General features: G+C 32.0%; 4 protein-coding genes across 7 annotated transcripts; 3 read left to right on the top strand and 1 right to left on the bottom strand.

Annotated features, from left to right (window-relative positions):
• Positions 13,416-15,994, top strand: LOC18595426 (CBL-interacting serine/threonine-protein kinase 25). The gene has a single exon (XM_018122490.1). It carries the CDS (start codon positions 14,420-14,422, stop codon positions 15,767-15,769), a length of 1,350 nt encoding a protein of 449 aa, XP_017977979.1. The 5' UTR covers positions 13,416-14,419; the 3' UTR covers positions 15,770-15,994.
• On the top strand, positions 20,308-27,288 carry LOC18595425 (pre-mRNA-splicing factor 38). Of its 3 annotated transcripts, none has more exons than XM_007023361.2 (7): positions 20,308-20,597; positions 21,055-21,372; positions 21,485-21,606; positions 21,715-21,805; positions 22,227-22,353; positions 22,448-22,518; positions 26,528-27,288. In XM_007023361.2, exons 2-7 carry the CDS (start codon positions 21,083-21,085, stop codon positions 26,967-26,969), a joined length of 1,143 nt encoding a protein of 380 aa, XP_007023423.1. In that variant the 5' UTR covers positions 20,308-20,597; positions 21,055-21,082; the 3' UTR covers positions 26,970-27,288. The 3 variants fall into 3 exon arrangements, with proteins under 3 accessions (XP_007023423.1, XP_007023422.1, XP_007023424.1); XM_007023360.2 differs by having other exon boundaries at positions 20,309-20,597; positions 21,060-21,372; XM_007023362.2 differs by lacking the exon at positions 20,308-20,597 and having other exon boundaries at positions 20,716-21,372.
• On the top strand, positions 39,980-48,276 carry LOC18595423 (metal transporter Nramp6). Of its 2 annotated transcripts, none has more exons than XM_018122486.1 (14): positions 39,980-40,162; positions 40,673-40,812; positions 42,870-42,948; positions 43,041-43,081; positions 43,504-43,582; positions 43,665-43,769; positions 44,216-44,325; positions 44,496-44,677; positions 44,764-44,833; positions 45,537-45,710; positions 45,874-45,978; positions 46,506-46,637; positions 47,422-47,517; positions 47,759-48,276. In XM_018122486.1, the coding sequence occupies exons 2-14, from the start codon at positions 40,699-40,701 to the stop codon at positions 48,101-48,103; spliced, it is 1,632 nt and encodes a 543-aa protein (XP_017977975.1). In that variant the 5' UTR covers positions 39,980-40,162; positions 40,673-40,698; the 3' UTR covers positions 48,104-48,276. The 2 variants fall into 2 exon arrangements, with proteins under 2 accessions (XP_017977975.1, XP_017977974.1); XM_018122485.1 differs by having other exon boundaries at positions 39,981-40,162; positions 40,678-40,812.
• Positions 52,464-57,187, bottom strand: LOC18595421 (cinnamoyl-CoA reductase 1). Its single transcript, XM_007023354.2, has 5 exons — positions 56,886-57,187; positions 56,628-56,782; positions 55,743-55,928; positions 54,759-55,111; positions 52,464-52,913 (listed from the first exon to the last, which is right to left on the bottom strand). The coding sequence occupies exons 1-5, from the start codon at positions 57,016-57,018 to the stop codon at positions 52,730-52,732; spliced, it is 1,011 nt and encodes a 336-aa protein (XP_007023416.2). The 5' UTR covers positions 57,019-57,187; the 3' UTR covers positions 52,464-52,729.

Genomic DNA, 68,135 nt, shown 5'->3' with positions numbered 1-68,135 from the left:
AGAGAGGTGCTTGGCAGGGTGCGTCCGCACCCTGCCAGTCGTACCTCTCTCCCTTTTTTTTCATCATTTTTTGTTCATTATATTTTTAATTTAGTGTCTACAATTAAGTTTATAGAAGTTAATTACCTAGCATGTGATTTAAGTCTAACTTAAATCATCACTTTCCCAATTTAATTCAAATGCAATCATTGTGTGTGACCCATTAGGTTCCCAACATGTTGGCAATGGAATTGATTAATGACTTAATTGATTAATAGAAATTTCAATCAATTAATTTATAATCAATTCCATAGACCAAGATTGGTATCTAGCAATGCATCATGGCCACTGAATTGTTGGGATAGTCAAAGGGTTCTTTGACAACCTTTCAGTGTACAGTCTATCAGTGTAATTCATTCTCTTATCATATCTCCCAGAGATGATAAGAGCTTGGTACAGTGTATACTCTTATTGACCTCCATATTTGTTCCTGCAATTATAGCATTAGCTTTATAAAGAGTTATGAAACCTTTTTCATAATTTCCATGTCGCCTTGGCCAAGGACTTCAATAAGCTAATGTTAACCAAGAACTTATAGGATATGTCCTCTTTCCTGAGGTGATGATTCCTATCTTGACCACTCATTTGCCTTCACATGCTTCATACTATACCCAAAAACATCCTGTTTTGGCATCCTTGGTTAACACTCCACATATAAGACAACATGGTGTCTTAAGTTTAGGGAGTATTTACACAACTAACACATGAAAAGTGTTGCATAGACACTAGAGTGTATTACCAAATGCACTTCTCATGGCGGGTCATGTTCAGTGAACTTGCTCTCCTAGGCAAGCACCTATATTTTAGTTTCAAGTATCTCTATACTTTAATCTATGAGATCGATTGCTTACTTCCAAAGTAAGGAACATAAAATATACAGTCTCTAAGCATCATTGATGTCTAGTCTCAATGATACATTGACCAGGAACATTTTGAGATTATACTTTGATGCATAACAATCTCATAACTGCAACCCATTACAGTTTCCTTGCAAGGCATATTAATCTCATGGACTACATCCAATTAGACTTATAACTCATTATAATTGATGTCTTATTGATGAAGGAAAACCTCTAATCATTCAACATGAATGATACTGTCGCATGATTGGAATCAAGCCTTAACTAATCCCAATTGGCTACAGGGTTCATCCCAACAATCTCTATAATCAAGTGCACAAATAAAAGAATGCATAGCCTTAGAGTTGATTTGAACTTTCCTTATTTTAGCTTCTATCCACCTACTTCTATGTTTGGGAGTTTTCTCACTATTTACCAAATTTCTAATCATTAGAATGAAAGGACCATTGGTAATGACATCCCATATCTCATAATCAATTGTCCTAATATATATTGACATCCTAGTACTTCAATATGAGTAATTTGAGCCATCAAACAAAGGTGGTTTGTTTATTGATTATCCCTTAGCAACTATGGATTTTTGGAGAGCCATTTGGATCATACCAAAGGGTGTTAGACTTTAAAAACAGGGAACTAGCTCTGATACTAATTGTTGGTCCCGATAATGTGTGCTAGAGGGGGGTGAATAGTACAATTCGACTCTTGACAATGTGTGTAACTAATTTTCAGAACTTAAGAAATTAAAAGCAGAGTATAAGATGCACAACAATTTAGAGTGGTTCGGTCCAAGACTTACATCTACTACCTTGATTATCCAACCAAGGATTTTTCCAATGATTCATTAAGAATCCGGTGAAATTCATAAGCTTTCACCAAGCTTTTACAATGGCTTTTCGCAGGCTCAGCCAAAACCTTTACACTAGTTTTTCATGGGCTCAACTAAAACCCAAAGTGGTTTTCCAAGGCTCAACTACAACTTTTCACACTAGTTTTTCACGGGCTAAACTAAAACCCAAGGTGGTTTTTCAAGGCTCAACCACAACCTACAACAATGGTTTTTACCGGAATCAACCAAAACCCAACAACCAACTTTTCTAGGCTAAGTTGAAACTTTTACACTCAATCAAGCAATCCAAGCTTGAATAAATCCCTTAGACTGACTCGCTCACTCTAAGTGTACAAAAAGAGAAGAAATAAAGTACCTATGATCACTTACTTGATCTAGATGGTACAAGATGAAGTGTTGAACTCTATTACAAAGATTGGTGTTTAAGTGCAATAAGGTGCAGAGAGGATTTTCTGGTTTTGAACTTTATATCACTTGGAAGCTTTCAATTCTCTCAAAAACTTATTTCTAACCATTGGAAGACCCTTTTATACTTGAAGAAACAACTTTGATGGCAATTTGACAGTTTATAGCCATTGGAAACAGTTGAGAATGAGTTCTAGCTGTTAATCTGTCTTGTAGTGCTCTAGTTCAAATTGCAGACAGAGAGCTCTTAGTCGACTAACTTGGTTGACTAAGTTGGTTCTGTTTCTGGTTTGCAGATTCTGGCAGAGAACACTTAGTCGACTGACTTGGTTGACTAAATTGATTCTGTTTCTCAAACTCTTCAGCCCACCATTTCTCTAATTTGAAACTTGGTCAACCAATATTCTTCCTTGTTTCACCAACAGGCTTCCTCCTTGTTAGACAGTTTCATCTTGTTATTTTTGTCCCTCTTTTTCTTTTGATATACTTTTTTAAAGATTGATTTATTAATTTCATACATTAATTTTCCTGCACACTCAAGTAAAGGCATTAGACACAAATGAATGGAAATATTTTGTTATCATCAAAAACATATAGAGTCAACATTTTCTTTCTCTTATTTTTGATGATGACAAAACACTCCTAGATTGAAAGTGCAATGTCTATGTTCAATATGAATGCTTTAAATCTTTATGCATAATGAGTTATTCCCCCTTAGTTAATGCATCTAGTTTTCTTTAAAGATTTGCAATAAACTATTTATCATATCCATAACTGCTAAATAAGATATACAATGCCCACAGTAGCTAAGCAAGATATATTGAATATCCATAATAACTAGCACATAATATTCAATAAAATCCTAACTAAACATCACACACATAAATTAAACATGAAAACCTATCACACTCAATTTAACTTACTTTTCCTTCTCTCTTTTTTTGCCATCATTAAAAAAGATATTCAAAACTCCCCCTTAATTAGTGCATCTAGATTTTCCTTTAATCTTTAAATCAAACTTTAATGAATAGGAATCATAAGCACTCATAAACTTAAGTCATACAAGCTTATAGATATAGTTCAATAACTTCAAAAGTCAAGCTTGTGTCTATATAAGAACAAATGTATGAGAGTTAAATCATTTCAAGAATTTGTCAAAGATTACTCAAATAATATTCAAGCAAATTTCATCATTTTGTCATAATCAAAACTATAATAATTTTAAAGGTAACAATATAGTCCTAATGTCAATATTCTCCACAAATGATGAAGGCAAATTATGCATCACAATTGTAGCTACCACTAATTCACGAAACTTTTCAAGATCAAACTTTGAATTCATCATTAACATTGAACCATGTTTTTCAGAAAAAATCATTTGACCTATCTCACATGTGTCTCTCCTAACACATTTTTCAGTATAATGTTTCATATTACTTGTCCCATACTTGCTTTCACAATTCAGAACATAGCTACAGAGCTTGCACTTTGCTTGTGGTTTTCCATCAATTGAGTCTTTTTTTGACAAACATTCAAAGAAGGCCCAAACTTTTAAAAATAACCTCTCTTTTTTTTTTTACATTTTCATGGCTTTTCTCCATCAATCTGTTCTACCTTAACCTCATTTTTCTCTACACAATCATCATTAGATTTCTTCACAAAACGAACATTTGATTCAAGAGAAATATCGATATTGCTCAATTCCATCTGTAAATGTCAGCAACATAAATAACATTCGTAAGCAAAAATATATGTAGCACGAAAAAAACATACATAAGCTAATAAGCAATCTGCTCATAGAAAAAAACAAAGCACACAGTACCAAGCCAAAAATAAATAAAAATTTTCACCTTTCATCTTTGCAAAACAATACAGTAGCGATTATGTTCTACATGTTTTTACATTAGTCTAAAATTGACTAGCAAATTAGAGTGCATTGTGCACCACTAACTTATCAAAACTAATATTTCCTCAAATCTCCCTTGATTCCAACACCAAGAAAATAAAAAACTTCTATTTTTTTTATAATTCCTCCTCGACTCTATTTACGTTCTTCTTTTGTTTCCAGTAAAATTTTTTCCATTTTTAATAGAGAATGAAATTAAAATTTGAATATAACTTTTTAAATAGTATATACATATAATTTTCATTAAGTTAAATATTCAAATAAAATCAACTAAAATAAAAAACCACAGCTGGTAGGAGATATTTAAAATTCAAATCATTAATATTTGATAAAATTTTGAGAAGAAAGCAAACTTGTCAAACACCACCACGGCACCACCAAATTGGAAGAGAAGGCTTTTAAGGTTAGGATTTTTGGGTTTTTATTGGGAAATAATCAGATAGAAAGAAGAAAAGAAGAAACAATGAACTAATCGGTGAAATTTGTTGAATTATCGGTGAAAGTATTGAGAAAATGGAATGGGGAGAGAACCAAAAGAGAAAGAAAGCTAAGTGTGCCTTATATTGTACTGTTTAGTGTGCTTGTGCGACTTATCCAAATGAAAAGAAAAATCAACACAACAATTAGGGTTTTGGATATTATTACTTTATTACCTTTATGAAATTCAGAAAAATTTTTAAAATATTTGTTTAAAATTATTTAAATAAGGGTAAAATAGTCTTGAAATATTAATTTTAACAGGTTATTAATAAACGTGTCACTAATATACATGTAAATACGAAAACACGCTTACCCGTTTAATTAATCGTGTTGAAACATGTTTTAAACATGTTAAGCGTGTTTGACACAATAAGACACGAAACACGTTAAAGCCAAACCCAAACTTGTTTAAACTTGTGTCTTCTCATGTCATGTTTAAAATTGTTATATCTAGTATTAAAGTAATCTTAATGTTACATATATACTAGATACTTGAAAGCAGAATGTACCTATTTTCATAAGTTGATAGACTGAATGCATTCTCTATTCTGATTTTGACAATATAATATCTTAGTTGTTGCAATGTGGTACTATGAAACAGAAGGTTTCAGCATATCCAAAGCACAACATATTAATTAAATAGCTAGAGAAAATTAGTTTAAATGCCAGTCCTAGATTTTTTTTTGCTCAGTCAAAAGAGAAATATATATTAATAATATAAGGAATGTAGAAGATGTACAATGGAACTGCACAAAGTAGTGTGCATAGAAGCCACTTAAAGCAGCAACACAGAAAAAACTGAAACAAAATGGAAGCCACTTAAAGCAGCAACACAGAAAAAACTGAAACAAAATGGCTGGAAGTCTAATAACAAACATGTAAAAACATAAGGAAACAAGGTAGAAGACATGAAATTCGAAATCAGGCCTAAACTCATGTAGCAATCCGTAGTCAAACAAAAAATGGAACTCAGTTCGAAAGAGCTGTGAGCAACGAAAAGAAGTAAGGCAACAACAACACAAAGTGAACAGGAAAAAGAAAGCCTTGGGATAGACAAACCAAGAAGAGAACGCAACAAAAACACAAACTCAATATGCACTAAACAACTCATAAATGGCGGAACATAGGAAAAATCCTCAAAAAACAAAATATCAAGAAAAAATGAGCAGTTCATCACATACAGGGTAAACCACACACTTCACAAGTGATGAACCTCAAGCTCAAAACAGAAATCAACGACGGGTTTTACGAAAGGGTAGTGAACATAGAACTTTAATTAACTCCAAATTTAGCTAAAGAATCAGCCAATGAATTACCTTCTCTTAGAATATGAGCAAAAGATAAACTGCTAATAACTTAAATGAGGGTGTCAATTTGGTTAAAAATCATCTAGCTTTCCCATGGTCTTTGAGAGTCATTAGTAACCCATGAAAGAGCAATTTTTAAGTCAGACTGAACAATAAGATGAGAACCAACAAGCTGTGAAGACAAGAAGAAATGAACGACTTGGAGAATTGCCATCAACTCAATAAAGTTTGAATCATGGCAGCTAAAGGGCCATAAAAGATGCCGAGAATAGAGCCCATCGAGTTTCTAAGAACTTCCCCACATCCAAACCGGCTTGATTTTCCTCTAGTCAAACCATCAACGTTGAATTTGATAGTGTCATCCAACGGCGGTTGCCAAAAGATATCAGAACATAATGAAGGGGGGGACATCATTAAGAAGAGAAACGTGATTTTGTCCACCATCCAATGTTATCAACAATGTTAGTACCACCACAAGCTTGAATTTCAAGTGAGGAACACATCTTGATGAGATAGAGAATCTCATGGTCATCCCAAAATTTATTAGAGAAAACTAACTCATTTCGTGTCAACCATAAGGACCAAAATAAATAGGCATAAACAATCATCCAATCTTATTATACGACACCCAAAAAAATAGAGTCCACCCAAGATTGGATAAAAGACAAAATTGTACAAGTGAACACCATGACAACCCCTACCACTAAAGAACGAGACTCCAAACTTTCCATGAGAAGTGACAAGCTAATAGAATGTAAGTACAAGATTCCTCAGAAAAACTACTCCAGGCACAAGACATTTGATCATCCAATAGCTGAACCCTTCCAGAGGCAAGGAAACATTTTAAAGGGATAGAATCCAAAATAGCTAATCATAAAAAACATTGGACTTTGGGCGGTATAGAGAGTTTCCATAAAGAGTGAAGCTATACCACATGATCATTTTGGTTAATATCTAAAATAAAGCAGAAGGTTTTGATCGAAGAGCTGCCTTTAGGATCATGCTTCCATATGAGTTTGTCTACCTTTCCCTTAAGTAGAACAATAGAAGATAATTTAGCAAGAATCTTGCTATAAGATTCCAATTCACAAGAGTAGAGGCAACGTCTTAAGGAAATGGACCAACAGCCATTGTTCGAAGCATCAAGAACTCGTGCCTCTTTATCCATTGCAATGGAGAAGAGGCGAGGATATTTGGAACAAAGAGTTTCACCATCCAAGATCCATCTATCCAACCAACATTAGATCGTAGCCCTATTTCCAATAATCCATTGACAAGTTGAAATTCCTACTAAGTCATCAATTCTATCATTAGAAGGAATTTGGATAATGCACCTCCATACAACGGAGATCCAATCTGAGCGTGCCGTATAGGGAATCCATTGAACATGACCATCCTCATATTTTTCCATAATCAAGCGCCGCCAAAGAGCATGTTCCTCAATACCATATCTTCACCACCACTTTCTGAGAATAGCCAGGTTTTTATGGGATAAATTAGAGATGTCGAGACCCCTATATTGTTTAGGCTTGCAAACGGTACTCCATTTAACTTTCAAAAGTTTATGACCTTTGGAACTACCACCCCTAAGAAAGGATCGCCTAAGTTGTTTTAATTTACCAATGATACCTTTAGGAGCTTGAAAGATGGAAAGATAATAAAGCGGAAGAGAATTGAGACTGAGTTTATAAAAGTTAACCGTCCACCAAATGATAGGTATTTACATTGCCAAAGAGCTAATCTTTACTTAATCTTATTGATCACAAAATCCTAAGTACAAGCTTTTTTGCGATTAGCACCCAATGGGATGCCCAAGTAAGTGAACGGGAGAAAGGCAACAACACATCGGAGAATAGAGGCAAAATCATTACAAATACAATCATAGATCTTAATTGGAAATAAACAAGACTTGTCGAAGTTAATGTGAAGTTCAGAAGTGAACTTAAAACAACATCGAAGGATCTTTTTAACAATAATAACATGGTGTGGATTCGATTCAAGAAAAAGGACAGTGTCATTTGCAAATTGAAGATAGGAAATCGAAAGTCCATAAGCTAAGAGAGTTTGAAATACCTCATGATCAACAGCTCTAGAGAGGAGAAAGTGGAGGACCTCAACAGCCATGATCAAGAAAAAAGGCGATAATGGGTCCCCTTATCGAAGACCTCACATCATGGGAAATTTTGAGATAGAGACTCTCGCCATAGAAATATATTCATAAATTCATTTCTTCCACATAAAACCAAAGCCCATTGCTTCCATAACTTGAATAAGAAAATTCCAATCAACACAATCGAATGCCTTCTCAAAGTCAATTTTAAAACAATACCACCATTATTGTGCAAACCTTTCTTCATACTATGAATTATTTCATTAGTCAACATAATACCATTCGTAATTTGTTGACCGCTAGTAAATGCGACTTGTTAGCTTTAAAATTATTATAGTTTTGATTATGACAAAATGATCAAATTTGCTTGAACATTATTTGAGTGATCCTTGACAAGTTCTTAAAATGATTTAACTCCCATACATTTGTTCTTACATAGTTACAAGCTTGACTCTTGAAGTTATTGAACTATATTTATAAGCTTGTATGACTTAAGTGTATGAGTGCTTATGATTCCCATTCATTTGAGTCTGATTTAAAGATTAAAGGAAAATATAGATGCACTCATTAAAGGGCAGTTTTAAATATCTTTTTTAATGATGACAAAAAAAAAAAAAGAGAGAATGAAGATTAAGTTAAATAGAGTTTGATAGATCTTCATGTTTAATTTATGTGTGTGATGCTTAGTGATGGTTTTGTTGAATATTATGTGCTAGTTATTATGGATGTTCAATATATCTTGCTTAGCTACTGTGGACATTGTATATTTATCTATTGTTGATGTTATAAATATTTTATTGCAAATCTTTAAAGAAAACTAGATGCATTAACTACAAGGGAGCGACTCATTATGCATAAAGATTAGAAGCATTCATATTAAACATAGACATTACACTCTTAATCTAGGAGTATTTTTTCATCATAAAAAATAAGAAAGAGAGAGAGAGAATATTAACTCCATGTGTTTTTTATGATAACAAAACATTCTCATTCATTGGTGTATAATTATATTATTTAAGTGTGCAGGAGAAAACTTAAATTCATTAATATATATACTTGAAAGCAAGTCAAGATGCTTGTTCAGTTGCAAGCTGGGTTAATTGGTTAAACAAGCAAAGAAGAAAGAGCTTTAATGAAGACAGATTAGTCTTAACTGATTAACACAAATCCTTAATCGATTAAAGCAATTATGGGCGCTACACTAAAGACAGTCAAAAATGTCTTAACTAGTTAACACAATGTTTAATCAGTTAAGCGAGTGCTAGATGCAAAACAGAAGCCTTTTAATCGATTAAAGGAAAGGAGTTAACTGATTAAAGGTCAAAGTTAAAGTGTCAAGAAGCTCCAAAATTCAAATTCAAATTATTGATGACCATCCAAGGCACCAAACCAAGAGATTTAAAGTTGAAGAATTCTTAATTGTTTAGAGCCCATTTTAATTAGTTAAGGATGAATGGAGAGAAGTTTCAATCAGCTAAAGAGAGTATTAATCTGTTGAAAGGAGGTTGGCCAAAAACAGTACTTGAAAGTGCTTGAAAACTAAAAGTTATTAATAAATTAAAGCTGTCGTTAATTGGTTAACACAGAAAAGTAGTGTGCAAGTCAGAAAAAACTTAATGGGTTAAAACTTGCCTTTAACTGGTTAATGAAGCGTTGTCTATACATTTGAATTTAAGCACAAAAGGATAAAATAATGGCCAAAAACGGCTAGTTTCTATCTCCAACGGTCAGAAGTGATTTTACAAGTATTTAAAGCCTTTTCAACAATCAAAAATCACATAGAGAAGTTATCCAAAGTGATTTTGAGCTTAGAAGATCATAAACCTTCTCTTTTCACTTATATTTCACTCTCATCCTTTGTAAAAGTATTGAGCTTAACTTTAAACATCTTAGATCAGCTAGGAGATCAATTATATTTCATCTTTTCTCTATTTCTTGTTTACTTAGAGTGTGAAAGACACTCTAAAGGGTAGATCAAGCTTGGGTCAACTTAGTTGTTATTGTAACTTCTAACTTAGCCTTAGAAAAGTTAGTTTTAAGTTTTGGTTGATCCTATGAAAAACCATTGTTAAAGGTTGTGGCTAAACTTGTGAAAAGTCATTATAAAAGCTTGGCGGAAGCTTGTAAATTTCACTAATTTTAGTGAATTGGTTTGAAAATCCTTGATTAGGAGATTAAGGTAGTGGATGTAGGTCAGGGGACTAAACCACTATAAATCATTGTGTTTTGTTCATTTTCTTTTATTTTCTTCTTACTCTTAACACTTAAATCATTCTTCCAACAAGTTTTGAACTTCCATTTTCAAATTCCCTTAATCAGCTCTATACTTGAAAAGAATTTTCATATCCTTCCAAAAGTGCTATTCATCTCTCTTTAGCACATTTTTTGAAACCAACAAACGACTAAGTATCACTAATTATGATATGAATAACTTTCATGAGCGATTGGCTAGGAGCTTGGCAAGAATCTTGTATAAAGAGTTGATGAGGCTAATTGACCGATATTCCTTTAAAGTTGTGAGGTTGCAAATTTTGGATATGAGTGCAATGAAAGAGAGTTGAGACTTTTTTTCAAGCTTATCGATCATCATAAATTCTAAAATAAAATAAAAAATATCCTTTCTCACCAAGTGGCATGAACGACTTGTGGAAATTTAGGGCAGGACAAACTTTATTCCTAAAAGATTATAACAAGCTTCTCAGCAGCCTGACGAGGAAAGCAACAGAGGAACAGAACCCCAAATACTTAAGCAGCCAAACGACCCAAACCTGTATAAGAGAAGGGTAAAATTGAAACCAACGACAGAATAACAAACAAGGCAAACAATACAACCTAGCAGCCCAACAAAAGAAATAGGATACAACTTCAAATGGTTCCCATTATTTAGTATAACAAGCTTATTGAGGGATACTAGCAAACAACCACTTCAGCGCAGATCCATTGAGGTAATAGCATACTACTACTACTACTACACACACATATATATATATAGAATCCTCTGTTAATACGGATTTGATATGGTGAGAGCAAATTCGCTCGCTCCCAACATATTTACAGGATTTTCTTCCGTCTACCCTCTAATATATATTTAAATATTTCCTTGTCATTTCCTGGATGACTGCTTCAGAATGCTGCCACCATCACTTCAAGCTTTGAACTCCTTTTTAACTGGTTTCCACGCCCTGAGAGAGATTAAGATTTGGATTTGGAGACAGGTACCAAACTTTCTAAGCATTGATGCCCGGCCTCCTTGGAATTTATTCGACCTTATCTCTAGTTTCTCAAAATCAATAATGATAATAATCATTAAAGTAGCCTTCAACTTTTCCTTAATCCATCTGCCTCATCTACAACGAAGTTGATCGTAGAAAGTTTAGCCTTAGGTTTGGATTTGGTCTAGGTCCCTGTCACGTCTTATTAGTTGTCTTCTTGATTTTTTCCCAATAAAAATTGAAGTTGGACCACATGAAGAGAAAGATTAAGCAAATAAAAGTAGGGCTGCGGATGTAGATTCCAATACAAGTCAAGATAAAATTGCTATATACGGTATTGAATACTTTAGTGCAAGTGAAGACAATCTGGTAAGGTGAAAACTCAAATATTTATTTCTCAAACTAATATCTAAACGTGAGCTAAGACCAATTTGTTCTTTTCTATTGAGGAAAAGTCGTTTGATCAGATTAGGGGCAACAATCTCAAGTGATAATTATCTCAAACTTTTTTTTTTATCTCAAGGAATATCTTTATGAAGACCACTAACTTATTGTATAATACCAAAAATGGAAAGTCAAATCAATTTTTAAATTTCATGTTTGTGGGGTGGTTATGAGAACTGAGTTTTTTGCCATTTTATAATACCAACAATATATAATTAAAAAAATTATCTATATATATATATATNAACAATATATAATTAAAAATTAAATCTATATATATATATATATATTTCAAATTTGTCCTCCTCAATGGGACCAAAAAAGAGAAGGCTGAAGTTTATCATGCATTCACCAAGTTGGCATTATAAGTGGATAGGACATATCGATCAACTTAATTTTATAAGTTTTTTAATCCAATGGTGGGTTAGTAGTCATCTTAGTTAACTTTGAGAGGTTGTTTTAATAAATTATTAACTATAGTTTAAGATTTTAGATCCGGCGAGATGTGATTTATAAAATAAAAGAAAATTATTTTTTCACGTAATTCAGTATCCATGTATAAAAAAATTAAATAATTCATTCAATTTTTACTAGTATATTAATTTAATTCCATGCATAAATTTAACAATCCACTGGTCCAATAGCTATAAAACATAAAATGATAATGTCTAATCTATTCACTTTAAAAGACATGAGAAGATGACCAAACCAAAAGACAACCTTATAGAGAAGTTGCTTATCATGTGGGGGAAAAATTTGATTTCTTTATCCATCTTTTTCTTATTTGGATATTCTAAAATTAAGTCTGTTCTAATACCTAATTCTCTCTCTTTATATATATATATATATATTATTTCAAAATTATTAGCTTTTCATGATGTTTTTAGCATTAAAAATCACGGTACATTAATTTCATAGGAAAATAAAATTTTAATATAAAACACACTAAAAATAATTTTTTTAATTTTCATAAAAATTAAATAAAGACAAATAATTCGGATCGATTGTCTATTACCATTTTTATTGCAACAAATTAAGTACATCTAGGTTATGATTTTCTGTTCACCTTCTCCTAAATAAAAATAATAAGTAACCTTCTGATATCAAATTTTAGTTACTCATCTCTCTCTTTTTTCTTTTAAAAGCTAAGAACCGAGAATCCTAATAGGTAAGTTGATAAGATTTGGGATTTGACACTTAACCCTGCAAAAATTGAGGTAAGCAGAGGGTGGGGATTGCTCTGGCTTCCAAACATTAATCATTTATTTCTTTTGTTGACTATGTGTTATTGCAAAAAAAAAAAAAATTGAATTAATAAAATTCATTGTTTAATATTAATATGAGAGATTAAATCATAATAAAATATACTTAATTTAGTCTAGATATAATTTAGGTTTGATAGATGGGATGCAAAATGTTTTTCACATAATTAATCATGTCACCACTAAAAGGAGGACATAATCAACGAAAAGGAAGATATAACATTATTACTTAATTAGATTACAGTATCCGGTTAGATTTAATACTATAATATTGTTAGTTGAAGCATTTGTATATGTAATTATACATAATTTAGATTTTTTTATAAATAGATACAATTTTATAATATAAAATTTCTTAGACTATAACATATTACGACATTAATGTAACATCCTTTTTAGCTGCGAAAAAATTGTCATCTTCAACTGTAACATGGAAAGCAAACCATGACTCTTGGGCCAATAAAATAGCATAGTTCCAATTATGTGCTGAAGAGTTTTTTTGTCCGTTTATTAAACAAGAATACAAAGCAATTGCTCATTAAGTTTACACCTATTGTCCATATTCTAATAATCTTAAGATATAGGAGAATGGTGTGGTGCATTAACTAATTACTATTAAAAGTTCTATCATTTTGGAATCCTAGGAGAAAAAAAAAAACACAGTCGTTTTCTTGTATTACATTTATTAGTCCTAAAAAGGAAAATGCACTCTTAGACTTATTATTAAATATGACATTATACAATATAACAGACTAGTTAACCTCTAGTGCGGTGGGGTAGCTACGGTTGCCTCGAAAAGCCATTGGACCCTTTGTAAGTTGCATCTCAGCTACCTCTTTCTCTCTTTGGGGCCTTGGAAACCATGGTGTGAGCTTTAATCAAGAAAAACAGGCACCACGTTGATAGCAAAAACTGTCACCAGATTGCTACCGACCCACCCAGATTCACAAGTTAATTGTGAGCCCAAGCTCACCCACTTCATCAACCACAGCCAGAATCACTGTGCCCTTTTTCCAGCTCTGATGCATCTAAGATTGTGCCAAAATCTTTGAGATTTGGGTACTGATTTGGCTAATACGGCTCTACACAGGAGGAAGCTTCACTGCTTGGAATGCCGACCAGAAAAGTCATAAATTACTTTACCCCACAAATATTTTACGTGTCCCTTCTCCTATTGGCAGGATTTTCCGATTATTAAATTCTCAGATATTTCCAGTCTGTGTGATTTGCCTTTTTTTCCAGAGTCCACTCTCCCCCAAAACAATACCATGTCCTCCAGCGGATACAGGACAATCAACTACCGCTCTCTTTCTCTCACTCTCTCCCCCGTTTTCTTCCCTTCCAAACATCATGCTTTTCCCCACCAATTTTCCTCTATTTCACCCTTACCGTCCTTGTGATTATGCACCACAAATCCCAAACTCTTTCTGGCCGTATCTCCTTTTACTTCCCTGGGAAATCCCACTTATTTTAGTGAACCAAATGACCTTTCTTTATGGTCAGAAAAATGTTTCCTTTGCCTGATTAGGAAGAAGCTTACTTGAGACATGGAAGTGCAAGCTGAGAACCAACGCATCAGCAAGAAGAATGGAACGAGGAATATCATCTTTAGAAAGTACGAGATGGGGAGGGTTTTAGGCCAAGGCACCTTTGCCAAGGTCTATTATGGGAAAAACATTTCAACTCAAGAAAGTGTAGCTATCAAAGTTATCAACAAAGACCAAGTCAAGAAAGAAGGTTTCATGGAGCAGATAAAGCGAGAAATTGCGATCATGAGGTTGGTGCGTCACCCAAATGTTGTTGAGCTAAAAGAAGTCATGGCAACCAAAGCAAGAATCTTTTTCGTAATGGAATATGTTAAAGGAGGTGAATTGTTTGCTAAGGTAGCTAAGGGAAAGTTAAAGGAGGATTCAGCAAGGAAATACTTTCAGCAATTGGTTAGTGCTGTAGACTTTTGTCACAGTCGTGGCGTGTTCCATCGTGATTTGAAGCCAGAGAATTTGCTATTGGACGAGAATGAGAACTTGAAAGTCACTGATTTTGGCCTCTCTGCTTTGCCAGAACAGCTCCGAAACGATGGTTTGCTGCACACGCAATGTGGCACTCCTGCTTACGTTGCGCCAGAGGTTTTGAGGAAGAAAGGTTATGATGGAGCCAAAGCTGACATTTGGTCTTGTGGGGTTATTCTGTTTGTTTTGCTGACAGGGTATTTGCCTTTCCAAGCTGAAAATGTTATGGAGATGTACAGGAAAGTTTTCAAGGCAGAATATGAGTTCCCACCCTGGATTTCAAACGATGCAAGGAGATTAATTTCGAAGCTACTTGTTGCTGACCCTGAAAAGAGGATTACAATTCCAGGAATAATGCGAAACCCCTGGTTCCGAAAGGGTTTTACAAAGCCTGTTGCAGTTTCAACTGAAGAGTCATCGGCAGAAATTGGCGACAAGCGTGACATTGAGAGCAGTGGAGAGCTGGAAATGGCAACGACGAAATCATCACCACCTTTCTACAACGCGTTTGAATTAATATCATCGATGTCATCAGGATTTGACTTGTCAAACTTGTTCGAGAGCAAAACGAAGCCAGCTTCTCTATTTACATCCAAATGTTCAGCTTCAGCGATCATGGCAAGGCTTGAATCCATGGCAAAGAAGTTGAATTTCAGGGTGTTGACTATGAAGGAATTCAAGGTTAAAATGCAAGGGAAAGCCGAGGGAAGGAAAGGAAAACTAGCCGTGACGGCGGAGGTTTTCGAGGTAGCGCCCGAGGTAGCGGTGGTGGAGTTCTCCAAGTCCGCCGGTGACACTCTCGAGTACAACAGGTTTTGTGAGGAAGACATGAGGCCAGCCCTTAGAGACATAGTGTGGAGTTGGCAAGGTGAAAATAACTGTCAGTAATGGCAAATACTTGTGCCTTGATAACCCATGCTTTTGTTTGTTATATATATATATATATATATAGACTTTATCCCTTAACCTGCTCTTCTTATCATATGTGGGATTCCATCTTAGATAAATATATACAAGTAAATGTTGCAATATTTTGAGGCATGATCAGATGAGATTTGTACATGAACTATTAGTCGGAGAAATAAGAAAATTTCCAATATGGTATTTTAATTCAAAAATTGAAGATAAATTCTATTAATTCTATTATAAGTGATATATGTTTAATAACGAATTCAAAATTTTACAAAAAATTGTGACTAAAAAGTAATTATCAGACCCGTTACCATCTCGGTTATGTCAATATATATATGGCTTTGATCATACATTTTATGTGATGATGGTTGGATTATGCGATGAGTGGTGGCTCCAAATGGGGCCTAAACTATGCCTACTTTACATTGTTCCATGTGCAGAGAGCATAGAAAAAAGTATCAACCTCCTCGGTTATACTCCGATTGTCATTTTACTAAAAGAAGATCATTAATTAGCTTTCTGCAAAAGGACAATAAAGGGTAATTTGCTTCTATCAGAAAACACTGTATCAACAGCTGATGGTGGATCACTTTCCATTCATGCTCCCTGCCATCACAAGTACCATCAGAGCCATCAACTACTTATGCAAACAAGATCCAAGTACATCTTCAAAATTTTCCTGTATAATTTTTAAAACTTTTAGATAATATTTTTAAAATTTTCAAATCTTTTTAGTATAATCATCAAAATCTTCTATTGCAATTTTTTAAACCTCCCAATAATCATTATAAATCTTTATATAACAATTTTCACAACTTCCTAATAACAATTTTTAAAACTTTTATAGCATATTTTGTTCACGGGAAAGATTAGAATAAGAGTAGAATAATCATTCCAAAGAAATAGAATAAAAGAAGAATAAATATTATGTAAATTGATTCATGAGAATGGAATAGGATAAAAATTGTTATTATTACTTATCTCATTGTTTGGTTGGTAGAAATAATTTTTAGAATAGTTAAAGAATAATGAGTAAATGATAAAAATATCCTTTATTAAAATTTAAAAAAAATTTAATTAAAAAACAAAAATATTATGATGAGAAAAAAAACTCTTTATTAAAATTAAAGAATTTATTTTGTTAAAAGATAAAATATTCTAAGTAATAAAATCAAAATAACTTTTACTATAATTAAATAATATTTTCACCAAAATACAAACATATTTTATTATAATTTAATAATATTTTTTATTAAAAGATAATTAAACCTTTCATTATAATTAAATAATATTTAATATTAAAAGATAAAATATGTTCTTCATTAAATTTAAATAATATTAAATAATATTCTTTATAACATTTATTCTAGTTAAATAANAATACTAAATAATATTCTTTATTACATTTATTATATTGAAATAATAATATGAAATAATATGCTTATAATATTTATTATAGTTAAATAATATTTAAATATTTTCATTTCTTTTTTTTCGAAAATGAAGTAAAAAATTTTGTGTCTTCTATGCTTTAGAGAGAGAAGGAGCGAGGAAGAGAGAAAAAAAATAAGTTTAGTATTTTTTTATAAAGTAATTTTTTAAATTGTAAAATGGCATATTTGTTTAACCTACTTCTTTTCCTATTCCCAATAATTTGGAATAACCATTTCAAGCTTCTCTTGGAATGGCTATTCCAAAGAATAATCATTTCATTGAACCAAATGCAACTTTATCCCATTTTATTAAACCAAATGCAACTTTATCTCAAGAATAAAATATATGGAAGGAATGGCTATTCCATTCTCCCCAACCAAGTATGTCCTTAGGTAATTATTTAAAATCTCCAAGTAACCCTTTCTAAAGCCTTTAGGTAAGTATTTTTAAACCTTTATGTAAAGATTTTCAAAATCAGGTAATCATTTCAAAACTTCTAAGCAATAATTTCGATTAACCAATTTTTAAAGGCATTTAGGTAACTATTTTCAAAACTTTTAAGCAACTATTTTTAAAAGGTTAGATGTTCGAATTGGAGCTAAACGTTTAGGTACTTTTTCAACTAAAGGCCAAACATTTCAATTGTAACAGTCAATGATCAAATGTTTTCGATTTTTTACAATTAAGGGTTAAGTTGACAAGTGGATAGAGCATGTATCATATGCGACAGAAAATCGCATGAGTTGATGACAGGGTAGTTGACTTGGCATGTTATACAAGCAGCGTCATTTTGATTTAAATCCTACACTTAATTTTCCCCTAATTTCACCCATTCTGCTTCATCTCCTCTCCAATCTAACTCTCATCTCCTCAAAGATGAACACGTGCATGATCATCGATAAGGCGAAACCAATACATGATATCAAACATTGTGGAATGTGTTAACTCGTGTCTGAAGCATGTAAGAATAATGTTAATCACCATTTTGATCGAATTCATTAAAGATATGTTCCAACGTTGTTTCTATGAGCAACACCAACAGGATGTCAAAGTTTCCATACCCCACAAGCCTTAGGCTACCTCTTGATTGAGCCAACAATTCAATGAAGCACATCACTTTACAGTTAAACCTATCAATTGAGTGGATGATTTGTATATGAAGTGTTAGCCATTTTCATTAGATAGTAACTTATTAGTGATTTGCATGAAATGTTGCTAAGGATTTGTTCGAAGTGTTGATATACTAGGATTTGTATGATTTTTGGGTGTTTGTGAACTTTTCCTTAAAATATGCAAATATGTGAGAGGCCAAACTTGTATAATGTGTTGTTAAATGCCATGGTCAAAAAAGTTATTCCACAGTATGTCAGAAAAATGATGTTATTACACACCATTTTCTAAATATTTATTACACGGCATATTAGGAAATGTTATTGTTACCTTTTGTGAAAAAATGTTGTTAACGCCATGTTAAAAATGTAGTGTTGCACGTCATATTTTAAAATTTGATGGTTACACGTCATATTGAAAATAATTGTTACACGTCATGTTGAAATGTAATTATTATACACCATGTTAAAAATTAAGTTATTATACACCATGTTGAAAATTTAGTTGTTACACGCTATATTGATGCACCATGTTAAAGATTTAATTGTTAAATGCTATGTTGAAAAATGTAATTGTTACACGTCATTTTAAAAATTTAGCTATTGCACGTCATGTTAAAAAATATAATTGTTATGATGAAAAAGTTGTTTAGCAAACGGCAATAAGAACCCACAAATAAGCGGCACTTGATAAGCTGATGACGACAAATACCTAGCCAAACGGTGAGATGATGAAGAAGGAAAACAACCAGGGAGAGGTAGATTGGAGAGGAAAGGAGGCAAAGTGTAGGTAATTTGGGTCGATGGTGGGAAAACTAAAATAGTGAGAAAATGAAATTGTAGAAAATTTTTATCGATGGGGGTAATCAAATAGGGAGAAACAAAGTTGTTTTTGCTTAGACAAAATGGCGTTGTTTGCCAAAAGTCCAATTCACTTGCCATGTCAAAGGCAAAAATCCAAGCCAGCATCCATGCTATGCATGTGTCCTACATGTGTTAAACACCTTTCATCTTAGCTCTTAACGGTAAGGAATTGAAAATGTTTGACCTTTGATTGTTACAATTGAAATATTTGGTTCTAAATTGATAAAAAAACTCAAAAGTTTTGACGTAAAATTGAGCATTAAGTCATTTTTAAAATTTTAATAGTATTTTTAAATTTTTTTTTTTTAAAGACATGAATTCTCATAAGGGAAAAATTTTAAAGAAAATTTTAACTTGTAAGCATCGTAGGATGAGTATTTTTTTAACATTTTTAAAATAATAAAACATAAAAATAAGTATTTGTTAACAATTTAAAAGTTGTGAAGGCTGGTAAATCTTAAAAGCATAATTGAAAAAATATATATAAGTTGGATGTTATGAAAATGGGCACATGACTGTCCGTCCCCATGCAAAGAGAACTGGAAAAAAAGTACAAGACACACCAAATCAGCTGAACACGTATCACTATAAAACCGTATTTAGAAATAATTTTCATTTATGCTATAGATAGATATTTTGTTTATATCTTTATATTTATACTAAAATTCTGTCGAGCGTTGGTCTGGGGCTGATGTTCATAATATATAACATACTTAAAAGGAAGCCCCAAAAGGGCTTCCTTCTGTAGCCACGTGGTGAGCATAAAAAAAAAGTAGAAAGAGAAAGAAAAAAACTGATAGGCACGTGGAGGGCATAGAAAAAAAGAGAAAAAGAAAAGAAAAAGAGAGGTAGAAAGATAGAAAAAAAAGTGGTAGACAGCAGCCCGTGCGCATGGTCTGGTAAAATAAATAATTACAAGGTAAAACAGTGGGCTATGAAATACCTCAATTGTTGTTGGGTTTGGCCCAAATCTGCTCAGCATAAAGCTGATCCCAGTTGGGCTTGGGTGGATTCGACCCACCTCTTCGTTTTTCTTGTCCAATAAAACGACGTAGTTTTGATATTCCGATAAAATCTTAACATAACCCTAAAAGCCAACCCGTTTCTCTCTTTCTTCATTTTTTGCGCTTTTTTTCTCCCACCGACCCTACCCTTTCTCCTATCTCCTGTCCGCCGGCTCCCTCTTTCCTTCCCCTTCCTCTTTTCTTCTGTTCTTCTCTTCTCCCTTCCTTCTGCCTCCAGTTTCCTCACTTTCTTCTTCTCGGGTGCAAGGTCTCCTTCACTCTTAAAACTGTATAAATACCTCGAAAACTATCCTGTCCGTATCACCCACCTCTCTCTCTCTCTCTCCAAAAAAAAAAATATTTTACTATCTCTCTATTAATCCATTAAATCAGGTAATTTTAATTCAGTAATTCTAATTTAATTTTAGTTTTGTTTGTATTCTTTAGCATTCATGTTTCTTTCTTCTGCAACAAGTGTTCTGAAAATAAATATTCTTTGCCGAATTGAATCTGGAATTGATTTATTTTGTATTTATGTGTTATTTTTTATCTGGGTGTTTTTAATCCTTCCAAAAGGTGTTAGATTTAGTTTTAATGGGTGGTAATCATTGGTGATTTTGAAGGGATTAGATAGATTCTAGCTTCACATTATTGGATTATGTGTTGTTGGGAGCCAAAGACTCTTTTTTTCTTGGAGTGGTTTTTAGCTTGCTTCCTTGCGAAGATTGTATGAAGGAGATTGCTGCATCTGCGAATGTTTGTCTTTCTTGTTTGAATAATTTGGAAGATCTAGGGTTTCTTACATTTTCCCTCTTCCTCTTCTCCTTTATCTTTAATCGATCAAATCAAGCAAAGGATCTGCTTAATCCGAAGCGGCAATGGCGAACCGTACAGACCCTGCTGCCAAGAGCATAAGGGGAACGAACCCACAGAACCTGGTGGAGAAGATAGTTCGCTCCAAGATATACCAGAACACCTACTGGAAGGAGCAGTGTTTCGGGTTGACGGCGGAGACGCTGGTTGACAAGGCCATGGAGCTCGACCATATCGGTGGCACTTACGGTGGCAATCGAAAACCCACTCCTTTCATGTGCCTCGTCATGAAAATGCTCCAAATTCAACCCGAGAAAGACATTGTCGTCGAATTCATTAAAAACGATGACTACAAGTAAGAAACTTGCCTTCTCGTTCTCTTTTTTCTTTTCTTTTTCTTTCATTTTCACCTGAAATAAACTAAAACAAAATAATTCGATTTAATTTTTTTGGTAAACGAATTACAGATATGTGAGGATTTTGGGAGCATTTTATCTGCGTCTTACAGGGACTGATATCGATGTTTATCGTTATTTAGAGCCATTATACAACGATTATCGAAAATTAAGGCAGAAATCGCCTGATGGAAGTAAAGTTTTTCTTTTTTCCTTTTTTTGTTTGTTTTCTTTTTGGGGGTTAATGTTTGGATAGATTTATTTTTATTGGTGCCATTAATTGTCTATCATGGATGAATCAGATTTTAGCTTGACACATGTGGATGAGGTTATTGATGAGCTTCTGACTAGAGATTATTCTTGTGATATTGCTCTGCCGCGTATTAAGAAAAGGTGAGGTTTTTTCTGGTAGTTATATATAAATTTTTTTGGTAATTTGCTTGATGTTATAAATTTGAATTAGCTAAATTTAATAGTATTTGTGGTATCGAATATGTAACTTTCTTTGAAGATGCATCCTTTAATTTTTGCTTTTGCTACTTGTTTTCTAATATTTGCTTTTGCTTCCTCAAAAGTTGCATAACCATTTTTGATTAAAATGAGCAAATACTTGAAATCTAACATACATTCAAACATAATTGTTCCACATAAACTGAATTCATGCATTTTGATTTTTAATTATTATTTATTCAAAAGTATTTTAGTTTTGTCTCCAAACTTGTTATTTCTTTTTTGCTTCTAGAAGTAAAAAGAGAGCGTCCACATCAACAACCAGATTAAGACTAAGTTATTGCACCTGCTTGTGATTTGACAGATGGACTCTTGAATCACTCGGTGCATTGGATCCAAGAAAAAGTGTGTTGGAAGATGATTTTGAGGAAGAGGAAGAGAAAGAGGAGAATGAGCAAGATGGTTTAGAAGATGAGCCCGCTCATGAAAGGGTTTGTAGTATTTTTTTCCTTGTAGATGGACTACTGTTTTATTTAATGTTGCTGTGATTTTTTGTTCATTGATAGAATTCTTATTTTTTGATAGGACTACCATCGAGCCCGAAGTCCTGCAAGGGAGAGAGAAAGAGATAGAAGACATGGCAGTCATAGATACAGGTATATTTCACCGATTTTTTTTTGTTTGTCCTCTATTTATCAACTTCTTGCACTATTCATTAGGATCCTACTAGGTTAGGGTATCAAAATGGAAGGGAGTGAAAACCTTTTTGGAGCCCTGTCATTTCTTTTATGATGAAGTACTTTTACTTTTGAAAAGAAAAATAAAATACATCCATGATCCTTAAAGTTTGGGTCACATAACATTTTGATCCCTATAGCTTAGAAAGTCACTTGTTGGTCCTTGCGTTTCTAATGTTATAGTGAAATAGTCCTTCTATTAGTTTCTCCATTAACTTTTTCATTTAATGCCAGTTGTCGACACGTATAAGCTGATGTGTCAATTGACATGTATGAAAAAGGCTTAATTGGAAAAATCCCTCATATTGTTTAGGACATGGAATGTATTTTCAAAGTTTGGACAATTTTGAGTTTGTGAGTTTATTTCAGGGGTACTTCTAGTATTTCAGATTGGTATAGGGAGTGTTTTTGACAACTAAGCTGTTTTGTTTTTGAAAATTTTCAAGGAGAGGAGGGATTTTTTAGAGAGAGAAAACGAGGAGAGAGTTAGGAGAGATGGGAGTTTGGATGTCAAACTAACCCTCAAGTCACTAGATTGGCGATGCAAGGTGCCAAAGTTGGCCCCCTAAGCTAGATTGGGTGGTGTAGTGTAGAAGTAGAAATAATAAAATGAAAATCAAAACATTGAAAGCAAACTAGTACAGTGGCTTAAATTGGTGTTAAATCAAAGTAGGAAAAAAATAACTAGGGTTTAAGGTTATAGAATCTTTAACAGAAAAACATTCCAATATTAAAGGTTCTACAACCTTTAATAGCAAAATATTCTAATATAAGGTTGTCTAATATGTCTAAAAGACTGTATATACTTACAACAGCTTTCAATCCCAGTGCTTGGATTCTTTGTGAGCTGTTAGACGAATATACTGTTTCACTTACACCCCTAAACTTTAAAGCCTTGAAGTTTTTCAATTTTGAGCTCAAACTTGAAAGGTTGTTTTTGATCTCTATATAAGCTTGTGCTCTGCTTGGCTCAGTTAACTTAGTTGATCCCTATGAAATAATTAATTAAAAATAATTAATGATGTTTTGTTTAGAAAAAGAATAATATAAAGAGATTAAAAAAAGGCAAAATAATGATGTTTTATTTTTTTCTGGGATCTATTCCACAAGAAGGGGAGGGCGATATTTCTAAGGTTTATGAGACAATCTCAAAAAGAGGGGAAGGCAAATGGAAAATTTTTTGCGCTTTTCTTGTGCATCAGACATTTTACGTTAGTCAACGTAATTTTTTCTGTTGACTCGTAAAATATTTTACATTTATAAAAAGTTTTTCCCTTCCAAACAAGAAAAAAGCTTGAAAAACTTTTTCAGAAAAACTTTTCAACCTTACCAAATGGAGCCTTAATGAAATTAGATTTTTATCTATACATCAAATAAGTTTTATTACTATTAGGTTCTATTTGGTATAGTTGGGTTTTTCAAAAAAAAAAAATTTTCATTTCCCTTGTTTGGAAGAGAGAATTTTTACTAATGTAAAATATTTTGTGAGTCAATAGAAATAATTGCGTTGATTCGCGTAAAATGTCTTATGCTCAAGAAGGACGTAAGACATTTTTCATTTACTTTTCCTTCTCTTGGATCGATCTCATAAATTTTGGAATTGATCCCACTTGAAAAATATTGCCCTTCCCTCCTTGTGGGATCAATCTCACAAAGCAACATCTTAAAGATTGTAGTACCTTATTAACACTTTTTATTTATTTATTTTTTATCATATTGCTATAATAGTTAGTTTGTTAAGTGAAAAAATTATAAATTGATAATTAAAAAAAAAAAGAGATTTTCATATGTGAAAACCTATTTATTATTTTATAGAAAACGTTTTTTTAATTGACTTCAATTATTTTGTATTATTTCAAAGATTGTAGTATCATAATAAAAAAAATTATAGTGATATCATCCCTATGAAATAATTGAATAAAAATAATTAATGATGCTTTGTTGAGAAAAAGAATAATAAATAAAAAGATGAAAAAGAAAGGAAAACAATTATGTTTTCTTGTTTTATTGTTTTGCGGGATGATTCCACAAGAAAGGAACGGTAATTTTTTTCAAGGCTTATGGGATTGATCTCAAAGAGAGGAGAAGGTAGATGGAAAATGTTTTATTCTCTTTTCGGGCATAAGATATTTTATGTTGGGTAACGTAATTTTTTCCACTAACTTATAAAATATTTTATATTCGTAAATTTTTTTCCTTTTTAAACAAGTAAAATGCTTGAAAAAAGTTTTTCAAAAGAATTTTTCAATTTTACCAAATGAAGCCTTAATGAAATTATTTTTCATCTGTATATCAAATAAATTTATTACTATTAGGCTCCATTCGGTAAGGTTGAAAAGTTTTTTTAAAAAAGTATTTTAATCATTTCCTTCATTTAGAAGAGAATTTTTGCGAAAACTATTTTACGGATCAGCGGAAATAATTGCCATGACCCATGTATAATGTCTTACATGCTCAAAAAGGGTGTAAGATATTTTTCATCTACCCTTTCTTCGCTCTGGGATCGATCTCATAAACTTTGGGATTGATCTCACTTGGAAATATTGCCCTCCCTTCCTTATGAGATCGATCTCAGAAATCAATAAAGCAATAAAAGCATTATTATTTTCTTTTCTTATCTCTTTATTTATTATTCGTTTTCCAACAATATTTTTATTCTATTATTTTATAGGAATCATATTACTATAAGATATTAAGATACCACAATTTTTAATATAATACAAAATAATTGAGATTAATTTAAGAAACAATCTTATGTAAAATAGAAAATAAACTTTGCACATGTGAAAATCTCTTCTTTCTTTTAATTTTCAATTTATGATTTATTCACTTAACAAACTAACTAATATAAAAATATGATGAGAAATAAATAAATAAAAAAGATTAAATATTACTCATATATAATATTTTTAATATTAAAAAAATATTTGGGTGTCTTGCATAATTGTGAATGTTAATATTTTTGTGGTGTTGTGATAGAAAATTATTGAAGATATAGAATTTTTTGGAGATGAGTTGTGATAGAAAATATCTTTTATAGAATTGTCCAAACAACAGAAAATATTTTTGAGAGTTTTTCCAAACAACAGAAAATAATAGATTTTCCAGGAAAATATTTTACACAGATAAGATTTTTCTTCAACAAGTTATTTGTTGATTACCAAACCGAACCTTAATTAATAGTGTTATTATTGTGAATTTAGTCAACAAGAATTAATGAAAATCGTAACTTAGAGAAATAATTAAAAGTGGTCCTTTTTCATCCGACAGGAGTTTTGCATCCGGTGGTATGTTTTTTATATATTATAGATATTATAGATCAGCGGAAGCTGTTGTTTGACATACTCCTATTTATGTAGGCAAAAGTGTTCCAATGTCATGTTTCCGTCATGGCATTGAAAGCCATGGATGGCCTAAAACAGCTTCCTATAGAAACGTCTTGTGATCCTGCCAGGTTTCTCTGCACTGACAGTGTGCAGCGAGAAGTATGATGGATCAGACAATTTAGCATTAGGTCCAGTTTCTACTCTGGTGATTAAATTTTCGTTGTGTCCTCTTATAGGTTTTGTTAAACTACTTTGAATATTGGTTGCTCGAAGGTGATGTTTTAGTTATTGCATGAAACGGGTCTTAAAATTAAGAAATTGTTCTCTTGCTTTCCAAAAGCTAGCATGAGAGATTGTAACTGAATGCAACAAACATGTGTTTTGAGGGTTATCGTGTAACTAATATTTCAAGTTTTACACCTCCAGGAAGTATCTTTGTGAAACTAACATGGCAAGGTTCAGCTCATTGTTTGCAGCAAATTCTGATTGGATCACATTTATTGGGATGTATTTATTTTTCTAAACTTTGATTATTCAATATGAAATTATAGACTAATTTTCAGGCTCAGGAGGTTCATCTTTGTTTCTTTTCCTTTTCGCAGGGATCGGGATTATGACAAAGATAGAGACTATGATCGAGATCGAGGACGTGGCCGAGATAGAGAGAGGGATAGGGAGAGGGACAGAGACAGGGATAGGGACCGTTATCGCCTGAGAGATGAGAAGGAATATGGTCGTGAGAGGGAGCGAGATAGAGAGAGGGAAGGTAGGGAGCGTGACAGGCGAGACAAGGATCGTAGCAGACGAAGGAGCCGTAGTAGGAGTAGGGACCGCAAGAGACATGCTCGTGGCAGCACTAGTCCTAGAAGGCATGAACCAGAGGATGGTAGTACTTGGGAAGAAACAAAGAAGGAAAAGAAGGAAAAGAAGGAAAAGAGGGAAAAGAAGGAAAAGAAGGATGATGGAACTGACCATCCAGATCCAGAGATTGCTGAGGCCAACAGGATCCGAGCGTCTCTTGGGTTGAAACCCTTGAAGTTATAAGCATGTGAGATTTTATGTGCTGTTAATATAGTATGAAGGCACAGTGGCATATTCGGCCAGATAGTAGCTGGTTATTGTTGTGTTTCTTTCGTTTTTCTGGTAGATATTGCATGTAGAAATTATGGAATGCAGTGAATGAAAATTTTAGCCATCTATTTTGTTGATACCTTAACCTTCTAAGGAAATGAGTAAGTGAGTGACAATCACAGATGTAGAAGCTTTTAATCGTAAACCTCTTTGCATGGTTTCTAATGTTTTAATGCCAACCTGTAAGCTCTTGTAACCTTTATGGGTGGAACAAAGGGTTCGTTTTGTATCATTCAACAGAATAATTGATGAATACAGGGACTTGGTCTGTGTATTGGAGTTGATTAAATGGCTGAGCTGCTGGTGGCTAAATTTGGAATGATGATGGTCAATGGTCGACTAGTTTTTTGATTAAGAAAGGACTCACCAGCAGTCTTCCGAGGCTGAGCTTTGGGGTGTTAGGGAGACTGCTTCTTGCACCCATCTGAAACACGATTCAAGAGAAAAATTGCATCGAGTGTGGATTTAAGTCAACGTGCATCAAGTCTTCTACAAGTTCAATTATTATACTCATTCAACTTCGCTTCATTGTTATTTTAACGTGACAAGAAACTGGTTACACAAGTCAATTGGAGACTTTTAACTCAAATTATGGTACGTTATCATAAAGTACAACACCACCAAGTCGAAGGGTTAATAACCCATTGTACTTAGCATTGACTTGCAAGGTTGTACAGCATAGTAATTATGCACATTGATCAACACTTGGTTTAGTCTTGACTTCTCTCTTTGTGGAGTTAGGGCTGCAGGGTTAGGGGGAGGAAGGGCTGCTGACCGTGGGGTTGGGGGGAGTGCAACATGACACTTACGTTATTAATAGAGGAGGAGGGGCAGAAAACCAAGGTATGCTGCGTAGGACTCCCATGAGGGTGGGTGGGTGACCTCCAGGCTAAGAAGCTAGAAAACCAAAGTACGATGGGTAGGACTCCCAATAGGTGGGTTACCTCCAGGCTTAGAACCCAACTATTTCTGTTTTCGCTTCAAATCTCGAAAATGTGAGATTTTGAATTTTTTTGTTGTTATAAATAACACATGTACTATGAAACTTTTCTTTAGGAAAATGTTAAATTTTTTACATAATATTTTTAAAAAATCTCTTAATTATTTAAATAAATTTTTATTTTTTTTATTTTTAATTAAATTTTTATATTTTTATTTTAAATCAAATAAATTTTTAAAATTAATATTTGATTAATTATTATTAATTAAAATATCATTTATTATTTTACACTCACATAATGCTGATATAACGTTGACATATCTTATTATCATAGCACATCAACATATCACATTATCATTTATTATGATATATTTACATTAAATGTTAGTACAATATAATATAGATATTATGTTTTTTTTATAAAAATAATAGAATTTTAATTTCGAATTTGACTATTTCCAATTATTCTTTATTACGTCTTTAAACATTACTTGAAAATATAAAATCCTTAGATCATGTATGGATCTTATACATGTTGATGAAGACGAGGATAGACGTATTCAAAAATTATAAGTGGATGGAGCTAGAGTTGGTTGGTTTTAAGGTATCAACAACTACAACCGTTAACGTTTGATTTCTTTCTTTAATTTATAATAATGTGTTTGCTTCACTTTTAATTTCATTGTTTTAGCTTCTTGGGCTAATTAAGAACATAAGACTATATGGAATAGGTATTCTCATTATTTATAATATTATACTATACAATACTTTATATTTATTCAAAAATAGGGATGGATCAACATAAAGTAAAATGGTGTCAGAAGACACCACTGGAGTATTAAACTCTTGTTAATTTTATCTTTTATGTTAAAGTTTTATGTAATTAATGATGTTAATAAATCTATTATTTTTATTTTTAATTTTGTAGAAAGTGGGATAAGAACCTCTTAGTATGTTTAGTTTGCATTGTTGAATAGAAGGGAAATAGAATAATTATTTCGTAAGAATAGAAAAAGAGAATAATAATTATTATATAATTTAGTTCATAAAAATAAAATAAAATAAAAATTATTATTATAATTTTTTACAATGATTGGTTGGCATGAATAGTTTTTGGAATAATTAAGTATTAAGTAATAAATGATAAAAATACTTTTTTATTAAAATTAAAGAGTTTATTTTATTAAAAGATAAAAACACTCTAATAATAGGTAATAAAATCAAAATACCTTTTACTATAATTAAATAATATTTTTACCGAGATATAAACATATTTTTATTATATTTTAATAATATTTTGTATTAAAAAATAATTAAACTTTTTGTTATAATAAAATAATATTTAATATTAAAAAATATATATATTCTTCACTAAATTTAAATAATACTAAATAATATTTTTTATTACATTTATTATATACAAATAATAATATTAAATAATATTTTTTATAATATTTATTATAATTAAATAATATTAATATATTAAGTAATATATAAATATTGCCGTTTCTTTTTGTCTTTTGAAGAAGAAGTAAAACATTCTTTGTCTTGTGTGCTTTCCACTACCACCATCCAATTTGGGGCCCTTCTGGAGCAGCACCTTTGGGAGCATTACCCTTGCCATGTGTCTTCTGTGTTTAAGCTATCAATTTTGCTTTCTTGGCCTTCTTCTCATCCCTAGTTTTCTTGATCTCCTCCTTGATTTCACCAAGTGCAACTTCTTAGGTAGCAACTCGCACTTGATTGGGAATGGATGGCGGAGCAACAAACAAGAGAGAGTAGATGGCGGTGGAGCCGAGCGGCAGTGATCGGCAGATCCAAAAATGGAGCTGCTTTCGAGAGACAAGGAGTGAGAAAGAGAGAAAACAAAATGGGTTTAGTATTATTTTATAAAGTAATTTTTAAAATTGTAAAAAGATATTTTTATTTATTTATTTTTTATTCTCAGCAGTTTGAAATAATCATTGTCAAGTCAAGTTTTTTTTTTAAATAGTCATTTCGAAAAATAATTATTTTATTAAATTAAATATAAATTTATTTCAAAAATAAGAATAAAAAAATAATTATTTTATTCCTCTTAATCAAACACGTCTTCCAAATCTAAGTAAATTTAGTTATGATATCATTCAAAAAATTCTTGAATTTGTCCCTATCCAAAATGTGAAGTACAAGGAAAAGAACCCTTCAATGTTGAATGCAACGTATGCTAATTGGCAAAAGCATATATCTGGTACAGAGAATAGCTAAGCATTCCCTTTTATTCCTTTTATTATTTTATTTCTTAGTTTGAATGGTTTTCGAAGTAGGGAATAGGCTATTCCCCGAAATCTTGGTTTAGCCATTTTTCACTTCCCATGGTATTGGTTATTACATGACTAATAGAGTCAAAAATTTATTAGATGAAAATGTCCCTATTTATTGAAAATAATTACACCCTTATAAATAGAAAAAAAATTATATTAATAATTTAACAATAAATTATTAATCTTTAAATTTTTAATGAAAATAGAAATTAAAGGATTTTAAAAATAAAATACATATAAAGAAAAATAAAAAATTGAAATAAAAAATTATATTAATAATATAATAATAAATTATTAATATTTTAAAATTTTAATAAACATAAAATTAAAAAAGAAAAAATATTATTAAATTATAATAATAAGTAATTTTATTTAGTTTATTAAATTATAATAAAGGGAAGTTTTATNTTTTTTGTTTCACTTTTAATTAAATAGAAATATATTAAATTATAATAAATAGTATTTTTACTAAATTATAATAAAATATATTTTTATTTTGATGAAAATATACTAAATTAAAAGAAATTATTATAATAAAAATACTTTATTTTTTTTATGAAAATATACTTTATTAAAAGAAAAATATTGTGTTTGCTTCACTTTTAATTTTTTTTTGTTTTAGCTTCTTGGGCTAATTAAAAACATAAAGACTATATAGAATAGATATTCTCATTATTTTATAATATTATATTATACAATACTTTATCATTGTTTAAAATCAGAAGCGGACCAATATAGAGTAGAGCGGTGTTAGATGACATCATTGAAGTATCAAAAATTTTTATTAATTATACTATTTATATTAGAGTTTTATGTAATTAATGATATTAATAAATTTATTAATTTTTTATAATTTTATAAAAAAATAGGGTCAAAGACTTCAAATCAAAATAAATTTAATTATAACATATGCAAAAAAAATTTTGAATGGTCCCTGTCAAAAAAAGTGAAACACAAGGAAAAGAACCCATGGATGTTGAATGCTGCATATGCTAATTGGCAAAGGCTCTCATATTGTCCTCCTAGATTGTCCCTAGAAAATGAGGGTGCTAAACTAGGGTGCGTAGGGTAGCCTTTAGGGAGAATCTTGAATAGAACAGACCACTTGGCTTATGAATAACCATCGATGAACAAAGTCTTACCCCAACCATAGAATGGTGCCTAGTGGGCATGCAGGCTACTCATCATTTTCTGATCTGAACGGTCCAAATTCATTGGCAAATCCAAGTTTGCCAAAGAAAAAGGGGGCATGATGCTGAAAGTGAGTTCCAATACAGATAAAATACACGAATGGATGGGAGCGCAAGCAACTGTGGAATATTCCAAATTCCAAATTACATATAAGAGATAGGGCATCAATTGATTGGTTATAATATAAACCAACTTGGTTAATCATTTATAAAAAATATGAATTTATTCTAGCCAAATGCTTTTGTTTCCTTTCTAGTGAAAGGATTTTTGGTCAATATATGCTTTGCTATTTTGATATATATTAATATAACTATCTTTCTTTTTCATGATATTATTCCCTCTTTTGACTATAATACTTACCTATTTTGCAATGGAACAAATTCTTTCCAACTTAATGTTAGTGACCCAAACCAAAGAGATTCTTCATTGTATTTTTAAATTATCATTTTAAACATATTTTATTATTAATATTAATAAGATTTATTTAAATTGTAAATATGTAAGAATTCTAATTTTATTGAATGATTTTCATTGAAAAATATTTTTTAAAAATTTTAATAATTCTTTTTATCTAAATGAGATTTATTATGGTTGTAAGATATTTGTAATTGGATTGTATGTCTTAGAACATGATAAAAATATGCTCAGTATTAATATCATATACTAATGGAAGATGAGTCACTGATGAACAAACACCAACTTCCTTTAAAAGCTATAATACTCCTAAGTGAGTTTCCAACGAAATCATTGAGAAGGAACCATATGAGATATGGCTAAAACCGAACTTGTCCCACCTCATAGAATGACTTTGATACCACCTTCTAAGCAAAAGTGTTTTGCCTCAAAAACAAGTTATTTTCTAGAAAAAATAATGGGAGTAATACAATGCTTGAATGGTTTAAGAGCCACAACCCTTTTGAACACAAAGCCTATGACTAGTGCATCAAATGTGTCGTCGAAAGCTTACAATACACCACAACTTAAAAAATCAAATAAAAAAATATCAAGATTCAAAAAAATGATTTCTCGTGAAGAAAGAATTATCAAGATTCAAAGAAATATAATTTTTCGTGAACATAGAATGTGTTGCTCGTAAAGATGAGCCTATCGAACATAAAGAACCAATGTTGGACATTGATTCATGGAAAGAAGTCGAGAACGACGAGAATGGATAACAATGTATTGATAAGCCAAGTTCGGCTAATGTCTAGTGATTATAAACAAAGCCAAGATATTGACTTTGATAAAAACGCTTTACCGTAATACTTCTCCAACAGGAGTTTGAAACTTATTATTACATTATATGATTGGAATAAGTTTTTCCAGAATGATTTCAACTTGATATTATAGCTTCTCCATTGAAAATAAAATAAAATGAAATGTTTTACTATAACCATCCATTCGGAAACTATTGTCCACTTTGTATATATATTCTGGTTTTTGAATATCTAATTTTTAAATATTTTTTATATCTAAATACTTAAGATATTCCAAATTTATTGGAAGTAGGATTGTTTCATCCTCACTTTAACCAAGCCTAACAATCAACCCTAATCACCTCTTGGGTAAATTATCCGTTGGCAACTAAAATTATTTTACTTTTCTATGTTAGCTGCCCATCTTTCAAAATTTACATTCTAATCATTAATGTTAAAAAACTATGCATTTCTTAATTATTTGTCATTATAACATGGTTTGACATATAACAAAAATAAAGCAAAATTCAACACAAAGTCTTTCTTCATTAGAGTTTTTCAATAATTCTATTTTGGTTACCTACCTTAAAAATAAAGTTTTATATTTAATATATTATTGGTGCATAAATTTTATATACTACTAGCGAATCAAACATTATCACTTTGTTAATAAATAAATTTAAAAGTAAAAAAACTTCAAAAATAAATATTTATGATTTTAAAAATGTTTATTTTGACAGACTCTTAAGCTTTTATCTTTACAGATTTATAAAATGATACTTTGTGATAAAGTGATAGTCCATAGATATTATATGTTGATAATATATTAAATATAAACTCTAAAATACAAAATATACCCTTTTCTCCTAATTTTTTTTTTCTAAAAGACAAGTAAAAGTATTTTTTTTCTTTTTAAATTTTCCTTTTATCCCTTTTATGAAACCCATTTTTAGATTGTTTGCTTTTGGCCTTTTGTTCTTTTCTATCTTTAGTTGTCCTTTCATGTTTTCCTTCTTTTCGTTTTTCCTCTCGAAGTGGCTTACGTGTCCACATCACATAATTTGATGAAACACCTTTTTGGTCTCACCAATCCCTAAACAGCGAAAAAAGGAAAATCAAAGTTGACTTCCCAAATCCCACTGAGAGAGAAATTTTACAAATGAAATTTGCTTATTTTATTATTTAACTCATGCGTTTCACTATTTAATTGATTTGATCATTTATTTTATTTTATTATATTTAATTTAATATATTTTTTAAAAAATTTAATATTTCTAATTGAATTTTAATTTTAAGTTTTTCAATCAAATGAATTTCTAACATGATAATGTATTTATCAAGATCTTACATTAGTGCGAATTGATATTTGTCTTAAATTTATAATTCATAACAAGTGATATTAAAGTCGAGTAGACCCGTATCAATGTGGGTTTTTTTCCTTTCATGATAAAAGAGTAAATTTGCATAATTAGATTGTAAAATGTCAAAGATTTCATATTAATAAAAAATTGAATAAATTTTAAATTTATAAATAAGAGTCTTTATTCACATGATAAATATAAATGTGAGTCCACGACATATCGATTCGACTCTACTTAATTATACTATCATGCATTCGGCTTAATAGAGTGACTAACTTGGGAGCCTCATTGCTAAAATTCTATTAGTACGTTTGGTTTACAGAATAGACAATAATAAAATAAAATAATTATTTTATAAAAATAGAATATAGTGAAAATATAATAAAATAGTTTTACATAATTTGATATAATAAATAAAAAAAGATATGAATAATTATTATAACTTACAATAGTATTTAATTAACAAAAAAATCTTAAAATAAAAAAAAATAAATGACCAAATAATAAAATATCTTTTATTATAATAATATTTATTTCATAAATAACAAAATTATCTTTGAATTAATCATTGTTGTCTTTCCTTTTCATCCAACGACTAAGATCTTTATGTTTATCACGCTTCCCTCCTTTTTTTTCACTTCACTAGGCTCTCTATTCTTTGTTTTCTTTCTATCTCAATGTGACAAATGCCTCCACCTTCAAACACCAACAACTCTCTTATTCACTTCCAATACATCTATAAATTTAGAAAAACTCAAATTTCAAAGCAAAAGAATAAAAGCTTTGATTATTTTCTTGTTTTGGCTTTGGTTTTTTTTTTAATAAAATTTGAGGAAATGGGTATTTAGTTTTGATCACAAAACTTAAACTTTGAGTCTTTTAAGCAAAACCCATTTTTTTCATCAACCTTAAGTTGATTCCCAACTTTAAGTTTTCATCTCTTTCTCTTTTTTATTTGTGGTTTTTTATCACAAAAAATTTAAAGGCTTTAAAGCAAAACTCATTTCATATTATATCAATCACAGATGACAGTAATGGGTTCTCAATTTTGATCATGGAAATCAAAGCTTTTGAGCCTTTGGAGCAAAACCCACTTTCAATTTATCAATTTTGAGTTGATTATTGTTGAGTTTTAGGTTGACTAGAATTCTAGATCTTATTTGATTAGGATTTTTGTTTGTATACAATATTAAGTAGTTGTATGGTTTTAAACTTCTTATTCCACATCGAATCCTAATCACATTCTACTTTGGACTTTTATACTATAAAAGTGGATTTCTAGGCTTTAGAATTGCAAGTAGTGCTTTGAGAGCTCTAGAGAGGGAACATCTTGTAACTCTATCTTTTGCTCTAGGTGGAGCGAGAGTGGTTTGAGTGAGTGTTCTTGGGAAATTATTGAGGAAGAGTGTGCAAGGGATCTTGGGTTGTTTTGGGAAACCATAAAAGTCAATTTATTTACTTTAAATTCTCAATAATAGAAGAACAGTTTCACTCCGTGGACGTAGGTAAGAGGCCGAACCACGTAAATTCTTGTGTTTTTCTATTTGCTTAATTTCTCTGGATTTTATTTTTGTTGATTCTTGGGTAATTTTCACAACAAACTGGTATCAGAGCTTCGGGTTCGGTAAATTCAAGATTCAACAAGGATGTCGAAAGTTACTAATTCTACGAATTTTTCAATTGAGAAGTTTGATGGGAAGACTAGTTTCACGCAGTGACAAAGAAAGATGAAAGATCTCCTTGTGCAGCAAGGTTTAATGCGCCCCTTACTAGGAAAGGAGGAAGGGCAACCAGATGACATGAAGAATGTTGAATGGATAGAGTTGGAGCAAATATGTGTGAGCACTATTCGGCTTTACATTGGAGATAATGTGTTTAACCATGTTATTGATGAGGATTTTGCTTTAAGATTATGGGCAAAGTTAGAGAAAATTTACTTGGCGAAAAGTCTTTCTAACAGGTTGCAACTTAGGCGAAAATTGTATCGCTTAAAGATGGATGAGAATGGAGACCTCATGAAGCATATGAATAAATTCGATGGAATCATTGATCAGTTGAAGAAGGTTGATGTCAAGGTGGAGGAAGAGGAAAAGGCACTATTGTTCCTAACTTCGCTTCCAGACTCCTATGAGGTATTTGTAGAATCTCTTATATGTGGGATGGATACAATAACGTTAGAACAAGCACAAGCAACGTTAATGTCTCGTGAATCCCGAAAGAAAAGTAAAGAAGGGGATAAAGATCCAAATAGCTTGGTATTAGTAATTGAGGTTAATAGGAGGAAATCAACTAGTAAGGGATCTAAGGGTGGTAAGTCTAGATCCAACAATGTTCAATGCTTTCAATGCAAAGGGTATGGGCATATTAAAAGGGATTGTCCTACAAAAAGGGATGAAAGTAACGAGAACAAAGGTGAGTGTGCTTTCGTTGCTAAAGGTGATGATTGTGATGTTCTTACAATTTCAAAAAATATGGATGCAAATTCTGATTGGTATTTAGATTCTACTTTTACTACTCACATATGTTATCAAAAGGATTGTTTTGATTTACTTCAAGAAAGGGTGGCTGGGAATTTGACTTTGGGTAATAAGTCAATAGTGAAGGTCATGGGTCTTAGAGTGGTGAAAATCAAAATGTTTGATGGGATTATGCGCTCTTTGGGTGGTGTGGCCTATGTCCCAAAGATGCGTAAGAATCTAATATCATTGAGCCTGTTAGACTCCAAAGGGTATGGATGTTCTGCTTGTGATGGAGTAGTAAAAGTCACAAGGCGACATGGTCCTGATGAGGGGAAATTTGCATAATGACTTGTATCATCTAGAATGTGAGGCCTCGAAAGGATGGGAATAGTGCACAGGGGATGGTAGCTACCAAAGTGAGATTTAATTTGCCGATGAGGTGATGAAAGGTTCCCATGGTGTAGACGATGGTGAAAGGACGAAAAATCTTGACAGTAGTGAATTGGAAGGGTCGTCGAGGTCCTTTTTCGAAGTCAATTAGTGCCATTGACTTGACGGCTACATAGGTGCATTGGCCGTTTTGTGGAATCAAGTGTTGGACCATGCTTGATATGGTATGTGTAGTCGTGGTAATTATAAAGGCCAATGATTTAGAAAGTCTTATGCTTGGAGAGTTGTTTAAGGTGTTGGAAAGTAGGTGGAGTTAGAAAGTTGCAATTAGGTGCGACTAGTGGAAAAGGTTTAAGGAGTTTGAATTCAAGTCAAAGGTGAAGATTTGTTGAGTTTTAGGTTGACTAGAATTCTAGATCTTATTTGATTAGGATTTTTGTTTGTATACAATATTAAGTAGTTGTATGGTTTTAAACTTTTTATTCCACATCGAATCCTAATCACATTCTACTTTGGACTTTTATACTATAAAAGTGAATTTCTAGGCTTTAGAATTGCAAGTAGTGCTTTGAGAGCTCTACAGAGGAAACATCTTGTAACTCTATCTTTTGCTCTAGGTGGAGCGATAGTGGTTTGAGTGAGTGTTCTTGGGAAGTTATTGAGGAAGAGTGTGCAAGGGATCTTGGGTTGTTTTGGGGAATCATAAAGGTCAATTTATTGTACTTTAAATTCTCAATAATAGAAGAACAGTTTCACTTCGTGGACGTAGGCAAGAGGTCGAACCACGTCAATTTTTGTGTTTTTCTATTTGCTTAATTTCTCTAGATTTTATCTTTGTTGATTTTTGGGTAATTTTCACAACAATTATCATCTTCAAAGATGATGTGAATGCTGAAAACGTGGAAGAGAAGAATGCTGGAAGAGAATGAAGGAGAGGAAGAAGAGAAAGTAATGTTTTATATAAGTAAGATTGTAATTTTTCAAACATATGAGGGATAATTTAGTCTTACTAATTTTGAAAGTTATTCCATTACATGGAATAGTTATCTCATGGAATAGTTATAGATGACTTTTTATCTTATTTTAAAAAATAGTTATTTCATGATACCGTTTCCAACCAAACAAGACTGAAGATAAACAAATGGGAATAGAGGAGAATAACTTAGTTATTCCCACACCAAAAGTATCATATAATGTCTTTTCAATGCTGAATGGTACAAAATATGGTTAAAAGAGAATCTAAACTGTCAAACGGCACAGCTTTTGCCTCTGAGTGAGTCTAATAAGTCAAAGATGTACCTGTGCTAGTGGTGTGTAGCATAGTACACACGATGACCACTAACAAACTAAGTATCATGGCCACTTGTCGTTTTCCATCAAGCAAATAGTCGTTTTGGGGCGGGCAGGTCCCATTTTGATCTTTTTGGCCGACGTGGTAGCGCTCGGTTGTGTGCTTCTAAAATTTAAGGGACGGCCACACGTTGGGGAATAAATCGCCGGGTTTTTATCCCATGCGGTTAACGTAACCATTGCACTAGACCCGACCGTTTCCACGCCGTTCGATTTTTAATTTTGATGCGGAAAGTCAGGTTGATTTATTTATCCGACCAAAAGAGAGAAAAACTGAATTATTTATTTATGTAACGGTTTCGAACTTATGTGATAAATGAGAGCAGAAGATTATTATCTTTTTAGTGCGCAGAAGATTCCATGAATTTTCAAATGTTAAAAAAATACAAAAAAGCCAATATTAGGTGTAATTTGTTATTCATTTATTTAGCTATAGACAAGTGGTATGTTTCATTTTCCTTTTTGAACTATTTTAGAATATAAAACTATATATTTTAAAATTATATATATTACACAATTGAATGAAATATATATATATATATATATACGAGATTAATTTTATTTTAAGTTTTGTCTCACGAGTTGGTTGTTCATGCATTGACATTTAAACCACGACAATTCATTTGATATGTCAAATTTTGCATGCTCTTATAATATAATTTATAAAGTCTTGTAATTTATTTGTTATGTATTTTGTCACGTCATTTGTTATATAATTTATTAATGATAGATTCTGTTGAATCATTTTTAATCATCTATTTTGTCACATCACCACATATGTGTGCGATCACATCATTTCTTATGTTATGTTCGTCACATCACCAGACACATGTAAGTTGATTTGGGTCCTAAGAGATAAGTTTGGAAAAAAATATTAAACATGGTAGTCTGACTTTAACTAAATTCATCATTAATAGTGGAAAAGAAAAAAAAATTTATATCTTTCCAATAGGAGGTTGAAGAAACAGTCAATGGAGTTCATTGTTTTAAAAATTATACAGTAAAATGTAGCACGTGGTTGTTGAAAATTTTCCTAAAGATTTACTTGTTCATCATCTAAGAATTTATGATTGGAGTTTTGTAGCATAAAATAGTAGTAGTTAATTAATTGCCTAAAACATAATGCATATGATGCCAACTTAGGAATTATAACATGATCAAGGTATACATTTAATTTAATATGCAATAGAAGAAAATGACAAAATTAATGCATTTAATATTTTCTTCATACATTAAGCTTGTTATTTTATTAGAAGAAAAAAATTCAAGATAGACGGATTAATTCTTTTTGACGGCAATTGCTAAATTCATATATTTTAGATTAATGCTAACAAAAGCTTGCGATGATTAGAATTCAAAATCTTTTTAAAACTAGATGAACCTTAATTGTTAAGTTGGTTTAAATTAAATAATTGATTTGATAAAAAATTAATTATTTAACTTCCGTTTGATTAAAATTTTTACTTTTTATTTTTGTAAAAACAGAAAAAAGCAAAAAAAAAAAAGTTTGTGATTGTACGGAAAGAAAGAAAAGGGTAAGGTGGGCTCATGGAGACTAATATGGAAGTGGGTTGAGAGAATAACAAACTCAGTTGTGTAGAGAGAGAGAGAGGAGTAAGAAAGAAGAGAAGGAGAGAGTGAGATCTCCTTTCTGTTAAGAAAACCGGGAAGAAATAAGAGACTTGTAGGGCAGAGAGCCCCACAAAAAGGCATAGCAAAGTGGTTGTCAGAAAAGCAGCATACGATTTAAGTGAGAGGGACTTCTATCCAATGCAGGAACTCTCTCGCTATATATAATAATAGGAAGAGTGTTACTTTGTCATACAAAACAAAGGAGAAACTGAGAGGCAACCCCCTCTCTGGGTCTCTGCTCTTTCCTTTCCTTCTCCTTTGAATGCCAATCTTTCAGAGCTAAGGTTCGTCTGGTTCTTTATTGTCGTTGCATGTACAATACTTGCAATTTTCTGTTTGCCTGCCAAGAAAATTCTATCTTCATTTTCTTCTTTCCCAGTTTTGTTCAACCCTGATTTGCTTGCTTTCTGTTTACAGCTGAACCCCATATGACCACTTCCTTTCCTGCATTTTCTCATTATATGATGGATATTGGTTCATTGATATGCCAACAAGAAAGAATGATGCTTTTTTCTGCAAAAGAATTTGCTTCACTTGCTTTTCTTTCAATCCCAATCAAGTATCAAGTCACAATAGTTTTCCGCTTATAACACTGGTTTTTATGGGTTCTTTCAATCTTTTATATTGTGTTCTCAAGCTTTACTTTTAGCCATCAGATGGGTATTTAAAACTTTGTTTTTTTTTCCTTCTATTTTTAAAAGTATTTGCTTTCAACTCTGACTGTGTCTGCTTCAACTTTAATGCTCATTCGTTATTTACTTTGCTGATTGGTTTTTACTGTTTGCTTTTTTAAGCCCAGTGGGATAGAGAGGAAGAAGGTATGGCGGGCTCAAATTCTAGGCAACCCCAGTTCATCGCTAGTACCGGAAACCAGAGTTTCTCAAATGCCCCTCTGATCCAGAGTGCAGATACTGATCAAATTGTGGTGCCAGAAGTGAGTTTGATTTGGTCTTTATATAATCTTTTATACAATCTTTGTTCTTCAACTGAAGGTTTTTCACAGTTTAAAACTTATTTAATCTCTTTTGTTAAGGAGAATCTGTATTACAGTAGCTGAGCGTTGACATGGGTAGATTAAGTTCAGGGGAGGTCTTGTAGAAACCTGGACTTGGATTTTGAGAGAGAAAGATCCAAGTCATGTGAGTGGGATGGTTAGGTTCTTATTTAAGAGGTGGATTTAGGTGAAGATTACCATTTTTTAGATGTTCATTTCACAGTGTTAATGGATGATGTGGGCGGAATGGTCCGGGTCGTCTTCGGTGGCCAATTAAGTGTAACCTGATGATGACTTTTTCAATTGTTTGCTGCAAGAAGGGATTAGTGTAGAGATTGTCCTTGAAGCATCTCTGACAAGATTGGTTGTTAATGGATTCTGAAACTTGCATGACATCGCAAGATATCTGCTTTTGTTGCTCAAGTTGCCTTCTTTTATTTTGTCCTGTATTGTTGATTGGAATGACTAGGCTTATTCTATCTTATAATGCTAGCTGAGTTCTTAATTTTTTTGGGGTAATCAATCACTTTAATTGTCTTTAAGACACCAAGTTTGAAGATTTACAAGGTTTAAAGTAACAAAGTGTTAAGAATTCTTATTTCTTCTTCTATTTTCTGATGGAATTTGTAATTTATATTTACATGTTGCAATTTCTGCTTCTGGATTTTGATGTCAATATGAGAGAGCCAGTATTGGATTACATTTTTGACATTTAGTTTGCCTAAGAAGTGCTCTCACAGTGTAGCCTGAGAAATTTAAATATTCATCAGCAAAATCATTTCAATATTGCTATTGCATATGAAAAAGTATTTGACTATGTGTGAAATCTTTATTTATAATAGAAATTTATTTCTGGATTATCCCAAGTCATCCAAAGGCTAGAGGCATGTGGATGTTATAAATCAAAAGCCTCTGCGTGGTCCTCAGTGACTACAGATTATCCAGGGAAAATAAGCTGTGAGGCTCATGCTGTGAGAGAAATCTTGTGAAAATGCTTTTCATCCTTTTGTTTCCTGTGCTTTTTATACTGGTTAATTGCTTTTCATCATGACTCATATAATTTAAAGCAAGGCTTTGAAATTCCATTTATTAATATTATATTTCCAATACAATTAGCCCAGAAGTGCATATTCATGCAAAAAATATTTAATGTAGAGATAGGCATAAACCTTTCTACTCCAGCTGTCAGTGGACTACTAGACTGGAATTTTCTGCCCAGAGAATAGGATAGGATGGAAAAAGAGTTTTTAAAAAAACAATTCTTTTGTCAACATAGGAGGCTTGCAGATGCAGATTGATAGCGCCTGCAAAGAGGAACACTGAATTATGATGCTGTTATCTTGCTTGAACATACAAAACCTATGCTGTTAAATAAATAAAAAAGTATGATGTGTGCATATAGAAAATAAGATATGGGGTAATCAAGAGGAAAGTATTGAGGTTACACAGTTAAAGGATTGCATATCTTGTCTTCATTTGAGCAACAAGGATAAAACTAATTCAATATGTATACATTGATTATTTGTCAATAAGCCATAGAACCATCAAGTAGTTTGATCTGCTTATAATTGTGATTATTACTTATTTACTTTATCAAATATGTGAGAAGACATTAATTAATCACTGAGAGCTGAAATGCTGTAGTATATAAAGGTGAGAAATCTGGTTACCATTCCATCGGTATGTGGTCACTTTAGCTTGGAAGCTATTGAATTGATTTCTTTATGAATGGAACTTGTCATTGTTACACTTGAAGTATAAAATTCCTGCTTAGAATATTGATCTTCCTAACTGAATAGCGGTTAAAAGAATATTTGGTATTATTTGTTTCAGATTACATGTTCCTGCTGGACCATTCCTCTCTTGGCATGACTAGAGGAAAAGATTTTCTTGATATTTTGTTTTCAGGATTTACTGCACTTTTTATGTATAAGAATTGAGTGTTTACAGGAACTATGATTATGCAAATTTTCATTAATGGCATTTTATTAATGCAGAGAAAAAGCTGGAAAAACTTATTCGCATACATGGGTCCTGGATTCCTTGTTTCAATTGCATACATTGATCCTGGAAATTGTAAGATCAATATTTTCAAAAGTTTTCTTTTTTGTTCTCAAATGCTATGTAAGCATATAATTGTAACACTATTCCTTTGTTTTAACTTATAGTTGAAACTGATCTGCAGTCTGGAGCACGGTACAAGTATGAGGTGAGTACTTTCCACTGCAGTCATTTGCTTGAATTGTTCTCTTTTTTCCAGACAGAATTTGACAACTTGATAGCAAGTATTGTTTGCAAAGGATAGAGTAGGAGTATAGAGCAACGATATAATATTGGAAGTTTTCCCGTTGGATGTAAAACTTGTAAAGTTCTCATTTTAACAAAGTCTTATTATAAAAATTCTTTTGCCGAACAACTTTGGATGAGAAAACTGAAACAGATATGGCTCTTATTATGGTTGGTTTGATACTCAATAGACATTGCTTCTTTCTTGATCTATGCCACTAGAGTTAGTAGAACAATATTGATGCTTGTGTGAAACTAACATTAACTTCTCCTTTTATTTTACTTCTTTTTTGTTTTAAAAAGGCCACCTCAGTTTTTCTTAAGATGATTTAATCTTTCTTGCAGTTACTTTGGATCATATTAGTGGCTTCATGTGCTGCTCTTGTCATTCAGTCCCTTGCTGCCAATTTGGGTGTTGTCACAGGTGTGTATTACTACATGTTTTCTTCTTATATGTTTGCTAAAGATATTTCTATTCAGTTCAAATGTTGCCTTCATCTTTCTAGGGAAGCATTTAGCAGAACACTGCAGAGCTGAATATCCTAGAGGCCCGAACTTCATCTTATGGGTACTTGCTGAAATTGCAGTTGTTGCATGTGATATTCCTGAAGGTGAGTATAAATCTTATTTGCTTAAAAGCTCAACAATATGAGGTCATTTCTGCTGCATGATTTGAAGGTCTTAATTTAATGGGAAATATTTCAAAGGGAATAATTCAGGACAATATGTTTTATATTCAGAAAAGAAAAAAAAAACTTAAGGTCTGAAAATCATGCAGCACTTCAATTAATTTTAAAAATTGTGTAGTAAGTCCATGTACCACCTTTCTTTACTACTATAATGCTGATGCTACATTAATGTTGGAGAAATTTGTGCGCCGTTCATATGGCTTCCAATTCATACTTCTGACTTTTAGCCTTCTAATGCTGTTGATAAAAATTGCTTGGGAAGGAATCGGCTGAAATCTGGGGCTTATTCTCTGTTGCTTTTTTCTTCAGTTTAGATTCGTTTTTCATGTTCGGTTCTTCTTCTGACTTATGATCCCTTCATTGTCCAGTGATTGGCACAGCCTTTGCATTGAACATGCTCTTCAATATCCCAGTTTGGATTGGTGTCCTTTTGACAGGGCTCAGTACATTGGTTCTTCTAGCATTGCAGCAATATGGGGTCTGTTGATTGATTTTTTCTGCCTTATGCATCTAAGTGTTACTGCAGTTTTCTCATTTGTTGCTCTGTGTCATTGGACCAAACAAAAACCACTTCATTGGCATGTTTGGTTGAACTAAGATTTGGATAAGTTGCATTTAGCTCAAGCCTTTGTGTCCTTTATTTTTCAGGTTAGGAAGCTTGAGATTTTTATCTCTTTTCTTGTTCTTACAATTGCTGGGTGCTTTTTGGCGGAGCTTGGCTATGCGAAGCCCGTGGCTGGTGAAGTTCTTAAAGGGCTTTTTGTTCCTCAACTCAAAGGAAATGGTGCAACTGGTCTAGCCATTTCACTCCTTGGCGCTATGGTTATGCCGTAGGTTTCTTTCTTCTTCCCAGTTTCTAGTGATTCCTTCCCTTTGAAACATTGTAGATTTGTTGGATTGTGTGACCTTCTTGCAGGCACAACCTCTTTCTCCACTCAGCACTGGTGCTTTCCAGGAGAATCCCACGATCAGTGCAGGGCATTAAGGTTTTTTTTTTGAATAATTTTAAGTTTTTTAAGCATACTAGTTTTAAACTTGCTTTTCCATGTGCACATCAACTGAAATGTGATCCAAATGTGCGTACATGCCAACCATAGTTGAGAATTTTACAATGATCTGCCTCCTTTGAAAAGCAACATTAGTAATCCATCTCTGTCTGATATTTTTCTTCCTAGAGGTGGTAGAGTTAACCATTTTATCACACTTGTATTTTACTTTCCTTTTAAGTCCTCATGCTAAACTCAATGGAAGCATTTAATATTTAGTTATGTATTGTCCACCAAGGCACCAACAAAATTAGTTGAGAGTAGCTCTCTGAATTGTGGATAATTTTTTTTTTCTAGCTAGAAAATATTCAGGAGAAAGTTTATAGTTGCAGTATAATTGGTTTGTGGACTGCGAACTGCTCATGGCAATTCACTTAGCTCAAACTTTCCTTTGTGGACAGAAAATCTGAGTTTGTTGTCCTGGGTTTTATTTTCCCCTTCTTCTAAAAGCTAAGTTGCAAAAGTATGTCAGCAGTCATGTTTGAGTGCTGGAATAATATAATCTCTGTAAGACTTGGTTACAGTTAAATTTATGAAGGCAAATTAATAGGATATCATTAACTACGATAGGAAACCTTACATGTTAGTGATGATTTGCTCTATGCACCAATGAGAAACATCTGAAGCAGTACATTGTCTGCAGGAAGCTTGCAGATTTTATATGATAGAAAGTGGCTTTGCTTTGATGGTGGCTTTTCTCATTAATGTCTCCATTATCTCTGTAAGTGGAGCAGTTTGCAATTCTTCAAATATGAATCCAGAAGATCAAGCTAGCTGTGAGGATTTAGATCTGAACAAGGCCTCGTTCTTACTAAGAGTATGTTGTCCTAGCCATTTTGTAACATCTTTACTTGCCCTTACTTCCCTGACTCTTGGGTTTTAATAGATAATGCATAGGTCAGTTTCATCTCAAGGTAATTTTGTTCTTTCCTGAACATGCTAGATTTGAAAAATGATATTGTTTATATTATTGTTTACAGAATGTCTTAGGTAGTTGGAGTTCAAAACTTTTTGGAATTGCTTTGCTTGCTTCAGGTCAGAGTTCTACTATAACTGGAACATATGCTGGGCAATATGTAATGCAGGTACTCTACTACTCTATTCCGTATCATTTTGCCAGTTAGGATTCTTTAAGTTCTGGGAATAAAACAATGTAAGCAATTTTATATTGAAAATTTGAAGTTAGAAGTAATTGTTACTCTGTTTTTATAAAACCTATCACTCTGATAAAAATTAATCTGTGGAGCTCAGAATGTTGTGGGGGGCATAGCTTATAGATTCATATCTTGTTTGTCTGAGCTCAAATAAGTCTTGATAATAACTACTTGGGGTTAGTTTACTCTACTTTTTGTCTCTTCAAAATAGTAAAGAAATAAACTCCTTTCTCTTTTTTACAAAAAAAAAAAAAAAGAACCCCTATTTCAGCTCTAGTTCTTTCATTTCCTTCTATGTTTCACTGAGAAAAGAGTGCTTGATGCTTTTCCATTCTCAATGTGACTTGATAGAAGATATTTTTGTTGTAGCCTTATAACCTGTGTATCTTTTTTGCGCCCTGTCTGAGTATTTGCTTAGTGCATTAATTTATTTCCTTGGAACATCCTCTTTTTTATAGGGCTTTCTTGATTTACGACTAAAACCATGGCTTCGAAACTTTCTTACTCGATGCTTGGCAATTGTCCCTAGTTTAATTGTGGCTATCATTGGTGGCTCTGCTGGGGCTGGAAAGCTAATTATCATTGCGTCGGTATGCTATATTTGCCTGTAATTTTCAATTTTTTTTGTGCACTTCTAAATACTATCAATCTTTGGAATATATTGAGATTTCTATGTGTAATTATAGTTAGCTAGCTTAAGAGGGTGCTTTTAATAATTACTCTGAGCTTCCTCAATGTATTACCCCAACAAAGGATAAATGACTGCCATTCATCAGTTCTCTGGTATAGATGAGGTAGCTCCTTGTATGACTGCTGTTCCCTTAATTACATTACTTGCTTGTTGGGCAGCGGCAATGTGCCATGACTATTTTCTTCAGACCTTGATCTTCTATCTGATAGTCATGTTTCTAGCAGTGGTTTCTGAATATTAGAGAACGGATAAAGTAGCCACCTAATTTAAATGTGGCTCTGATTTTAACTTTTTGTGCTTAACACTTTCATTATGATTCCATATTGGAGAAGAAAAGAAGTGTTGTTTGTCTTGTCATGTGACGATAGTAATTTGGCTGCATCAAATAGAAGTATTTGGTTCACCTCGAAGACACCTCTATCTTGTCTTTGGATGGATAAAGGGAGTGTGTTGCGTGAATAATAAAATTAGAATAGTTGATCCTACAATAAAAAGCAATCTGAGTATATGGTGAAGAAAGCATCTGAATAACTTTTGAGGCACTCACTTCCTTTTCGACTATGGAAAATGGCAGGAAGTTGCATCATTTTATCATTAGAATTGTCACAGTTATGGCAAAAAGGAATCATGATTTTTCCTTGCATCATCCTCAAGTTGCTTATACCTTGATATTGCATTCGCAGATGATTTTATCGTTTGAGCTGCCTTTTGCTCTCATTCCACTTCTCAAGTTCACCAGCAGTGAGACCAAGATGGGGGAACATGCCAACTCAACTGCGGTAACACTAGTTTTTCTTTCCTGATTTAAGGCTAAGGTGCTATCTAGTTACAAATTTTATAGAAGTATTATCACAGACCTTGTCAGGATGTTGCTCAACTAAACAATTGTTATCATTAAAATTATCTGGCTGAGAACTTCAGTAATCTTAAAGTTATACCTGAGTTTGTTTAAGCTCCACTGATTGATACCTGAGTGATAATACTTATCAAAGAATTACTTATATGGTAAGTTCTCTGCAGGTTTCAGCTATAGCATGGATCATTGGTTCCCTGATCATGGGTATAAACATATACTATCTGGTGACGAGTTTCATCCACTTCCTTCTTCACAGTCACTGGAAACTTATTGCTGTGGTGTTTTTGGGAATATTTGGATTTGTGGGTGTGGCAATTTATTTGGCTGCAGTTGCTTACCTGGTCTTCCGACCTAATAAAAAGGCGACGCACCTTCTGGCATTAACTACACCTGATAGTCGACACATGGTCAACGGCTCTGGCAGAACCTCAGTAGACTGCCTTCCTAGAGAAGACATAGTAAGCATGCAGTTGCCTCAAAGAAGGGAGCAGACGGAGGACATGGACTGATTGACATAGTACAGTGAATGTTGCAGTTAGAAAAGGCAGTGAATGTTACTTTTGGGTAGTAGAATTTTGTTAGCTTTAAAGTGATTTTAGTTTTGAAATGACAAAAACCATAATCAAAATTGCTTGAGTTAGTTTTGAGCTTAACTTCATCGTATACAAAACCCCTTAAGTAATTGATTTTGAAATGTCTCGGAATTTTACATCAAAATGGATTCAAAGTGAAGTATTTTTTAAGAAGGCTACAGGAATCGATTCTAGATGAGGGATTGATCAACTTGGTCCCTAGCTAGAGATCGATCCCACCCAATGAGGGGTATATCCCCTTCTAACAAAATTTGGATTTGCAGCTCAAGGGATCGATCTCTTGTTATCTTTAGGCGCACTTTTCAGCAAAGCAACAGCTTTCTTCTTAATTTATTACTCTCAAATGGTTACAACACCATTTCTAAGTATAAATAGAGCACCCTCAGCCCATTTATGAAGAACCAAGTTGAGAGCAACCATACGACTTCATTCTTCAAGCATTCAAGTTTCCGAGTGTTACTAACTCTATTTGAGCTTTCATTCCTACTCTTTGTATTCATGCTTGATATTATCATCTCTTCAATACTTGTACTCGCTAAACAATATCCACTTACTAGAGGTATCCTTGCTTGTACAACTCGTTGTAAAACGCTCAAACCTTGAAAAAGAGGAGAGTTTCTACTATAGCTTTCAAAAGGTAGTAATTAGAGAATCTATCTTAGCTTAAGGTAGTGATTCGAGAATCTATCTTAGTCTTGAAAAGATAGAAAAGTTCTATCTTAGTCTTGAAAAGATAAACATGTTATACTTTACCCTTGAAAAGATATTTGTGTTGATATTAATAGTGGATTCAACTCCTTAGCAAGTTAATGGAGAGGACATAAGCACCAAGAGAAAGGGTCGAACCTTTCTAAATCGGTTTTGCAGCTCTCTCTACTTTGAACTCTTTATCGTAGTTGCATTTGCTTTCAATTACTTATTCATTGAATTGTTATAAATATGCTTTTGGCATATCTTCATTGAAAATTTAATTTGTGGAAAGATTTTTGCAAATCTAATTTCATTGAAAATTTAAGACATAATGCTCGCAAAAGCACCTGAACTATTCAAGAATATTCAAATAACCTTTTATTCTTTTATTGTATTAAATTAAGTTTTTGTATTTTTATTTTGAATCAAACAAGCTCTTATGATTAAGGATTAATTAATTTTTATTAGTCAAAATGTCGCTTGTCTTTTTGTATCCACCTTGTATTGACATAATATTAATGTGAAAGGTGAAAAATACTACATGATCATATTATCATACCAAATTAGTATATTACATCATCATCAATTATAATATATTATCATATCACATTATCATCAATTATGATATGTTAGCACGTTATGTTAGTGCCATGTGACATAAAATAACAAATGGTATTTTGACTAAATCAATAATTATTATTTTGACTCAAAATAAAAATATAAAGACTTATTGAGTTCAAAATAAAAGTATAAGAGTTTAATTGAAGACAATAAAAGTATAAGGGCTTATATAAATTTTTTTAAATAGTTTCGGGGCTTTTTTAGATATTATGCCAAAATCTAATTTATGTTAAGATTTTTTAAAATTTAATTCACTTCTCTGTTGGAGTACTTACTATATTTGAGCTAACAAGTTTCATGATGCTAATTTTGATGGTGCAAATGGGGTTTATTTAGAATTTAAAGAGAATAAGTAAAATTGATTTCAAGGTGTGATGTTATTTTAAGATTTATTTCGCCTCCACCACTTGGTATGCAAAAAGAGAATTATGCGAATAGTTCTAAATATAATGAAAACATCTAACTTTACCTTACACTTACGAGATTAGACCGCTAAACACCTGAGGGTTGTAAAGTTGTTTGGCTTTAGAGTTTATTTTCTGTAGTAAGTAGTAAGAGTGAGCAAAGTCGGTTGCGTGTCGGTTTCGATCGGTTTTTTGTAAAACTGACCAAAAATTTCTATCAAATTAACCGATCGAACCGCACCCCCCCCTAAAATCGATTTCGATCAGTTTTTGGGATAGGTGGGTCGGTTGGTTTTGGTGCGATTTTAGGAGACTGTGGGCTTAATTTGATTTGGGCTTGGACTATTGTTTACCTTGCAATGGCAGCAATTTTGAGTAAGAAGCATCGGTAATAGGCACCAGTATGGCTGTATGAGACGGCTGCTAGCTTAGGGTTCAGTTGGAAAGGCAGGAGGCGGTAAGGCAAAGGAGAAAATAAAGGGGGTCGGGCCGTCAGGGTAAAGGGAGAAAATATGAGAGTTAGGGTCTGGCAGTCTGCAAAAGTGAAAAGCACGTTTTGGGTCTTTTGAGGGTGAATTCACTCTTTTACCCTTAGGGAGGGCGAAAGGGAAAGTATTTAATGAGGGGTATTTTTGTACTTTCACCCTCAATGAAAATCAAGGCAGTCACCGACCGGTTGTTCGATCGGTTCGGGGGGGGAAGGAGTCCCCCTCGAGGGTCGACTCTATCGGTCTACGAGGCTAATCGACATGATCGACGGTTGCTATTGCAATCGTCGATTGTAGCCGATGGTGGCGGTCGGTTGCAACCGATCGCTGCGCACTCTTAATAAATAGATTATAAGGACTTTGGACATTTTGGTAAACGTGGGAACTCAAAGGTTTTATTTTTATTTTTTGAATTTTTATTGAGAACATATCACTTTTCTTACCATTACTTTTCTCTTTTTCCTCCTATTTTTTTTTTCTCTTGTCTTACTTTTTGTTATGTGTCAAAATGGTTGTAAGTTTTTTTATATAGACTTGAAAGTATCTCATTTTAAGGATACAACCATTTCATTATAGCACTTTTATGTCTTAAATATACTTTTACCTATTACATGACATAATCTTTAGATAAAAGTATTATTTTAATATTTATCTTATGAAAAGACAATCATTCATAATTTTAATCACAATATGACAAGATAACTTTTTATATCATAATTTTTAAGTTGTGATGTTTTTCAATTGTTTTATAATTTTTAAATTTAAAAGTGTTTTTTCAAATATCACTTTATCAAAAGACATAACATTTTATATAAAAAATCACCGACAATCCAATTGTCTTTGACATAACTTAATATGTTTGTCTAATAGTAACAATTTTTCATATTAAAAATTATCTTTGATTTTGAAAATACATTAACAAATTTTCCTTAACATTATATTCTTTACACTTAGCTTCAAACCCATTCTTTATAGGTGTTGTTCCAAAAAAAAAAAAAAAAAGAAGTCTCTTGCCAAGTCTAATCTGGCTTCCTATTTCGTGCAATGTTTATACATGGATCCAGGTTGTATCATGTCTTGTCTGCCTAATTTCTCCCTCATTCTTCAAGGGTAGGGTATGTTGAAAAAGGTAGAAAGGCAGGGTGCTGAAGATTAAAAGAAGTTGAAGGATAAGGGCAATTATGCACAATCATAGTTTCATGAGAAAAGTGTCCACTTCTTGATTCGTCAAATTTTAATTGTATGGCCTATCTCCCTAAAACTGTCCCCAATGATGTTAGGCCACTTGCACTCAAGTAATAGTGACGTGTGTGGGACTTGAGAGAGCTCAACTCAAGATTGGTCACACTCTCTTGTCGTACCTCACAGTGAAAAAGATTGATGAAAATTCAAATTTGACGATTCAACTCAAAATTAGTTTTTTTTTTTCCTTCTTGGATGCAGAGAAAGAGATTTGAATACACTTCTTTGAATCCAACATACATATATCATGTTGAAGTAAATAAAATATTTTACTCTCATATTAAATAGATAAAAAAATTTTAAAAATTTATTCATAAATTTAAATATTATACAAGTTAAAAACTAGATCCTCAACTTATAAAGAAGCAAAAAGTAACGAACTTCTGTTCTCAATTTGAATGATTATCCTATCTAATTAAATGTTAAAAAGAAATTAATGTCTAATGTAGTAAAAGTATTTCTCACGAGTAAATTATTAATTTTTTTATGAGTCCTTATTTATTAATTGTCATTTTTGTTCTTGCCTTTATTTACTAGTACATATTTATTGATTTCTTAATTTATTCCCCTCGACCATAGCCATAAGATATGTCCCCCAATCAAATCTCCTTAATTTTAAGTCTCCACTGCTCTGCTACAATGACCCCAGACATGTCATTTCACTCCAAATATACATTGCTGCTCATGGAGTATAAAATCTTATTAATATACTCAACTGAAATATTGTTGTACTTTGTAAAGATTTTCATTTGTAATTTACTGAATTGACAAATTTAGTGATATTCATAAAAAATAAAATAAAGTTATTTAAATTCGAAACATCATATTTTATTTTAATAACATTGATTGTTATATATATTCATTGAATTACTTTATCAATTGGAAGATAATAAAGTGCTCGAGAGAATATTATTTTTAGTCCAACACTAGCTATAATAAGCAATCAAAGCACAAAGGGGTTACAACATACTTTGCCAATTTTTTTCCCTTTAAAATATTAATGCTGGCACGCTTCTAGCCTTCCACGGGGGCGTGTCCTGTTTCCTGTGCCCATATCAGTGGTGGCAAGGTAGCCACAAATATTCTCAGAGAAAACCCTAAGAGTGAATCCGAAGTGAATCTTCTTGCTGTGCTGGTATAGGAAGGTGACCCTTCTCTTGCAAGCTCTTGACTGTTTCATATAAGCACTGCTTCACCGGGGTGAACTCCAACCCCAAATCCTTGAGCTTTCGGTTTGAGAACTCGTAGGGTTTAGCTCTTGGGTTCTTCTCATCTGAGCACCTGCAATTATTAATTACACACATAATTTCAGCTTCTTAGTTCAATAATTGGGATGAAAATATACATTAGATAATGCAAGGTACTTCCGTGAATACATTAAAGAAAATTGGTCCCAATGTCAGGCTATATTGTTTTGGTAGTTAGGAATCACGCGTTGTTCAGCTGCCCTTCCGTTACTATCATTCAAAGACAAAAGCCTAAAACTACTTAGAGGCTATGCATGAAATTCTCAAAAGAAAATTCCTCATAGGAGAAGTGGGGGACCCAAATTTTTGTCCTAGCTGCAGCCCCATAGTTCATTGGTTATTAAGAAATGAACCCTTCACTTCTCGTCAATCTCCATGATTGAACTTCAGTAGGTGGATAGAACAGGATATATCTTTTAATTCAAGTCTTAAGCATTTGACAGAGACATTGGGGTAGGTGAAGATCCTTGTGCACCATTATTCATTCATCACCTGATCCAAAACAATCCACTTATCTCGTACGAAATAGTAGGTAAGATGATGTCATTCGTCAAAGCTGGTGCACCGACTGCCCCACCTCCCTGAACCAAGACAGTGGAAGACTGCCGGTGTCCATGCTTATCTTCCGCCCGCTATAATCTTAATCCCCCTTGCTTTTTCAATGCCTTGCGCATCTTATTGTCCTTTTCACAGAAACTGATGATGTCACGAGTGATGAGAAAAATATCACTATTATCATATCTTTGATTTTTTTTTTTTCATAACGGGGTTCGCTCTTTTCTTTTCTCTCACCAAGTTTGACCATATGGTGCCTTCCAAAAAGTAATCTTGCTTCATAATGATTCCACGTAATGTGCAAATGAAAGGAAATTCAGCATGAAATCATCATGGGTTTTTATTCGTGATAAATGAACTTTTTCCTATTGTCCAAGTTTTTAAGGAAATCCTATTGAATCTTCAACAACTTCAGAAGGAACTGCCACCAAAGCTAACCCTGGAAGTAAAATCTTCTCATTTCCTTCTCCCTTTTTTTGTGGACTAGATTATTCTTAATTGAGGACATCAATTTCTTCATGCCACTGGTTGACGTTTAGCAGTCAACAAGGGATTATCGTTAAGCCCGCAGTTTTTTTATTTTTTTTTTTGAATAAACACCAAATTGATTGACTCCAATACTACAAGACTGATATCTAAAGAGCTGACTCGGTATGAAGCTACTGTATTCATTAAAATGGGTGGTTAATATTTAAGCCCGCAGTTGAAGTGTAGGTTGGTTAATATTGAATGAGATTGTTATCTAATCTAATTTTTGAATTCAAGATTAGGTGTCACTCCTACTACAAGAAACGTGTCCCATTAATTCTCCTGAACATCACAGGAAAACTAAAATTGTGGTCCAGGACAAGTAGGATACATGGCATTTAGGCTAAAGAGCGTGGAAGTACACGAGGTGTTCCACCTATATGGTTCTAGATGTTGATTGGTGCAATTGGGCACAAACTAACTCATGTATTCCACCTATTCTTCCCCCTATTATTTCATCCTTATATGAACATACAAAATCTTTGATAAATGCTGATTGTCCCATTTTTTTTTGTTTCAGTGACTGTAATGACAATAATAACATATCAATGCTGTTAAAGTTTGTTATGATTTTCATCCTGTTTGCCAGTTGAAGACAAAACTGGCCCCATTTACCAACCGCACTACAGAATTACTTCTTTTTTTTTTTTTGGAAAGTGTTTGTTTTATTGATTGCCCACCAGCTAGTATGCTCTCTCAAAGTCTTAAACTAACACTACAGAATTACTAATCGCTACGTTCTTAAGCAATATCTAGAGTTCATTCACATGGGAGCTATTAACAGTAAAAAACTTACTTGGTAGGGATGGGATACTCAGGGAAGAACTTGGCCAGAATCTCCACCACCTCTCCACGGTGGAGGACGCTCTCGGCGCAGAGGTATCGACCGGAGGCAGAGGGATTCTCAAAGACCATAATGTGTGCCAATGCAACATCTCTCACGTGAACATAGGCTTGAACTGAATTAGCATAGGTCTTTGCTGAGCCGGTTAAGTACTTGAGGATGTGAATAATGCTAGCATTTACAGTTGATTGCAGCAATGGACCTAGCACCAAAACTGGGGTAATCACCACAAGGTCTACCCCTTTTTCCTTGGCCGTTTCCCATGCTGCCTGCTCTGCCACAGCCTTCCCGTAACAGTACCAGTTCTGCAATTTTGTAGGATATTTGAATCAACCGTTAAATCAAGTTATCCATGTCTTACCATACGTCAAATTCTTGGGTGACAGGCGACTGAATTATTTGGATTAACCCAGGCAATATGAGAAAGAAAATTTTAATGACTTGTTATAGAAAATTTTGTATGCTTCCATCTCCATTACTGTTCGATCGAAGGAAAATGGTGCCTATCCATTTAGTTTCTCTTTTTGGATTGGGGGATGTCTATTGTGGTGGCTATCCTACGTCAGCAAACACTGATTGTATATTCTTCCACAGTATTTACCAAATAAGCAGAATGTCCGGAGATTTTACCAAAACAGGGAATTTCAGGGCCTTTTGACATTTAAAAGATGCATTAATCCAGGATACAGACCACACCAGAACAGACCCAGTTTGGTTTCCTTGCTTAATTTCCCAGAACCAAGCAGGAAAGTTCCCAGGCAGGCACCAGGTCACTTAAACTTGACTTTTCCCTTTGTTTAATATTCCTAATCATGTGTCTCACGGAACCACACTACTTTGACATGTGTTCTCTCAATTAGCAGCATCCTGGTAATCTGAATCGGTCCAAATAGATATACAATAATTATATAGTTTTTGAAGTTCGATTAATGCTACCTTGGTGTTCTTGCAGAACTCGAGATCGCTCCAGCAAGACTCATCAACCACAACATCAGGACTCCTACTGGGGTCCATGTACACTGCGCCAATGGAGGACGTGAACACCACTCGTCGAACCTTGGCCTCAGCCGCTGCCATTATCACATTCTTAGTCCCAATCACGGCCGGCTCCACCATTTGTTCCTTTAATTTAACCAAAAAATCCCAACCACAATCATCAGTATCTCATAATCTTCCAGAAAAAAAAAACTTTTTATTAGTGTAGCCTTTATTAGTAAATTTTAATAAATTAAAAGAAATTTGACTCCACACATACATTCCACCGAACATTTACTATTTAATATTAGGTAGGTTCATTGGATAAGTTTGGTGTAATCCATCGTCAGCATAAAAATGGTATAAACTTGTGAATTCCATGTATATCACCCTACTGGAATTTCATTTCTGACAGAAAATTAAGGTAAACAGAATCAGAAGGATATTTGACAAATTGACAGCATCAAAGTAATAGGAAATAACAAGAGTCGGACAGGAAAATAAGCTAAGCTGAGCAGTTTTCTGAATTTTGTTATAGATGAATCTGTAAAGACAAGGAAAATGATAATGTCTGGTTTGGTCAATCTATTGGTACGGTGGCCCACTAGGCCACTGTTAAAGCTGTTCGATTGGCAACAGGACCCACCATGACAAAGAATTGTTGGTTAAAATGGCAAATTGCGAATACACATTTCAACTTGGTCGTTGTTGAGCTGTGTCTTTCAACTTTTTTGACACAGGAAGTAAAGTTGATTCATTTTTTTTTTCTCTCCAAACTTTCTCTAGAACCAATCAGAATATTACTCGAGTACTGCAAAGAAAGCAAAAAACACATAAACAACTCACGGGGTCATCGGTCACGGGTGAAGCCGTGTGGAAAACTCCATCACACCCGTTAATGGCGTCCTTAAGAGACTCATAATCAAGAAGATCAGCTTTGTGAAGAGTTAGCCTCTCCTTTGCTCCTTCAAGCTCTCTCAAATGAGCATTCTTGGGATCATCTAAACAAAAACCCAACGTCCAATTAATGCCACGAAACCATATAACATAAACAAATAACAAGAATTCTCCCTCTTTGCATGCAAAAAACAGGGGAAAACCGACCTGGGTTCCTTACAGTGCCTTTGACAGTGTAACCTTTTTCAAGAAGAAGCTTGACAATCCAGGAAGCGATGAAGCCACCAGCACCGGTGACACAGACGGTTTGGCTAGAAGGGGAAGAGCTGTCAACTGGCATATTTGGTTTGGTTTTATGTGAAAAGATTTGTGAACGTGGCCTTCTTTTTTTCTGTTCGGTGCTTTGTTTTGTATTTGTAGGGATGGCAACGTATTTATAGGGCAAAAACCATGCTTACCCTGCTTACCTACCACAGGTGAATTAAATATTAGAGGAGAAGGTACACCGTGGGACACCATTTTTCTTTCTTTCTTTGTTTGTTTGTACAAAAAATCAAAAAACAAAGGAAGTGACTTAACATGTCTTGGTTTATTATTAATATTTTTTTTATTTTTTTCAAGGTAATATTGTGTATTTTGCTTTTGGTAGGCTATCAGTATTAATATATTACCATTTCTCTTTTTCTTCTACTCAAATACTTTTATGGAAAAGGAGTTGGAAAATTAGATGGATTAGGTTTGATTGGTTTCAAAGAAATCAATGGCCCACATGCTTTTGTTGGACTATTTCACAATTCCTTTTGCACTCTCTATTACTCTTTCTTTTTTTTCTTTTTTTGTTTATTTCACAAAGGTAGAGCAATATGATTCAAATTTGGGTAACAATTAAGCTTCCAAAATTCGAATGTTAACAATAGCCAATATTGGTTCATAATAAATAAGATTGTTGAATTTTTAACAAATTAAACAATGTGAAATTAACATAAAATCATATGAATTTCTACAACGTTATAATTTTTTCTTTTTTCTTTTTACAAAAACAAAAATAAATGTTCTTTTTGGATTTTTTTAAAATTTGGATGGTTTTTTAGATTCAAAAAATTAAGATTGCGACAATTAGTATTATGTTGTTACCTAAATTGCAAAAAAAGTCAAAAACATACGGGCAAGATGACTTTACTTCGATTGCCCGAATGTGATAATCATCTTTTCAAAGCCGATCAATGAAAATAATATTTAGGCTCTTACGTTTCCTAGGCATTCCTGTCAAACATACGCAAGAACTTAAACTTATAGGATGGGGATACTCGTATTGATTACCTAATGTTCTCTGTCCTTCATAAATATTATTTTTAGCATAATTTTTTTTGTTAAAATTTTCAATTGGTATAATCTTAAGAAAATTTTTGAATTATTTTAAAAATTTTAAATAAATTATTATTTTTTAATATATTTAATTAAATTTTTATATTTTTACTTTGGATCAAATATGTTTTTATAATTAATAGTTGATTAATTGTAGTTAATCAAAACACAATTTATCATTTTATGCTAACATAATGCTAACGTGTTATAATGGTTGGTGATATCATCTACTAGTGTGGCATGAGGACATGACCGCATGTATTTTCATTACCCACATCATTATCATGTCAATATTATATGGATATAAAATGATAAATTATGTTTTGATTAATGACAGTTAATCAATCGTTAATTATAAAAGTTTATTTGATTCAAAATAAAAAAATAAGAACATTATTGAACGTAATAAAAAAATAAAAATTTATTTAAATATTTTTGAATAATTTAAGAATATTTTTTAAAATATTATACCTTTTCAAAATTAATCTAAATTGGTTTAAATATTTTATGGAAGCCAATTTTAACATTAGAAAAGTGTGATTTTATTTTTATAAGTTTAGATATTAATTTTTAAAGTTTTAATAAATTATAATTTTAAAATAAAAGATTATAATTTTTTATCCAAAAAAAATTAACTCAACTCTAATTATGGGATCAAAGGAAGTATTAAAATTTGTATTTTTTTTCATATAATAGAGAAAAATGATGATGTAGCCGATGGTGAAGAAGTGGTCGTATAAGAGACAAATTGGATGAACACCAAAAGCTTAGTTAGCATATTAACAAATATCACACTGGAGAGAGATTCCATAGGTATCCCTCATGAGACGGCTTTACACGACAGAAATTTGAGCCATAAACGTTTATGTTATTCATAACATACGCCTAACATTTAGACTTTTTGTTGACAATTCCCAACTTAACAAAGACTTCGATTTGCTTGGGTGGTGCCTACATCATGAAGTCGTATGTACAAACACAAAAGATGATTTTGGATTAATTATTAAGACTTAATCATTTAAAATATTATTCAAACTATAACTCCAATTGAAATATTTCATATATTTTTTTTAATAATAGTGTTGAGTTGTTTCCAAGCAGCGGCGATCCAGGGTTTTGTATGAGGGGTGGTTAGAGAGTAATCATACAAAGTCATTGATCAAATCAATGATTTGTTTCGAAGTAAAAATTAAAAACTCAGTAGTGACAACCACTATTCCGTCACCATCTTCGGTTTGTTCTTACTTCCAAGTGATTAGTTGGTTTTGGTGTTTGAATTTTATAAGTGTTTCTTTTCCTAGCTTTCCCTTGTGTTTGAATATCCTTTTTGTTTATTGATTTTTTCATTATCACATCAAGAAATTATTATGTACAGGTATTTTCTACCGCATCAATAGTAGGCTAAACAAATCATTATGTTAAATATATATGAACTCAATTATGATTAGAGGTATTTATGAGTTGGGTCAAGTCGAGTTTAATGAGTCTTTCATTTTAAAATTAAATTTGAGTTTGGTCAGATTTAGTGGCGAAGACAGAAGGGTGGTGATCGCCACCCCTTAGTTTTTAATTTTTTTTTTATTTTTATGGGTATAAAATTATAAATATATAAATTTGTCACCCTTATTTTAATTAAATGAATTGGTTTGGTATAGTGGTAAATCATTTAAGTTAAAATTTAGAGGCCTAGCTTCAATCCCTTTTAAGCCCAAAATTTGAAATTATTTTTCCCTTTTTTTTCTTTTTTTCCCAAAATTTGAAATTATTTTTCCTTGTTTTTCTCAAATTTTGAAATTATTTTTCTTTTCCTTTTCTATGCATTACTTAACTGCCTAAAAGAAAGAATCAGGTCTTCAAATCTTGAAGTATTAAGTTTAAGTTATACAATGTAAGAGTTTGAACTAAGTTTACTTTGAATTTGTTGAGTTGTATTCTAATTTCTTGATTTGGTTAATAAAATTTCTTATAATAGAAGCCAAAGAGACCATTTTGATTCTGTTGATAACTATATGAGAAGATTCAAAATTGCTAGTGACCCACTCCAAGTAAAGAAGGATGTTACACTCAACCCAATTGAAGAAAAGACCGAAAGAATTGATGGTGATTAAATGTCAAACCATGTTTTTACTGACTAATTCTGGCTCTATGTCAATTTGATTATACATATTTTAAACACAAATCTTAGCATATATGTTCCAAGTTGTCAAATTTTAATTAGTGATGCAACTTGATTATGAATGTGCATCTCTTTCTATCTTTCTTTTCTAACCATGCAATTTAATGTCATCGATTCTTCTAGATTTGTCAATTTTTTCATAATCAAGAGTCATCTATATCTATATGATTCAAGTAATTATATATAAAAAAATGTTGTACCAAAACAACTATGGCACGTAAATATAAAATAAATGTCTATTTTATTTCAATTCTAACGTTACCGTTATTTTGTTGACTCGAATATAATCATTTTCTAATTTTGTAATTTGATCAATTTCATTGCAAATGATATCTATCTATTTAAATGATCATTAAATAAAAAAATTCAAAAATTTAATATTATTTCAATGAAATTTTTTCGACGTTTTGATTTTTAATGAAGTTTTTTTTTTTTGGGGGTAACAAAAAGAAATGTGCAATTTAGAAGTTTTGAGTTTTGGGTTTTTTTTATCAATCATATGTTAATGTTTGCAAGTTTCTTCAATAAGAATTATCAAGTATCTCATTTCATGAACCAATAAATAAATAGATGAATAACTAAAATAGTCAATTATGGAAAATTCAAAACAATAAATAGGTTTAAAACATAAAATTTAAATATTTTGTGGTATAAAATATATTTTAAACAGATTAATAAGTGTTATGTAAAGAGAATAAGATAGATAATAAAAAGAGAAAAATGGAATTAAAATATATATAATTATGAATTTAAAAATATATATATATATATGAAATAAGATATCTTGCTATAGATTTTGAATGAAAGATTATTTACATAGAAAAAATGTCCACCTAAATAACATAGAAACATAAATAATTTATAACATGCCTAATTATAAAAGGGGATATAGAAAAAGAGAATCCATAAGAAATAGCAAGGAAGACATGTGAGAACTTAGAAATAAAAGAACTAATCTTGAACTTCATAAGCATAGCATATATTTCTATCGCATCATGCATATCATGGCATAAAGATATTCTTGTTCGCGAGTATAAGTCTCGATAATGGGATTTTTCAAAAATCTTGCAAATGCGAGTTACTCTCGAAAAGTTTCCTAGGTGAAAGGATGCCTCCGGATCCCACCAGTACGATGGGAGGGCTCGGGAAACATATTTAATAAAAAGGCTTTTGTTCGTAATAGGTTTACATTCATGAAAATATTTTTTCCAAAAAAAACGTACGATAACCCCAATAATGGGATTTATTCGTCAAATTTGCGAAGGTGAATTTTTCGGATAATTCTCTAGATGAGAGAATATCGCCGGATCCCACCAGTATGATGGGCGGACCCGGGAGAATGTCCTCAATAAAAAGTTATTTGTCTGACATCATTTAAATTTTATTCCATGCATTTCACGAACGCATCATGTGCATCTCATACTCGCAAAGTCAAAATAAAATATTTTAGTAGAAAGCAAAATAAATGAATAATAACTAAGGAAACATAATAAATTTAAGGATTAAGGCCATAATAAGATAATCTAAAATCAAATGGTACCGTTCATGGAACGGACGTCATGGGAGTGTTAATCCTTCCCTGGGCGTAATCACAGTCCCAAACCTAGTAAAAAAAAAACGTAGACTAGTTTAGCGTCTTCTCGACGGGCTTAAAATTAATTTCGATTAGAATTGAGTCAATAAGTGGCCAATCACACCTAGGAAAAAAGATTGGTGGCGACTCCTAGTGTTTTCATCACTTTTAGCGGTCGGGTTCTTGGACCCGCACGTTATAACAGTACTCCACCGTGATTATTTTTTAAAATTCTTGTAAATGTAAAAAAAAAAAAAGAGACTAGAATACTCCATAAGTATTATCTTTTGGGACCATTAAAATACTCTTTTCAAAGATCTAAAGTTACTTTGTTGATCCATTCTTTTGCTTTCCCTTTTGAATATATCACATGTGCTTCTTTTTTTTTTTTTGAAATTAAGAATTGTCAATGAGACCTTATCCCAATGGTAAAAGAAAGAATCAAGTCTTCAAATCTTGAAGTATTAAGTTTAAGTTATACAATGTCAGAGTCTGAACTAAGTTTACTTTGAATTTGTTGAGTTGTATTCTAATTTCTTGATTTGGTTAATAAAATTTCTTATAATAGAAGCCAAAGAGACCATTTTGATTCTATTGGTAACTATATGAGAAGATTCAAAATTGCTAGTGACCCACTCCAAGTAAAGAAGGATGTTACACTCAACCCAATTGAAGAAAAGGTCGAAAGAATTGATAGTGATTAAATGTCAAACCACGTTTTTACTGACTAATTCTAGTTCTATGTCAATTTGATTATACATATTTTAAACACAAATCTTAGCATATATGTTCCAAGTTGTCAACTTTTATTTAGTGATGCAACTTGATTATAAATGTGCATCTCTTTCTGTCTTTCTTTCCTAACCATGCAATTTAATGTCATCGATTCTTCTAGATTTGTCAATTTTTTCATAATCAAGAGTCATCTATATCTATCTGATTTACGTAATTATATATAAAAAAATGTTGTATCAAAACAACTACGGCATGTAAATATAAAATAAATGTCTAATTGATTTCAATTTTGACGCTATCGTTATTTTGTTGACTCGAATATAATCATTTTCTAATTTTATCATTTGATCAATTTCGTTGCAAGTGATATCTCTCTATTTAAATGATCATTAAATAAAAAAACTTAAAATTTTAATATTGTTTCAATGAAATTTTCTCGACGTTTTGATTTTTAATAAAGTATTTTTTTTTGGGTAACAAAAAGAAATGTAAAATTTAGAAGTTTTGAGTTTTGGTTTTTTTTCATCAATCACATGTTAATGTTTACAAGTTTCTTCAATAATGGAATTATCAAGTATCTCATTTCATGAACCAAAGGAAAAATCACAATTGTAGAAGAATCAACTCAACTAGTCACTTGTCAGTAAGAACAATAATTTAAGGCAAGTTCATCCGTAAATTTTGACATTTCAAATTAAGGGCATTAAAATCAAAAAACAAAAAAGAAATAAAAATAAAAAGTCAGATACCATGGCAGCTACCTTATGTTATATACTTGAATACTTCTAGAACAGTATTTAGGAGCATTTTTTATTTCCAAAAATAAAAAAAAGGTGATAGGTGCATTTAGAATTAAAAAAAAAACATTTGAAGAGGTAAAAATGTAAAAGTTAACGTAGTACTCTTTCTGTCTCAATTTTTTTGTTCATTTTTCTTTCAATTTTATACGCAATGGTAAAGGGAAAGGGAATTATGTAATTTTATTATATAAATTACATTGTTATTTTTTATACACAATGATTGTATTAGAACATGTTTTTGTTATGGAATTAGTATTGAATTTGAATAATTTGTTCAACCCTATAAAATTATAAATTTATTTTTTTTTTAAATATCTACCTTTGCTTGTACTATAACTCGTTGAGAAGTCAAAAGCAAATGGTAAATTAAATCAACATTAATTCAACAAAATCATACTAGTAGGAAAGAACAGCCTCATCAGTCATCACCTCCAAGCAAATTGAAACAAAATTGAAAGTTTGGTGGCTACCAATTACTCCACTGAAGAAAATTGAAAGCTAGGCCTAAATGAAGACTTTACTATATATGTAGTGGAAGTGTAACCTCCGAAGAAATTAACCCTTTCCACCGTCCACATATTCCTTTAAGGCCACACCAAGAATTAAAATAAAAGGAGATCATGTAAAACTTTGCACTTGATTTCATTAATTGCTCAATGTTGACTAACTTCTTGTTTTTCACTATTTGTGATGCCCAACAATTTGCTTTTTCATTTTCTAAAATTTTCAATATTGGGTGGAGCACCTTCATCCAAACATTTCATTTTTTACTCCTACAATAGAGTCTCTCATAAATAAATCAAAATTATTCTCCCAGTATTGCTTCAATGATACGCGCGTACATCTTTTGTTTAAAAAAATTGAATTTGAATTCTTTTTTTAAATTAAAAAAAAGGGTTTAAATTTTGAATGATGTTATTTTGTTTTTACGAATGATAAAAAAAATTTAAAATTTGATAAATATTTGATTTTATAGTGATTAAAAAATGACAAGTGGTATTTTAATTAATTAATATTAGACAACGGGTAATTATAACGGTTTATTGACCTACAATAAAAACATAAAAATTTAATTGAACGTAATGAAAAAATAAAAATTTAATTAAAATTTCTTAAACAATTACCTTTTATTATTAATTAAATTATTCAAGGGAAAAACAATATGTTATCTCTTCACCTTAGTCTATTTTAAAATAAAGATTTACCTAAAACCTAAAGGTTGGTGCTTATGCAAGCCTCTAGTAGGAAAAATAAACTCTATCACAAACTCATTAGATTTGGTCGGTTCTGTTTGATTGTAGTCATGCTACTTTTGTTATAATTGGACTGCTCAAAAATAATATAAAGACAATAAATTAGTTGATGAACATATAATTTGTACTAGTAATAATTAGTTTATCAGAAAATAGAATAAATTAGGTTTTTCTCCATCTTGTTTTATGGGGTAATCTACCTTTTGGTGACAGAGGTGGGAATCCATCACCGACTGGGCTTTCTAGTTGTGCTTTGTTTAAGGCATATGAAAAGTAAGCACAAATGTAGGAAACAGGGGCAATCATTGGACATAGTGTACACCAATAGTTTTAAGCCAATCAAATATTTTGTAACAAATATTCTATTTCTTGACAATATATTAATATATATTATTTTTTGAAACAACACTAATTATGTATCATGTTGTCCATGCCAATAAAGTCCATCTTCCTTGACCATAAAGTGGCTGCAATGATTAATACACAGACCAGGGAGAGTGTAATTGTGCACCCCCCTTTCCATATTTTAATTATTTTTTAGCAGTATTATCTTATTTACATTGTGTTTAGTAAAAGGGAAGGAAGAAAGTTTTTTCTTACATTGATTTTTTAAAAAAAAAGAAAATGTATGTATGAATATATTCAATCAGAAAATTTAAAAGGATTGCTGTGTCTTCAACAAGGACAAAAACCAGTAGTGACAATCCTTAGAACAACTCGAAATGGAACAATTTGACCAAAAAAATCAATACAAAAGACAATCGCGCCAAAATCAAAATGCAATATAAGACAAAATCCCACCCAAAACTCAATCAAAATATTCAAAATAATAATAATAAAAAAAAACTTAAACATCAATATATTGATTTCTTTTGGTTGGTGAAAACAGAATAAAATAAAAAAGTGGATGGATTTGCATTTTTCTGTTTCATAAAAAATTTAATATTTTAAAAAAATTAAAATATTAAATAAGTCTCTAAATTTATTTATTCATTTTAAATAAATTATTAATTTTTATTGTATTGATCCGTCCTCATCTTTTTATTTATATCCAGAGAAGCACCTACTTTAATATAACTACTAATTGCCATTACACCTAATGTCAGATAGCATTTCTTAAATACGTGCTAATTGACATGGCCAAAAATTAAAGATTAAAATAGATATAAATTTTATTTCTTGTAAAATAAAAAAAAATCCTTTTTTTTTCTTTTTCTCCTTCCCTTTTCTCTCCCGATCTCTCTCATCTTAGTCGGGTCTTGCCACTATCCGATCGACATTGTTATTACCAAAAATAGTTTGAATCAGCCTTGATGTCATATTCGGTCGAATAATGACTAGATCCAGCTCGAGATGAGGGAGATCGAGAGGGTAAAGAGGACGAAGAGGAGAAAGAAAGGAAAAAGAAAAGGAAAGAAAATTATTTTTTAATAATGTCACCATGTTACATCAATTCACACTATGAAAATTTTAACCTCATCACCTTCCAAGTGTACAAAAAATGCTCTCTAGTATTAGGTGTAATTAATAGCAGTTTAATCTTTTTGTTATAGGAAATGCTTATCTAGAGACAAATTAAAGAACAAAAACTTATTTGTATACAATAAAACTACATGAACTTATTTAAATAAGGTAGAAAATTCAAGTAGTTATTTATTATTTTAGCCTTTGAAAAATGAGAGGACTAATTTAACTAAAACAAATCAAGTGTTTGCCCAACTCACAAGTAATTAAAAAAGAAATAGAAATAAAAGGACCTTAAGGAACTGATTATAAAATGCAAAAAATTATGTTGAATTCCTAGCTAAATCAACAAACAACCTCGCCCATTTTCTTAGTAAATGTACTCAATAATTTCTTACAAATCTATAAAACAAAGACTTGATAGGCATTAGACAACTTGCCTACCTACCCTGCAAATTTATACAACTTTGTTCACATGATGAAGCATTTACTAGTTTGACTATAGATCTTTTGAAGAAGAAAAGTGTTTCATGTGTGAAAAGTCTCTGGGTCAATCCTATGATCACAAAGGTAGTAAGTAGTTGTTAAAAAAACAAGAAGCATTGACTTAAAAGGGCTATGTAGGTGAGGAAATGCAATTGCTTTGTGTGGTGTCAAATTGAGGGGGAACGACGCCAACCCATACATGAAACAATGACGACAAGAAGTACCAAACGGATGTGTGTGGTTCGGCCTTTTGATTTTGCCTTGGAAATATCTCATATGTTCTATACAGATGGACCAAGAGCTAGACAGATTAGTGAGGAACATTCTTGCAGTAGGTATGCTTCGGTCATAAAAACACGACTCTCTTAGCTTTCAGGGTGGCACGACCTTTTAGCTACAGGAACACGCCTCCGTAACCTGCGTTACCTAACTCATCTTTCTAGCTCAACATTGTCAATACTGGTACTTTGGGGTCTTTGATATCAAAACCTTTTTTTGTTTACAAGATCCATCTAAAATGGTTAGTGTAAAGTATACTTAAGGATTTAAACTCACAATAAATCTATACTAAATATATTAACTATGGTGGATTAAAGAGAAAACAAGCGGTGATATTTCCTGTTTAAATAACTGCTTCCACCTTGTTGGAAAGATACAGGTCAAATCTGGAGCTCGTCTTTTCAACTCAGCTTTAAAGATTATTGCCAATGAGTGGATAGAGATTAAACTTCCATGTGAATGCATTCACTCGTAGTGAGTTCGGTGAGCGACCTTATGTAATTTCTTTTTATTTTTTAGAAACATCGTCGATAATATTTTTAATTTTTAAATAATTTTGTAAAAAGTATTTTTCATCATGATTTATTTTCAATAATGTTTTATCATAACTTTATAAAAATATTAGCACTCGTCAATTATGTAATACATCAAAAACATTTTTTTGAAAATTACAAATATTATATATAAATAATATTGAACTCTTTTTATTTATTTATATCTCATCGTATTCTTACGTTGGTTAGTTTGTTAAGTAAATAAATAATAAATCAAAAATTAAAACAAAGGAAAGATTTTCATGTGTGAAAAACTAATTTTTTATTTTAAGTAAATTGTTTTTAATTGACTTTAATTATTTTATATTATAATAAAGATTGCAATATCTTAATAAAAATAATTATAATGATATGATTCTTATGAAATAATTGAATAAAAAAAAACTAATGACGCTTTGTTGGGAAAAAGAATAATAAATAAAGAGATGAAAAAATAATGGTACTTTATTGTTGAAGTGGGGAAGTCAATATTTTCTAGGTAGGATCGATTTCAAAGAGCAGTGAAGATAGATGAAAAATATTTGAGGTCATTCTCATGCCTAAGACATTTGATGCTACTTAATACAATTTTTTCGATTAACCTGTAAAACATTTTGCTTTCATAAAAGTTTTTCCTCTCCACACGTGAAAAAGACTGAAAACCAAAAACCTTGTCAATTTTGTCAAAGATTTCAATTTTCCATCAAGTTGAAGCCTCTCCACTCTTTATGTTCTACTTATATATTTATATAACATTATCTCTATTTCCGTAATCAATAAGATCTTGTTGTTC

The sequence above is a fragment of the Theobroma cacao genome, chromosome 6 (genome assembly GCF_000208745.1).
Source record: "Theobroma cacao cultivar B97-61/B2 chromosome 6, Criollo_cocoa_genome_V2, whole genome shotgun sequence".
Taxonomy (NCBI): Eukaryota; Viridiplantae; Streptophyta; class Magnoliopsida; order Malvales; family Malvaceae; genus Theobroma; species Theobroma cacao.
The sequence above is the reverse complement of the archived record's forward strand: the minus strand, read 5'-3'. Positions and strand labels throughout refer to the sequence as shown.

Bases quoted from the DNA above. Each gene is read 5' to 3' on its own strand.
- LOC18595425 (XM_007023361.2), top strand. From the start codon at position 21,083: ATGGCGAACCGTACAGACCCTGCTGCCAAGAGCATAAGGGGAACGAAC. The intron at 21,806-22,226 runs GTGAGGTTTTTT...GTGATTTGACAG, and splicing joins CTGCCGCGTATTAAGAAAAG to ATGGACTCTTGAATCACTCG. The intron at 22,519-26,527 runs GTATATTTCACC...TCCTTTTCGCAG, and splicing joins CATGGCAGTCATAGATACAG to GGATCGGGATTATGACAAAG.
- LOC18595423 (XM_018122486.1), top strand. From the start codon at position 40,699: ATGGCGGGCTCAAATTCTAGGCAACCCCAGTTCATCGCTAGTACCGGA. The intron at 40,813-42,869 runs GTGAGTTTGATT...TTATTAATGCAG, and splicing joins ATCAAATTGTGGTGCCAGAA to AGAAAAAGCTGGAAAAACTT. The intron at 44,834-45,536 runs GTTTTTTTTTTG...CATTGTCTGCAG, and splicing joins GATCAGTGCAGGGCATTAAG to GAAGCTTGCAGATTTTATAT.
- LOC18595426 (XM_018122490.1), top strand. From the start codon at position 14,420: ATGGAAGTGCAAGCTGAGAACCAACGCATCAGCAAGAAGAATGGAACG.
- LOC18595421 (XM_007023354.2), bottom strand. From the start codon at position 57,018: ATGCCAGTTGACAGCTCTTCCCCTTCTAGCCAAACCGTCTGTGTCACC. The intron at 56,783-56,885 runs GTCGGTTTTCCC...GTTTTTGTTTAG, and splicing joins AGGCACTGTAAGGAACCCAG to ATGATCCCAAGAATGCTCAT. The intron at 55,929-56,627 runs GTGAGTTGTTTA...GTTAAATTAAAG, and splicing joins CACCCGTGACCGATGACCCC to GAACAAATGGTGGAGCCGGC.